General features: G+C 66.0%; 7 protein-coding genes across 11 annotated transcripts; 3 read left to right on the top strand and 4 right to left on the bottom strand.

Moving 5' to 3' along the window:
• The first annotated feature begins 5979 nt into the window (after positions 1 to 5979).
• Positions 5980 to 7557, top strand: ANKRD34C (ankyrin repeat domain 34C). Its single transcript, XM_074156423.1, has one exon. The coding sequence runs from the start codon at positions 5980 to 5982 to the stop codon at positions 7555 to 7557; it is 1578 nt and encodes a 525-aa protein (XP_074012524.1).
• Positions 7558 to 9529: 1972 nt separating this feature from the next.
• On the top strand, positions 9530 to 12631 carry TMED3 (transmembrane p24 trafficking protein 3). The gene is made up of 3 exons (XM_074156204.1): positions 9530 to 9709; positions 10613 to 10861; positions 11407 to 12631. The coding sequence occupies exons 1-3, from the start codon at positions 9530 to 9532 to the stop codon at positions 11641 to 11643; spliced, it is 666 nt and encodes a 221-aa protein (XP_074012305.1). The 3' UTR covers positions 11644 to 12631.
• Positions 12632 to 14010: 1379 nt separating this feature from the next.
• Positions 14011 to 17441, bottom strand: LOC141470054 (gonadotropin-releasing hormone II receptor-like). The gene is made up of 5 exons (XM_074155974.1): positions 17411 to 17441; positions 16229 to 16423; positions 15250 to 15815; positions 14632 to 14836; positions 14011 to 14438 (listed from the first exon to the last, which is right to left on the bottom strand). The coding sequence occupies exons 1-5, from the start codon at positions 17439 to 17441 to the stop codon at positions 14011 to 14013; spliced, it is 1425 nt and encodes a 474-aa protein (XP_074012075.1).
• A 681-nt stretch (positions 17442 to 18122) lies between these two features.
• On the bottom strand, positions 18123 to 19438 carry LOC141470480 (uncharacterized). Its single transcript, XM_074156525.1, has 2 exons — positions 18545 to 19438; positions 18123 to 18185 (listed from the first exon to the last, which is right to left on the bottom strand). Exons 1-2 carry the CDS (start codon positions 19436 to 19438, stop codon positions 18123 to 18125), a joined length of 957 nt encoding a protein of 318 aa, XP_074012626.1.
• Positions 19439 to 22714: 3276 nt separating this feature from the next.
• LOC141470052 (uncharacterized) lies at positions 22715 to 24816 on the top strand. Its single transcript, XM_074155973.1, has 2 exons — positions 22715 to 23674; positions 24748 to 24816. The coding sequence occupies exons 1-2, from the start codon at positions 22715 to 22717 to the stop codon at positions 24814 to 24816; spliced, it is 1029 nt and encodes a 342-aa protein (XP_074012074.1).
• Positions 24815 to 30517, bottom strand: ANPEP (alanyl aminopeptidase, membrane). The gene is given in 20 exon segments (XM_074155806.1): positions 24815 to 25388; positions 25612 to 25693; positions 25835 to 25975; positions 26066 to 26233; positions 26320 to 26430; positions 26568 to 26659; positions 26785 to 26932; positions 27019 to 27074; positions 27198 to 27331; positions 27482 to 27567; positions 27658 to 27830; positions 27977 to 28042; positions 28171 to 28236; positions 28323 to 28466; positions 28592 to 28705; positions 28788 to 28942; positions 29047 to 29173; positions 29259 to 29395; positions 29481 to 29626; positions 29847 to 30517. Coding segments are annotated over 20 exon segments (3048 nt in total). The 3' UTR covers positions 24815 to 25157.
• Positions 30518 to 35459: 4942 nt separating this feature from the next.
• Positions 35460 to 42503, bottom strand: AP3S2 (adaptor related protein complex 3 subunit sigma 2). 5 transcript variants are annotated; one of them, XM_074155852.1, is made up of 7 exons: positions 42346 to 42503; positions 41852 to 41943; positions 41605 to 41716; positions 40322 to 40393; positions 36848 to 36937; positions 36193 to 36317; positions 35460 to 35870 (listed from the first exon to the last, which is right to left on the bottom strand). In XM_074155852.1, the coding sequence occupies exons 1-7, from the start codon at positions 42412 to 42414 to the stop codon at positions 35816 to 35818; spliced, it is 615 nt and encodes a 204-aa protein (XP_074011953.1). In that variant the 5' UTR covers positions 42415 to 42503; the 3' UTR covers positions 35460 to 35815. The 5 variants fall into 5 exon arrangements, with proteins under 5 accessions (XP_074011953.1, XP_074011952.1, XP_074011954.1 ...); XM_074155851.1 differs by having other exon boundaries at positions 35466 to 35870; positions 36848 to 36955; positions 42346 to 42414; XM_074155853.1 differs by lacking the exon at positions 35460 to 35870 and having other exon boundaries at positions 36189 to 36317; positions 36833 to 36955; positions 42346 to 42414.
• Between the last annotated feature and the right edge of the window lie 18445 nt (positions 42504 to 60948).

The raw sequence follows: 60948 nt of genomic DNA, 5'->3' as shown, positions 1-60948 counted from the left end.
GAGCTGCAGCTTCTCCTCCTGCAGCCATCCCTGCCAGCCCTGTTGCCATGGCATCCTCAGGGATGGCACGGATCCCAATGAGGAAGATGAGGGAGGACGAAGGTGTAGGTGGACACGTTGGCTCTGCATAGCCAGGATGGGGCAGATCCAGAGGCCTTCCTGCAGCAGGCAGGGGCTGCTCCTGGTCCTGTTCCCTCCCTGGAGGTCCCAGCTCTCCAGGATAACTGGCAGCAGCGGTTCCTGGAGAGCCCTTTGCTCTCCAGCCTCACCAGTAGCCACAGGAGGTGCTGGGCTGGTCTCGGCAGCTTCTCCTTTCCCTGCGGATTGACAGGGACCTGGGAAGGAATCGGCACCTGCAGACATCCTGCATCAGGTTATAAACACCAAGTGAGGAGAGGGCTGCTGCCCCCAGGCCCACCCCAGCTTTTGGAGATCAGAGATCCACACCTGGGCTAGCAGAGACCGGAGAGGGAGCCACACTGACACTGGTCCCACAGCAGAGGTGAGACCACAGGGTTAAAGCTGAGATGACACAGATGACACTTTCCAGGTGTCTCTACACCTCCCTGGGCTCAGCCAAGCCCCCTTCGTGTCCACTACCCCAGTAATCCTGCCAGGGAGCAGCCATATTTAGCCCAGATCTCCTATTTAGCCCATCACCCATTTAACCAAAGCCTCCCGTTTTAGGCACACCCCTTCTCATTTTCACAGCCACTGAACTTCATACCGGGAGCCTGGCGAGCTGGCACCGGGCCCGCAGCGCCCCGAGCCCTGGTACCCAGGGCAGGGAGCAGGGACGGTCCCCCCCAGATCCCTCCGTGAATCACCAGGGGTTAAAGCGCAGCCCGAGGAGCAGCGCAGACATTACTCAGCAAATCATTATGAATAACTAATAGCTCTGGAAAAAAATGCAACTGTGATCATGTGCGAATAGGAAGGGGGGGGGGAAGGGCATCTCCCTTAATCACTCATTATGAATTATTCAGCAAAAGAGGAAGCAGAAGGCAAACACAGCAGCGATTTATGTAGAAAGTGGGGGGCAGGGGGGTATCACCAGCTCTCAGCCCCTTACACAGCCCCCCCACCCCCAAGCCCTGGTCCCAGCAGCCCAGCGCTGGCAGGGCTCTCCCCAGCCAGCACACGGTGGCCCGTGTCCAGCTCTGCCCCGGGAGCCAAGCGCAGGTAGCCTGGCTACCACAGCCCCTCTCTGGACGCGCAGCAATGGGGAGCTGGAGCCACCGAGCTGGTCCACCCCTTGCTGGGAGCAAAGCTGGGGCATCTCCCACCCCACCAACACGTGGAACCCTTCAGTTCAGGCTGGCAGAGCAGGAAAACAAGCTCCTGGGTCCGAATATCTCCAAGGGAAGGTCATTCCTGCCTTCTCAGCCAGTACCAGCCCCAGCAGCACCACAGCCACCAGGGCAGGGGGCGGGAGAGCCCCCCACTGCCACCAGGGCTCCGACAGAGGGACCAAACTAACGGGAGCAGCAACGTACACAAATGAGGAAGGGCTGCTTGCAGGTGGGGAGAGGGACATCGGCCCCCCTTCACTTGTTGGACACTCTCCTAATTGAGAGGAGAGCCACCGGGAGGGGTAATTGGGGCCTGGAGAAGGTTGTGTGTGACTCATGGCATCCCCGCAGCCCCCTGCTTCCAGCCTCGGCCACCTCTCCCTGCAGCAGCTCCTGCTGCACCCTAGGAACAAGCCACCCCCCCAGTTTTGAAACATCCCCACCAAGTCTTTCCATGAAGCTGGTGGCAGATCTCCTGCCCTCCAGGACATGGTGCTGCAGGGAGAACCCACGGGTGGGAGATGGGGACCCTCAGCACGCAACCAAGGGGCTGGTTTCCACCTACCTGGGGTCATTCCTGTCACCTCAGCCCGTAGCGGGGCTGCAGCTTCTGTTCCTGATGACCCACCTGCCAGTCCCAGGACAAAGGCAGGGCAGAGCAGACAGAATTAATTTATGAAATACCAAAAAGCAGTCTAAGTTGCCAAGCATTTATATAATCCCACATTACAGAAGCGTGTTTGGGGAGAAGCCACGAGTAGTGCCATGGGGCAGGAGCACCAGCTCCACCCCAGCAGTAGCCCCGGGCATGGCACGAGTGGCCCTGCACGCAGGGCTGCCCAGTCCTGGCACCCAACTCCTGACATCTCTGATGCCCCAGGACCCCCCACTGCTCCCTCCCACGCTGTGGCTGTGTTTCACCCGTCCCTCGGCTCCCCAGACCCCAGGGACCCCCCCCCCCTCGACTGGGCACAAGCACACCCGCTCCCCACGGGGGGTGCTGTGGCCGGAGAGCAAGCCCCCGCTCCCGGGCAGAGCCTGCGCTCGTCCCACCGAGGCACCTTCTCTGGTTCTAAATCTGGCTATTCTTTAAGTACAGCTTTTCTACAACTAATCTGGTGTGGGTGCATCCGTCTGAAATTGGCCGGAGAAGCCTTGAAAATGTCTGTGTTTGTCCAATTTCATGAGGTGCTGAGAAGTCTCTGCGTTACTGGGGGTAAAGAAGCTGCCGTAAGGCGTTATTAAATGTTTGCTAATGTAATAAAACCTACTTCATTTCTCTGCTAGCTCTGATTATTATTGTTATCATCTTTTACCAAAGAAGGTCGCAATTTTAGATTATATTTCAGTAATCACAAGAGAAATTTCCCCTAATGTTAACCTAATCTAAGAGAGTGCTATGATAAATACCAGCACAGCAGCAGGTCGGTGAATTACAGACCCGCGTGTAACTCTGTGTTTATCGTGCATTTATGACCATTTCCCCACTTTCCACCCCATTACCTGTTTCTGCTGGGACTGGTCCTAAAGAGCCAATCTTCTCAGCGGCCACGGCGTAAAATGGGCTGGAGGCTGCAGAAAAGCATTTTTCCGCCTGGATTCGGGGGCCGGAGAGCTCTGCGCAGGGCCAGCGGCAGAGCGGTGGTCCCGGTAACTTCCCACCGCCGTTGAGGAGAGCTTTGTGCCCCGGAGAGCAGCACGGGGGGGGGCGGCTTCCCCCCGCACAGCACCGAGCACTCGGGTACCCCCAGAGGCAGACTCAGACCACAGGGACACTGACTTTGGGGGCACCTCAGGGGGTCTCCAAGCAGGGGCAGCCGTGGACTCCGGACGTGGGCACATGTGCAAATACACACGTGCAAGGACATACGGACCCGGGGACACACACACCCCCAAGGATGCCACCCACAGAGGGACACACCCCCACAGCCCACTCCCGCAGGCAGGCGCCCCGCACACCCCCACGCGTACACACGGAGGCACACGCACGGCTCTGTGCCTGTCACACACACCCACGGAGATAAACACACACGCACACCCCCGCACACCGGCATGGACACAGACACCTCCGACGTGCGCACACATCCCCCCCGCACACACACCCGCACCCCCACGAACACACAACCCTGCACACGGGTGGGCACGGACACCCCCGCACCTCTCACTCCCGCACACACACACCCCGCTCGCTGCCCGGCACACGGACACGCACCCCCGCATCCCCCCCCGCCGGCGGGCAGGGACACAGACCCCCGCCTCCCCCGCACACAGACACCCCCGCCCCGCCGCTCCCCGCACCCGCCCGGGGGCGGACGCGCCGCCCCCCCCCACCTCCCCGCGCCCTCCTCCCCGCGCAGCCCCGGTGCGGGCCGGGCAGCGGGTGACGCAGCCGCCCGGAGCGCACATAAGGGACGATGCGGGAGGGGGCACCGGGGAGGCCGCAGGGGTAGCCCGGTACCGCCACCGGGCACCAGCACCGGGAGCCGGGCACGGGGGCGGTGGGCGACGCTCCCCCCGCCATTAGCACCGCAGACAGCGGGAGCGGGACGGCCCCGGCCGGGGGTGGCACCTGCCCCGGGGGTCCCCATTCTCCCCCCGGTGTCTCCGCAGCCCCGCGGACCCCCGGCGGGAAGGGACGAGGCTGCGGCGGGTCTGGGACCCTCCGGCGGCACCGCGGAGAGGGGGACGCGCCCGGCGAGGAGACGGAGGTGAGAGCCGTCCGGGGGGCGACTAACACGAGCCCGCGGCCCCCCGAGGGGCAGGGGCCGGGGCAGCTCACGGCGAGGGCTCCGGAAAGGGGGCTGCCACCGCTTGCGCCTTTGAGGGGGGCTGGGGAGGCGACGCCCCCGGTGCGAGCACTTACAGCCGGTCGCGGAGCCGCAGGATCCCCGTCCGCTGGGGCACGAAGGGCAGGAGCTGGCCGGGACGGGCAGACCCGGGGGGCGACTGCCGGGGGGACCCGACGAGCGCAGGCTGCCCAGGGCTCCGGGGGGACCCGGGTGGGCTCAACCGAGCCCCTCGCAGGCGGGGACGCTCCGGGGAAGGGCTGGGCACGGCCCCGGGAGCGGGGACTGCAGCTCGCAGCTGGACGGGCAGCGAAGGGCAAGGAGAGCGTGGGGCAATCAGGCGGCAGGGCCACTGGACACGCCAGCTGAGGGGCTGTGTCCGTGCCTCTGAGATGTTTCCATGGCGCTGGGCATCTGCTGGTGCCTCCAGCACAGCCCTGAGCTCCTACCCCTGCCTCGCACACAGAGCCCACCGGGTCTGCGAGCTGCAGGGGACGGGTGGTGTCCCTCGGGGACACAAAGCACTTGGGGCACGTAGGGCAGCCGTGGAGCGATGCATGGGAGCCTTACCTGGCTAAATTCCCCGTGGCCAGCCCGTGCCACGGAAACACTCGCCAGCAGAGACGCTGCCTGTTGATTCTCCCCAGCAGGTCCTGCTGCAGAGGCTGCTGTGACCACCCTCTCCCACCTGAGCGGCTCACGCCACCACAGAGCAGCAGGGGGTCACAGCCAGCGTGACCGCAGCCGCTCCGCATTTCCTTCAGCAGTGAGGAGGCAAAGCCCACGGTTCTAGACAAGAAGCCCCGGGAGATGCTCACGCCGTCTCCAGTGGGCTCTGCCTCACAGCCCGGGAGAGCTAGACGACGGGGTGGGAACCATCTCAGCAGCAGGACCGGTCTGGTTTCTCTGGCACTCGCGGGGATCGGCTGCATCCAGGCAAATGCCAGCGTGGCTACCGGGGAAGCAGAGCTGCAAAAGAGCAAGGCAAGATGAACCATGACATGTGGCCAGGGCTGCTCAGCAAGGGGAGATGAGCCCTGAGCAGGGGGTGACCAGGCTGGGGGTGAGACCTCACCAGCAGGACAGGGACAAGTCAGCGATGGGTCCCATCAACAGCCATTATCAGGCCAAGGCAAGGTGGCACGCCAGGTCCCAGGCCAAGGGGGAAAGTCCAACAAACAAGTCTGGCCCAAGAGGGGTGGATGGAGCCTCAGGCACCTCCATAGCTCAAACCAGCACTGAGGGGCTGGGCCAGCATTTACATAGAGCCCCCAGCCCAGTGGCAGAGGGCGGGCGGGTGAGGGGGTCTCAGCTGAGGCTGCTCAGGGTAATTAAGGGCAATTGGTGTTCTCGGGGCCCTGCCAGCCACGTCTTCTGGAATGTCTGGAACAGAGGGGGGCCAGAGGCTCCACAGCTGGGCGAGAAAGACACAGTCCATGCTAAAGATGAGATTATTGGGGGGGGGGGCAATGTCATAGAACAGTGGTGAGGCGGCAGGGCTGAGGCACCTCCCAGCTGGCAGAGATCAGCCCCTTCTCCCCGGGGCACCCCCGAGGAGACCAGGCCTTTGCTCCGGCTGCTGCTCCCCTGCCTTGCACCCCAGGCACCCCCCGGGCACCCCCCGGGGCAGCAGGGGACCCTGTGTGCAGGGGGCTGTGGTGCTGCCCATGGGCAGAGGGGGTGATTTGGGGGAGCTCCTAGTGCCACAAGGTGGGGTGGATGGGGTCAGAGGGGTGATGGGATGCAGAGTGGTGCCACGAGCGTAACACCCCCCCCCCAGGAAGGCAGGAAAAGGTGGGAGCCGGGGCTGAGGAGCGACCCTCACCTCTCCTTCACGGTTCCTCCCACAGCTGCCGGCCCACCCAGTCCTTGCCCCCCACCAGTGAGCAGCGGCCGGTGCCATGGATGAGGTGACGGAGCTGGAGGTGGGGGGGAACTCCCTCCTGAAGGCAGTGTGGCTCGGCAGGCTCCGGCTGACCCGGCTGCTGCTGGAGGGGGGGGCTTACATCAACGAGAGCAACGAGAAAGGGGAGACGGCCCTGATGGTGGCCTGCATCACCAAGCACGTCGACCAGCAGAGCATTAACAAGGCCAAGATGGTGAAGTACCTGCTGGACAACAGAGCCGACCCCAACATCCAGGACAAGTCTGGGAAAACGGCCCTCATGCACGCCTGCATCCGCGGCGCCGGGGGGGAGGTGGTGTCCCTGCTGCTGGAGAACGGGGCAGACCCCAGCCTGGAGGACCACTCGGGAGCATCCGCCCTGGTCCACGCCATCAACGCTGACGACAAGGACGTGCTGCAGCACCTCCTGAACGCCTGCAGGGCCAAAGGGAAGGAGGTGATCATCATCACCATGGACAAATCGGCCTCTGGCACCAAGACGGCCAAGCAGTACCTGAACGTCGCCCCCTCGCTGGAGTTCAAGGAGAGGGCCCTCCCCGAGGGGTGCACAGCACCCTCCAGTGCCCACCTGAAAACTCCTGTGCCGGCACCTTCCCCCATGGAGAAGGACAGCAGCGTTTCCGTCCCGCACCCGTCGCACCCCGGGGACACCCCCTCTGCCAGGGCTGCCGATGAGCCCCCCGGCACAGCCCGGAGAGCCCGCCTGCCCCAGCTGAAGCGGCTGCGGTCAGAGCCCTGGGGGCTAGTGGCCCCCTCGGTGCTGGCCGCCTCCACACACCGCGACGATACGTGGGTCTGCGCCGACGATGAGGTGATCATGGGCATCGGCGACCTCTCGCTCTCCAAAAAGGCTCCCCTGGCCCGCAGCGGCAGCAGCAAGAGCAAGGACCCCTCTCTCTTCCCCCCCGTAGACGAGCAGGCTCTGAGGACGCCACCAGCCCCTGGGCCACTGGCCAGGAAAGCAGCCTACGAGAAGAGCCAGGCCACCCACCAGCGCCTGCCCCGACGGAGCACGGTCCCCGAGGAGCTGGAGAGCATCTGCTCCGCTGCCGCCAGCCCAGCCACAGCCATGGACACGCTGCACCGGTGGAGGCTGGGAGCCGAGCACTACGAGGGTGACCCCCAGCCCCCCGGTGTCCCCGGCCCGGCCGAGGTGGGGAAGGTGCCGTTGGAGCGGAGGAAGCTCAGCGGGTCCCACCTGGCCTTGCTGGATGGCTCCCGGGAGTCCCTGGACGGCATCGCCGGCACGTCCCCCGCCACTGGCCGGCGCCGGCCCCCCGGCTTGCTGGAGAGGCGAGGGTCCGGGACCCTGCTGCTGGACCACATCTCCCACACCAGGCCAGGATACCTACCCCCCCTGAACATCAACCCCAACCCCCCGATCCCCGATATCGGCTCCAACGGCAAAGCCTCCTCTCCGCTTGCCGCTGGCCTCAAGTCCCTGGTACCCGTGGCTCCCAGCTCACCCAGGCGGGGTGACTTGAGAGCCAAGAGGAAGCTTCTCCGGAGACACTCCATGCAAGCGGAGCAGATGCGGCAGCTCTCCGACTTCGAGGAGGTAGTGGCCCAGTAGCCATGTCACCGTTTGCTTCCCAGGAGGGTCACCAAACCCGCGCTGTCCCTGCAGAAACGTGATGGTTCCCACGCAGAGCGGTGGCTCAGCCCCGGGGAAGCACTGGCGGCCGCGAGGGTCAGACCTGTGCCCAGGGGGTGAATCGGGGGGGTTCCTGCTCCCACTTGCCAGAGCCGTAGGGAGAGCCCAGGCATCCAGCCCAAACAGTCGGAGTCTCTCGAATTCTTCATTCGTTTCTGGACCTTTCCCCAGGAGCAACTCCCTGAGAGATCAATCCCAGACCGCGGGAGATCATCACGCCTCGCACTAGGGCTCCTGCCCGCAGGTCACTAATTCCTCACTATTCACAATCCGCTTTTCTTCCCCCCCCGCTGGTCCTGACACAGAAACCTGCGCGGAGCCCCAGGCCAGGGAGCCGTGGGACTGATGTGCTTGTGAAGTGCCTACCAGGAAGGAAAGGAGCTTAATGCTGCAGGGGGTTGGAAGAGCAGAAACACACCCCACCACCACCCCCACTAACAACTGAATGTGTGGGTACCCTCGCCCTGCTGTGGAGGGAGACAATTCTCCACCTCAGAGATTCCCAAGCACCTTGAAACTCCAGAGGCTGAGACAAACCCGTTACTGCTGCCACCGGCTGCCTTCAGTGGGTCGGGAAAGGGGTTTCTCTCTGTCTCTGCATTTCCCACCCCACTGAGCAACTCCGAGCACCAAATTCCTGTCCGCAATTCCTGTCTGTGTGGGAAGTTCTGCCAGGGATGGGGGAGTAAGGATGCCTAGGTGCCAGGGGTAGGGGAGCAAGGATGTCAGGTTGCCAAGGATGGCACATGGTGAGCGTCGGGGGCTGGTCCCAGCGGAGGAGAGCCACAGGGGCAGCACCGCAGCCAGGACACCCCTCTCCTGCTGACCCCGCTGCGGCGACCATCCTTTGGGGCCGAAGCGGAGCTGAGCGGGGCCGGTGGCTGCAGGCAGGATGAGGGGGCAGCCACAGGTCCACCCCCATGGCCCCAGCCCCAGCCGGGCACCGGCTGCCGGTGGGGAGCACTCCTCACCCCACGGTTGGGACCGGGGGCTGGATGCGCCCCGAGCTGCCATCCATCTCGGCCAACCCCACCGCACGGAGCCGGCAGCAGCGTCCCCCCGCTGTCGGGGTCTGCCCTCGCCTCCGTCAGCCCCACACACGCTTCCGTCCATCCCCCCGGAGCTGCTGGCGACCCCCCGGCTCCTTGCCCAGGGCATTCGCCCTCTTTCTCCGGGCTGTGGCAGAGTTTCGCACGGTTCCCGCACAAAGCGGCATCGCTGTTCGGTGGCAACTGCCCAGGAATGTTCTCTGAAAGTGCATTTTAGATTCAAATACACTATTTAGAGTAAAGGTGGGTTTATATTTTTACAGCCTTAAAGTTTATACTTTCTGTAGGTAAATTGTCTTATAGATTGAATTTCAGGCATATTTTCCCTATAACAGTGACGTTTGTCTTATATTTTGGAGCGTGGAATTTTAAATCCTGTAGTTCACCTTTTCCATTCACTTCTAAACATCCCGATATTCTGCGTGTGTTTTTCAAGCCGCGTTTGAGGCCTTTATCCCGCCGCGGGAGAGGGGAGAGGGGGTGCCCGCCGGACGCGGGTCACCTCTCGGGGGCTCGCCGCGTCCCGCACGTCAGGGCGGGGAAGGGGCTTCTCCGCGGGGCTCTTTCAGCCCGTTCCTCGCCCCCGAGCGCGTGCGGGTGATGATGTCACGGAACGGCGCAGAGATTTTAGATCACGGCGGCGTTAATGAAGGGCTCGGCGTGGGACTGAGCCCCGCAGTGCGGGGTCCCGGCCGCGCTCGGCTCCCGCTGCCGGGGGGGTGCCCGGTGCCGGGGGCGGGAGGAGGTGCCGCCCCCGGGGCCTCCCCCAGCGGAAGCGCCGCCGGTGCCGGTGCCGGGCGGGCGCCACGTCAGGCGGGGCGGGGCGGGGCGGGAGCGGCGGGATGCGGGGGGGGATGCGGGCCGGGAGCGGCGGGATGCGGGCCGGGATGCGGGCGGTGGTGCTGGCCCTGCTGCTGTGCGGGGCCGGTGGCACCGAGCTGACCTTCGAGCTGCCCGACAGCGACCGGCAGTGCTTCCACCAGGAGCTGGAGCGCGGCACCAAGTTCACGCTGGACTACCAGGTACTGCCCTGCCCGCACCCCGGGCCCTGCTTGTGCCCATCGCCCTCTGCCCGTGCCCCGGGCCCCTGCCCGTGTTCCCCCCCGCTGTGCCCCCAACCCCTGCCCATGCCCATGTTCCCCGACCTGTTCCCCCGCCCATGTTCCCCCAACCATGTTCCCCCACCTGTACCCCCAGCCCCACATCCCTACCCATGTTGCCAGACCTGTGCCCCCAGTCCCACGCCCCTGTCCATGTTCCTACACTGGGACTCCCAGCCCCCTACCCCTGCCCATGTTCCCCCACCTGTACCCCCTGCCCATGTTCCCCCATGTGTACCCCCAGCCCTCTATCCCTGCCTGTGTTCCCCCACATGTTCCCCCACCTCTACCCCCTGCCCATGTTCCCCCATCTGTACCCCCAGCCCCCTGCCCCTGCCCATGTTTCCCCCAACCCCGTACCCCTACCTGTGTTCCCCCAGCAGTGCCCCTGCCCGTGTTCCCCCACCCATACCCCCTGCCTGTGCCCCTGCCGTGCCCCACAGCGCCCCAGGCAAGGCTGCAGCTGCACCTCTCCCCTGCACCCCCCAGTTCCCCCCATGCTGCACCGGGAGACATTCCCAGCCCTAGCCCCCCGCCCGCCTCAGAGCCAGTACTGGGATGTGGCCACGGGAGCCCCTGATCCAACCATCAGGGCTGTCCCCCTGTCCACGCACCCCACCTGAGCTGCAGGTACCATGGGGCACAGCTTCCCCTGGGCCGCCCAGCTGGGGCCCCCATCCCGTGGCGGGCAGCCATGGGCACGGTGCCCGCTCGCTGTGGGCACGGCTGAGCACACAGGCATGGGGCCGGGCAGAGCTGCTCCCCGCGGGGCAGGAGGCTCTTGCCACGTAGTTCAGCAGGTGCCACCTGCGTCTCCTCGCGCAGGTGATCACGGGGGGACACTATGACGTGGACTGCTTCGTGGAGGACCCCAATGGCAGGACGATCTACAAGGAGACCAAGAAGCAGTACGACAGCTTCCCGCACCGCACCGAGCTCCAGGGCGTCTACACCTTCTGCTTCAGCAATGAATTCTCCACCTTCTCCCACAAAACCGTCTACTTTGACTTCCAGGTGGGCGACGAGCCGCCCATCCTGCCCGACATGAGCAACCGCGTCACTGCCCTCACGCAGGTGGGTCCCCGCACGCTGCCAGGGGGGGACGGTGCTGCTGCAGCCCCAGCTTGTGGCCAAACGGCCCCACAGGATGGCGGTTGGGGGCTCCTCCGCCAAATGCAGAAGTGCCAACCGCCAGCCAACCCCCCCGCCGTGGGCAGCCACGTCCTGCTCCCAACGGCGCAGGCAGAGAGGGACGGGGGGGGCGCTGCTCTGGGTCTGAACCTCCCCCAGCCTGAGCACCCCGCTTCCATCCCGCACAAGGGAAGAGCAGCAGAGCTTTTCCATCCCTTGGTGTGAGCCCTGGGCTGGGACCCAGACCCTGCCCTTGGCCCCCAGCCCCTCAGCTGGGCTCCCAGGGGCTCCCCGCAGGCTCCCTCCACCCGCCAGCATTGCCCCCTTGAGCAGAACCGCTCTGGGGTGGGGGCTGGCAGAGACCCCCAGCACAGAGCACTGCTGCCCTGCCCTCGGGTGCCCCAGCACAGTCCCCAGCTTCCTTGGCCACTGCCACCGGGCCCGAGCTGTGCCGCATCAGGAGTGACGGAGCACGCTTGTCCCCCCAGATGGAGTCCGCCTGCGTCACCATCCACGAGGCCCTGAACACGGTGATCGACTCCCAGACTCACTACCGCCTGCGGGAAGCGCAGGACCGGAGCAGAGCCGAGGACCTCAACGGCCGGGTCTCGTACTGGTCGGTCGGGGAAACCCTCATCCTCTTTGTGGTCAGTGTGGGGCAAGTGATGCTGCTCAAAAGCTTCTTCACCGAGAAGAGACCCGGCAGTGGCGGGGCCAGCACCTAGAGCCGCAGCCCTTGGGTGCCCGGACGGCGGGGGGGAGGCGGGTGTGCAGCGTCCACCTGGGTCACGCTCGCCCTCTGTTTTTCACAAGGTGCTGCCGCGGGGAGGCGGCCGGAGGGGAGCAGGGGATGATGTGACGCTGCTGAGCCCGGTGGAAAATGGTCACCCAAGCACGGGCATCCCCCAGCCAATACCCCCAGTGTCACCTCCTTCACCTTTGGCTGCCTTGTGGCCCTGTCCCCTCTCCTGGCCACTCTGTCCCCACTTGCCATCTCCACCTGGGCCCTTGTCCGACGGCTGGGGCACCTTGCGAGCCCGATGTGACTGCGAGGTACCACCGGGCATCCAGCAAGGCCACGTGCTGCCCGCTCTCACCCAGGAGCTCTGCCCGGGCCAGCAAGTGGATGGGGCAATGCTGTCCCCCCCGGCGGCCACCTCCCGAGCACTCCTGCACCCAGCCAAGTGCCCAGATTTAGTTGCCAGCTCTGTGCCCGCGGGCAGAGGGGGGGTGAGCACAGCTCCTCTTTTCTCCCCGGGGTGGGCAGGGCAGGGGACAAAGCCAGCAGCGGCATCCCGGGAGCCGTTGGCTCAAATACGGAGGCGAGGCTTCAGCGGGAGCTTTTTGCTGGGTGATTTCCTTTGCTTTGCCAGCCCCCAGCCCCCCGGCGAAGCGTTTCCCAGGCCCCGGGGAGCTGGCATCATGCCCTGTACAAGGTGGCAGTTTCATCCTACCTGCTGGGGAGTCCCATCCCCAGTGTGTCCCCCTGTGCCCAGCAGACTCATCCCATGCTGAGGAAGCCCCATCCCCGCCCCAGCAGCAAGCAAGGACCCCCCGTGCCCCTGGGACTGCAGCCTGGAGCCCCCCAAAACAAGAGACCCCCCCTGTGTGAGAGCCCTGGGGAGAGCAGAGCACTGGCCGCCCCCCTCTGGAGCCGGAACAGCTCCGCTGCCATTTGACTTTGCCACTGCGTAATAAACCCCTGCGACTGTGGCTTGCGCTGCCGTTATTGGGCACCACTCCAGGGGTGGCCTGGGGACACCTGGGGACACCCAGATGTGGCCACGGCCGCTGCCGAGCTGGCTGTCCCTGCCTGCAACAGGCCCTGCCTGTTCCTGCCTGATCAGGCACTGGACCCCCCCAGCACTCTGCCAACAGGCTCGGCACCCACCGGGGTGATGTCCATCTCCCCCCCCACCACCCCTTGGCAGACCCCTGTCAGGAGGAGATGTGGTACAGGCAGCTGCCACTGCCCTCCACCCACACCCCCCCGCCCGCAGCCCTGCCAGGCACTGGCAGAGCGTGATCCGGCACCGGAGCAAATGCCAGAGCCAGGGAGAGCCCGGTGGCAGGAGCAGCTCTCCCGGTCCCCCCAGGACACAGCCAGCTCGAGCACGAGGCCACACTGTGGGGCTACGGGCAACCCCCCAGGTCCTAGCTGGCCGCAGGGGCTGAGGGGGGTGATGGAGCCCAGCGATCCACGGCAGCAAAGTGGGGAGCACCGGGCAGATGCCTCTTGGCTCAGTCCTGGCTCCATCACACCCCAGCTCTGCCCATAACCCCCTCCTGGGGGACAGGGGGGCGCCAGGGCGATTTCCCCCGGTGCCACGGGGAGGGCTCAGACCGGCTGCTCCGAGGAGCAGGGGGAGACCGAGGGGCCCAGGCACTGCTGCAGCCCCCTCCCCATCTCTCCCGCTCCCAGGGGCCGTGCCAGCTCCGGTGGCAGTGCTGGCCTTGGGGCAGTTTCCATGCAGCCGGGAGCAGCCGTGCCCCGGTGCCTCGCAACGACCTTCATCGGGAGCCAAGAGCTCCCGTTTGGCGCAGAGCCCTGGGGCCACTGCCAGCGGGGACCAGCCCCACGCCCCGCCAGGGCCAGGAGCCCCACGGGGGCAACCAGCCCCAGCAGCCACCCAGCCCTGGCCGATGTGTGGGATGCCTTCAGAATTACCCCCCTCCCTGGGGGCCCTGGGACACCCCCCCATGGCAGAGATGGGAGTAGCCAGGACCAGCTTGGAACCAGCCACCCCTGAGGCCAGCAGGTTGGGGCTCCCACCCAGCCTGTCCCCAGCAGCGCTGGCCCTGGGGACCCCCACCCAGCTCACGGCTGGGGACACAGGCAGGACAGGAGGGGGCTGCGGGACAGTTTATTGCTGTGCCAGGCTCTGCCCCAGCCTCAGGGCAGGCACAGAGAGGGGAGAGGGGACTGGGGGAGGGGGGCCGCACCAGCCCCACAGCCCACAGAGGCATTTTGGGGTGTGGGAAAAGAGCAGCAGTGACCCTGTCCCCCCTCCAAGCCCATCCTGCCCTCGCTGTCCTGCCACCGGTCCCCTCCCGCCCGCAGCCCCGGTGCCTGCCGAACACCCCGGGGGTGCTCACAGGGAGCTGCTCTGGCAGGAAGCGGCCCCAGCAGGACCCCGCACCCCCGGGACCCCCTGCTTGGGCGGCAGGGAGGAGGCCGAGCAGCGGAAGGAGCCAGTGGCCGGGGAGGGCGGCTGTGGCTCATGGCCGTGCCCGCAGGGGCAGCCCCAGCCCCTCCGGAAGGGGATGGTGAAGAGCCCGTAGGTGATGGGGTCCAGGCAGGCATTGAAGAGGCCGAAGATGAAGAGGATGTGGGCGAGGGCTGGTGAGACCCTCTTCTCCACAGCCCGCGGGCAGAACCAGTGCCAGAGCCCCAGCAGGTAGTAGGGGGTCCAGCAGAGGATGAAGGAGGAGACGATGACCAGGCTCATCTTCAGCATGCGCAGCCGTGCCCGCGGGATGTTGTTCCTGGAGCACCGCAGCGACGCGTCCCGGGAGGAGACTTGCGGGGGGACAACAGCCCGTGAGTGGGGGACACTTAGCAGCCTGGCTGGGACAGTGGGACAGGGACCCCATGCCCTGAGGGAGGGCTAGGGGGGTCCCCGCACAGCCTCAGCCGGGGCTCCCCTCAGCTCCCTCCATCCCCAAAGCCCCCAGGGTGGGGGGACATGGCAGCGGGGTGGCCGGGCACTCACAGAGGCTGGAGCCCATGCGCCGGGAGATCTCCAGGAGGATGCGTGTGTAGCAGCAGACCATGATGAGCAGCGGCAGGAGGAAGAGGCAGGCGAAGCCCACCATGTTGTAGAAGGTCTCGTGCCAGGGCTGGGGGAAGCTGCCGCGCGTGGTGCACTGGGTGAAGTTGTGCGGGGGCCGGAGGGTGACCGTGTGGAAGAGGAAGAGCTGGGGGCAGAGCAGAGGTGGGACAGCAGCCCCCTCCCCAGGGGCACCCTGTGCCTCCCCAAGGCAGGGCACTGGGGTCTGGAGCCAGGGACCACTGGAGCCACAGGGCAGACCCTGCCCGCGGGAGGGGGACCCGCAGTCACCCCTGCGCTGGCTCCGCTCCCCACTCCTGTGGGGCCGGGGCACGCAGCGGGGAGGGGCCTGAGCTGGGTGGAGGGGGCACGATGCCACAGCCCCTCTTTTGCTGCCTGGCTCGGCTGCCTCCCTCCAAGCCTTCTCCATCCCCATCCCACAGGGCTTGTGGCAGCACTAGTCCTGGGGGCAACCTGGGGGGCAAACTAGGAGCTGGCACACAGGCCGGGCAAGCATCAGCCGTGGGTCACGGGGCTGGAGGGGAGCCCCAGGGATGGTACCTGTGGCACTGAGAGCCCAGCGCTGAGGAGCCAGGCAATGTAGAGCATGATGCGGTTCCTCCTGCGGGCACGGGCGATGGCCAGCGGGCGCAGGATGGCTGCTTGCCGGTCCAGGCTGATGACGACGGTGACGAAGGCGGAGGCGTACATGGCCAGCAGCCGCAGGTACATGAGGAGGCGGCAGGCCAGGTCGCCCCCCCGCCACTGCAGCGTGATGTTCCAGATGGCATCCAGTGGCATCACGGCCACCGTCACCAGCAGGTCGGCGGCCGCCAGGTGCAGCAGCAGCAGGCGGATGTGGGAGCGCCGGCCCCCCCGCTGGCCCCCCCGCCGGCCCCCCGCCGCCCACAGCACTGCCAGGTTGCCGCCGGCCGAGAGGGCGAAGAGGAGGAAGGTGATGGCCACGCGGGCCTGGGCGGCGGGGGAGAAGGTGGGCAGCTGCAGGGGCTCCTCACCCCCCTCGGCCTGGGGGGTCCAGGCACAGCCCCGCTCGGGGGAGGACAGGCTGCTGGGGGAGTCTGTGCTGGCGTTCCCCACTGCAGGGTCTGGGTCCAGACGGCCCCTTCCTGCCGCAACAGGCAGATGGGCAGCGGCAGCGTGACCCGGGGGCTCTGGGGGGGCGGTGCTCAGGGGGACAGGTCACCCTCAGTGTAGAGGGTCCTGTTCCCTGGAGCCCTCCACCACAACCCCCACCCCATCCCACTGTGTTCCCACCTTCAGCTGCTCCCTGCATCCGCACTGCTCCTCCGGAGCCCCCAGAGCCCCCCCACGCCCCATAGAGCTATGGGGGTCCTTGGCACCAAGCAGGAGACAGTCTCAGCTGACCCCAACCCGCCGCCTCCCCCAGGCCACCCCTGCCACCCATCCATCTTCCACCCCGGGGCATCCCTCCTGGTCCTGCACGGGGCCGGAGACCCTCCCAGCCCAATGCCGGACGCCCCTCCAGGGATCAGGCACCCCGTTCCCCCTCCCACCTCACCTCCAGCCATGGTGTCCTGCCCAGGGCCACCCACCTGGGCCACGTCGGGGCCACTGCTCACACGCTGCTGGCTCTCTGTGCCAAGGGCTCCCGCACCCACGCTGTGCCCGGCGGCCACGAGCCAGCGGGGGCCGTGGGAAGCGGGGGGCGCAGGGCAGGTACTGCTGTCGCCGGCGGCCCCCTCCGCTCCTGCTGCTGGGCCACACGCAGATGGTGGCCCCTGGGATGCCCTTGGTGGCTCGGGTTGGTCCTTGACGTAGCCAGCCCGCTGGGAACGGCTCGGTCCTTCACCCCACACCACCCCCCCACCCACAAACACGTGAGTGTGCACAGACACACGGGCACGCCAGTGCACGCTCCTGTCAATGCACACATGGCTCTGCCCCGAGGGATGAGCCCCTCTGCGACCCCACCCCCCCAGGCAGCTCCATGCCCCCCCTGCCCGCATCCCAAATCCCATCCCGGTGGCATGGGGCTGGCATGGGCCCTGCTCGGCACCTTGTGGGGGGCTGCCTGCCCCAGGAAACCCACCTGGATGAGCCCCCAGCCCGGGCAGGGTGGTAAGTGCCCACGGCAGCGGGGCCAAGGGAGTGGGCAGAGGGAGATGCCCAGCAGCCATGGGAGGGACCCCCCAGCCCGGGTGGGTGCCCCTGCCCTCCCTAGAGCCAGGGATCGGGGTGCACAAGGCTCCTCGCTTTGGGGTGCCTCATTTGGGGGGGCCCAGAGACCCACAGGTCCCTTCTCCCAGCTGCTCCCCCAGGCGGTGGCTGTCCCCACAGCTGCAGCACGTCCCCACGGCCACGGTGTGTCCCCGAGTCCCTTGAGCCCTGGCTGGAAGGTTGGAGGAGGGGATCTGCAGCCCAGGGGTGGGCAGGAGACCTATTTTGCATCTCAAAGCTTGCCCCCCCACCCCCCCCCTCCCCGGCAAAGGGAATTAACATTATTAGCAAGCCATTTCACAGATAAGTGGGGCTCATTAGCCCTGCAGACCCCCTGCCCCAGGGCCCCCGGGGTGGGTGGAGAAGGGCCCCCCCCCCAGCGCATTCGCACCCGGCCGTCAGGCCCCACCACGGCCCCTCTAATGGACTCCCCAGACCCCGGCCAGCCACAGCCCCCGTGCCCCACAGGGAGCCGCCGAGGGGGCTGGGGGGCAGAGGGGCCTGTCTACAGCACCCCCCGCACTCCCCTCCTCCTGCGGGGTCTCCAGCCCCATGGGGTCACCCCAGCCCCACACTTCTCCCTACTGCTGGACCCCAAATACCCACATTTACCCCTGCGCTGTGGGGCAGCGGCACGGGGGGGGCAGTGATGCTCAGCTCACACCGAGCCCCAGGGCCGGATCCGGAGGGTGCGGGTGACCCCCCCCTGGCCAGGGGACAGGCCCCGGGGCAGGGGGTGTCTCTCCCAGCGCCTCCCTGCAATTACTCTCCCAGAGGCCCAGACCCCCGGGACCCAGCTGTGTGTCAGGGTCCCCAGCGCCTCCAGCCCAGCACAGGGGCACCAGACCCATGCCAGACCCCCTGCCCACACCTGGGGGGGTGCCCATGGCCTCCCCGGCTGCAGAGCGGGCCTTTCACCAGCTCAGCCACCCTCTCCCACCCCCAGACCCACTCCCAGAGCTGACAGGGGGGTCCCGGGCACACTGCCCCCCATCCCATGCCCAGCTCCTGCCGCGGGAACCCCACTTGGTGACACACGGAGGGGCACAAGGGTTTATTTATGTACAGCGGCGGCCACCCCGGCGCGTCCAGCAGAGCTGCGGGCTCACACGAGGGGCAAGACAGCTCATCCCCCCCACCTCCCAGCTGTCCCGGGGGACACACACGTGTCCCCCGAGCTGCAGGCATCCGGACGGCACGTGGTGGGGCCATGGGGAGCCGGGGGCTCGTCCGGGTCAGTCCTGGGGCTGCGGCGGGAGAAGAGCCTCCAGGAGAGAGAGCAGGTCCGTGGAGAGGTCCTGGGGGGAGCAGAGGGTGGGTGAGAGGGTGATCGGCCAGGGCAGGGGTCCAGGGCAGGGCTGGAGTGTCGGGGGGGGGGGGGGCGGGAACAGGGGCTGGCAGAGCCCACCCACCAGGAGAGATCCCGTCACGGATGAGCAGGACCGAGGCCCAGCTGATGGGATCCCAACACACACGAGGCAGGGTGGCACCAGGGAGGCTGAGGGACCCACTCGCACCCACTGCAGGGAGGAGGGGAGACACCTCCCCATTCCCTCCCCCAGACAAGGCTGTTCTTACCCCAAAACCAGTGCCCCCACTGCCCCATGCCCACCCCATGCTGGGGACCACCGGGGCTCACCCCACTCCCTACACGTACCTGCGTGACTGTCCCTGCGTCCATGAACTCCGGCAGCATCATCCCCGCATCCAGGAGGGGGTCACCGGGGAGGTCTGGGGGGGCCCCTGCCCCTGCGCAGCGAGGAGGGGGCAGCCAGGAAGACGCGTTGGAGGCAACAGCCCCATGCAGCTCCGGGGGGGTCCCCCCCACAGGGATGTAGGGGGGAGACCCCCAGGCCTCCATGCCCATTTCCGGAACCCCAAGCATCTCTGGGGGGGTCCCCGCAGCAGAGCCACAGGGCGGTGACCCCCAGGCCCCCCTCCCCATACCGGGAGCCCCGTGAAGCTCCGGGGGGGTCCCCACCATGGGAGGGGACCCCCAGCCCACAGTGCCGGCAGGTGAAGCATCGGCTGGTGGATGCAGGCGGGGGTCGGGGGTCTGGCAGCACCCCAGTCCCTGGGGGCAGAGGGGGCAGTGGTGGGGGGCCGCCCCCCGCCGCCGGGCCAGCGCCTCCTGGCTGAGCCCCAGCAGGGCCGAGAGGTGGGCGATGTAGCGGATGGCGAGGCGCAGGGTCTCGATCTTGGTCAGGCTCTGCCCGGCGGGCACCAGGGCGGGCGGCAGGTAGTGCCGCAGCCGCCGCAGCGCCTGCGCCAGCCGCCGCATCCGCAGCTTCTCCCGCTCGCTGGCGCTCTGACGCGGGCCCCCCGTGCCCCGCACCCCCTTCCTGCCCCCGGGGCCGCCCCGCAGGCGAGGGGTGGGGGGGCCGCGGCAGGGTCCCCGGGCGGCGGCGGGGGACGAGAGGCCACAGGAGTCGGGCGAGGGTGCGGGCGAGCTGCTGCTGTAGCCCTCGGGGTCCGGGGGTCTGTGGCAGCCCCAGTCCTGCAGCAGGGCCGTGGTGGGGAGCGGGAGGCCGGGGGCTGCCGAGTGGGCCATGGCTGTGGGGCCGAGTGCCGGTGTCCCCCGGCCGCCCTGGCTTTATGCGGGGCCGGAGGTGTGAAGTGGCACCTTCGTGGCCGGCACCAGCAGCACTTCAAAGGCCGGGGGGGCCCAGGGCAGCCGGCTTTGAACACGCGGGTGACGAATTTTACCCCGGCGGTGTGAGGCTGCTCTGTGCTGCCCACCCCCCAAATCCCCCAGCAGCCCTTGCCCCCAGCACTGCCCTCAGGATGGGGCTTGGGCCCTGCGCGGGGGCTGCAATGGGGTTGCAGTGGAGGTCTGCCATGGGGTCTGCAGTGGGGTCTGAAGTGGGGTCTGCGTAGGAGTCTGCAGTGGGGTCTGCAGTGGGGTCTGCATAGGGATCTGCAGTGGGGTCTGCATACGGGGGTCTGCAGTGGGGTCTGCATAGGGATCTGCAGTGGGGTCTGCAGTGGGGTCTGCATATGGGGGTCTGCATATGGGGGTCTGCAGTGGGCTGTGAGCTGCAGCAGTGCCAGGTCTGGGTCTCCACGTCCCCCACCACGCAGCGTGGCCCCAGCTGGGCAGCCCCGGTGCCCAGCGTGGCTCTGTGGGGCACCGACCCCCTGGCCCGGTGCCGGGGGGGCACACACGGCCCGCCCTCCGGGGGCAGGTCCCCCGCAGCCCCCGCTAATGGCGTTTCACACGCTGTCCCTAATGAGCCCGGCCGCCCGCGGTGCCCGGCGCGGAGCCGCGGCCGCTGCCCGCTGCCGTCGGGTGCCGCCGAGGGGCGGCCCGGGCGCGGGGACCCCCACGGGGGGGCCGGGTCGGGCGGGGCGGGGCTGGGAGGGGCCCCCCCGCCGCGTTCCCAGGCCCCACAGGTGTCGGTGCCGGCGGGTGCGAAGGTTTCCAGGGAAACCCGGCCCCGCCGCGGGAAGGAAAATCCATCAGGGAGCGGGCGGGGGGGCCGCAGCAACACCCCCGGCCCCGGCACGGCCCCCCCGGCAGCGCGGCCCCGCGGTGCCTTGGGGTACGTGACAGCCCCGGGGGTACGGCGGGGGGCATGGGACCCCCCCCATACTGTGTGGGCACAGGCTTCCCCAAAATCAGGTATCAGTCACAGAGCTGGGTATGGGACACAGAGCTGGGCAAAGGGCCAGAAGGGGGGCACAGAGCTTGCTGTGGGGCACAGATCTGGGCATAGGGCCAGCAGTGGGGTGCAGAGTTGGTCACAGGGCCAGCTGTGGGGCACAGAGCTTGCTGTGGGGCACAGGGCCAGCAGTCGGGCGCAGGGCCAGCCCTTCCCTGAGGAAGTGCAGGCGACGGGGTGGGTGAGCAGGCGCCCCACTGCTCGCCAGCCCCATTACTCACCGGTCCCATTGCTCACCAGCGCGTGTGTCGGGGTGGTCACACGCAGCTGGTTCAGTTTTCCTGGGTGATGCCGTGATGGGGAGGAGGTGAGATAAACCCTGCGTATCGCCCACCGCCGGCCCAGCGCCCCGGCCGTCCCCCCGCCACGCTGCCGGAGCTGGGCACAGCGCTCAGCCCCGGGGCAGCCCCTGGTGCCCCGGCCTCGCAGGGAGGGGGATCTCCAGTGTTTCCGACCCGCGTTGAGGGGTGTCGCAGGGGCTCTGGGGACCTGGTCCTTGCCACAGTCCCGTCCTGCCATCGTGCACGCCATGGCACCCAGCCCTGGTGCTGCCCAGAGCCCCCTGCACCCCAAGCCATCGCCCCTGGCCAAGCCCCGCTCCAGTCATGCACCCCATTAGGTACCGGCATCTGACCCGGCCATCGTCTCCCCCCGATGTTGCAGACATGGCACCAAAGTGCTGGAGTTAATTGCTGTTAATCCCTGCTCGCTGGAGGAAGTGGGGTGCCGCTGCCCCGACCAAGGTCTGGGGGCGCCGGTGCCCACCCGCACCCGCAGCACCAACGTCTCAAACAAAATCTCTGGGTGCACAAACATCCGACGCCGGCCCAGAGCCCATCTCCGGGGCTGGGGGCTGCAGTGGGGGTCCCGCCTGGCCCCGGGAGCGTGGTGGGGTGCTCAGTGGGGTGTCCTGCACCCAACAGCACAGCCTGGGGCACAGCCCCATCCCTGCACGCCCCCCAGCCCCACTCCCCCCATTCCCAGACCCCCTCCTGGGTCTCATTAGCTGATGAGCTCCCGGGTAATGAGTTCTGCGGCCCCGCTGGGCGGCCGCTTCCCACCTCCCTCTGTGTTTAGACAAGTGCTGGAGCGCGGCTGGGCTGTGACAGCACTGGCCCTGGGGTCAAAGCCCCCCCAGGGCAGAGCCCACAGCCCTCCACTCCTCGGGGGAGATGGGGTCACCCCACATCCCTCCAGCCCCATTGATGGAGTGTGGGCATGGGGCCATGGGGGGGGTGTGTGTGGAGAGGGCACAGGGATGGGGCTTGGCTGCAGGGCTTCCTGTTGGTGCTGCTGGCCACAGCTGGCCACAGCTGGCCACAGCCCTCCTCAGGCAGTCGGTAGTGGCAGGTCCTGGCAGGGTCCCCCGCTCTGGAGCATCCTACTGGGCTCAGCACCCCAGCACGGTGCTGCCCCTGCCTCAGGGACCCTGACACGGGTCTGCAATTTGCATGGGGACCCTCAGTTCCATGCGGGGTGGGGGTGGTGAGGGGTACAACCCACTGGGTCCCCACAAATGCTCAGGCTGTGCCCCCAGCTTCTCCAGGGCACACCAGGAGCTCGGAGAGCCGGGGCTGCATCCCACAGGGTCAGGAAGACCAAGGCAGCAGGGCCAGGTGAGGGGACATCACCTGGGAAGGGATGACATGGTGCCACCACCAGCGCCCCAGCCTGGCTGGCCCCCGAGGTGGGTACTTGGAGCTGGGGGCACCCCCGGAACCCCTGTCCCCGGGGCTGGGGGCTGTGTGGAGGGTGGGGGAGGTGGGGAGACACCGCTGGGTGTCAGGGCTGGAGGCTCAGGGTCCCGGCGCTGGAAGGTCAAGTCCCCGCTGTCCCCAGCAGCGCAGCCCAGCCCGGCAGAGCGGCGGTGCCGGCCGGTGCGCCCCGGCAGGGCTGGAGAAGGCGTTAGCATCTCTCACAGCCGTGTGAATTGGTCCCTGCACACTTCCCAGCGCCGGGCAGCGCCAATTAAGGGCCGGAGGAGTCAGAACCGACACCTCTGCAAATGGGGCCGGCATTCCCAGGCTCCCGGCCGGCCCCAGCCAGGCTCTGTAGGTTTTGACACCTCCAGGTGGTCATGAAGGTGTCACCTCGCACCCCAGCTCCGCATAAAGCCGGGGCTGCCCCAGCACCCCAGAGAAGGGGCGGCAGAGCAGACCCCAGCCATGGCCGGACCCCCAGCCCCGCTCCTGCTCCGAAGTCTCCAGCCTCCGGCAGGCCATGCCCTGCTCCGGGACCGGGCTGGGGGCCTCGTTGATGCCACCTCCCCAACCCCTTCCGCAGAGCCCCCCGGTGCGTCCCCGTGTCCCCCGCGGGGCCGGCGGGTGGGATGCAGGGGGCAGCAGGGCGTTGGGGACGATGGAGGGGGTCGTGGGGTCGCGGGGGGCCCGCGTCAGAGCGCCAGCGAGCGGGAGAAGCTGCGGATGCGGCGGCTGGCGCAGGCGCTGCGGCGGCTGCGGCACTACCTGCCGCCCGCCCTGGTGCCCGCCGGGCAGAGCCTGACCAAGATCGAGACCCTGCGCCTCGCCATCCGCTACATCGCCCACCTCTCGGCCCTGCTGGGGCTCAGCCAGGAGGCGCTGGCCCGGCGGCGGGGGGCGGCCCCCCGCCACTGCCCCCTCTGCCCCCAGGGACTGGGGTGCTGCCAGACCCCCGACCCCCGCCTGCACCCACCGGCCGATGCTTCGCCCGCCGGCACTGTGGGCTGGGGGTCCCCTCCCATGGTGGGGACCCCCCCGGAGCTTCACGGGGCTCCCGGTATGGGGAGGGGGGCCTGGGGGTCACCGCCCTGTGGCTCTGCTGCGGGGACCCCCCCAGAGATGCTTGGGGTTCCGGAAATGGGCATGGAGGCCTGGGGGTCTCCCCCCTACATCCCTGTGGGGGGGACCCCCCTGGAGCTGCACAGGACCCCTGGCTCCATCTTGGGGTCCTGGTCATCACCGCCGTGCAGCCTCGGAGCAGTGACCCCGCTGGAGCCCCCCCAGAGATGCACCACAGGTACCAGGACGGCTTCCTCCTGCTGCTTGGAGCCTGCAGCCCCCCTGCAGACCCCTGGGGCAGGACTGAGGGATACAGGGTCCCCCGAGACCCCCACGTGTGGCTCCCAGCTGCCTGCGCACCACCAGGTACCCACAGCCCCCTCCCCAGCCCAGTCCCCTGCTCCTGCACCCACCACCCTGGGGGGCAGCGGGGCCAGGGGAGAGCGGGGCTGCGGGGGGGGGGGTGTGTGTCTTGCAGGGTGTGGGGCAGGGGCTGCATCAGCAAATCCTCCTGTATGCCATGGTCGGGGGGGTCTGCCAGGGCTGGGGGGCACAGCGTAGTGCGTGCTGAGTTGGGGAGCCATCCCAGGGTGGGGTGGGGGACACAAGGTGCGGGGTGGGGGGGCATGGTACTGCTCCACAGCCACTCACCTGGCACATCTCTCTCTGCACAGCTCATCAGCCCCCCAACCCTGGACAGGCTTGTCTCCCCAGCCCCCCGCGCAGCCCCCATCCTGCCCGGCTGCACCTCAGGATGGCACTGGGGGGGCTGGAGCTGATCCTGCACCTCCAGCCACGGAGGACACACGGGGGACGGTGGCGTGGCCATCCCACAGAGCCGTGACAGACGGATGCTATGGAAGGGCTCCTCATTAAAGCTGCTGCACCCCAACTCCCCGACTCCTCAGTGCGGGACCCCACTTGCTGCCCCACGGGCACCCACACACAGCGCCACGGGCACCCGCCCGCACAGCCACCCACTGCCTCCGGGCCAGGGGCTCGGTGTCCCCTCCCAGCCCAACCCACAGCTCGGGGATGTCCCCAGAGCTGGGGTGATGGAGGGGACCCCCATCTGGGGGGCTTCCTCAGCCCCACCAACTGATGGAAGGGCAGCTCCCACCCTGTGCCCAAACTAGTCCCTGAGGGGACCTGGGTAGTCCACGGGGGACACTCCCGGGGGGGAGGGCAGCTGCTGGCACCCCATCTTGCCCCAATCCCACAGTGCCCACGCCGAAGGGGAACACGGGGAGGCCCCCCAGACCCAAGGGGACTGGGCACAGAGCGGGGGGATGGGTCCCAGCAGGAGAGCTCGCACCCACCCGTCAGACGGAGGGGCCGGGGCAGGGGCTGGCGTCGGCAAAGCCCCCAGAGCCACTTAGCACCAGGCTCCTAATAGCCCAGGGGGGCTCTGCGTCCCCGTGCCCACCGCGGGGTCCCAGGCGCTTCCTGCCTCGGCCCAGGCCGGCATGTGCCCCCTGCGCCCCCCCAGCACCCCAGGCCACCGGTGAGAGCTGCCGTGCAAGCCTTTATTATTTACACCACCACCCCCCCCCCCGCCTTGCACGAGCCTGCGGAGCCCGGCGCCGCTCCGGGCAGCCAAGGGCAGCGGGACCCCCCCAACAGCCCCAAGCCCCCCATCCCTGCCCCATTGCCCATCATACAGGCGCCAGGCCCTGCCCACAGGCATCAGCCCCTGCCCCTCATGGGCACCAAAGGACCTGGCCAGGGCTGGCCCGGGGGGCCACCAGGAGGGAGTGTGTGGGGCTGGGGGCTGGAGAGCATGGAGTGGGTGGAGCTGGGGAGGGGGTGAAGGTCCAGTCTCGTGGCTGTGGGGTCTGTGAGCTCCCGTTCAGCCCCTGTCAGCCTGTCCCGTGCCAGCTGACGCCATGGCTGTGTCGGGAGCGTGGGTGGTGGCCAGGGTGGTGGGGTCCATGGTCTGCTCCTGGAACCAGGCCAGCACCGTCCCCTGGTTCTCCTTCACCCAGTTGATGTTGGCACGGGTCCTCTCCAGCGCCTGCTCCAGCGCCCGCGTCCCCGACCCGAACCCCACGTCCTGGTTGTCCGCCTTGAACTGCTCCAGCTGCCGGGGAGGAGAGGGGCTCTGGTGGGTGTGGGGCACCCCGGCAGCCCCCCGGCATCCCCCCACCAACACCACCCCAGCAGCCCCCAGCAGCACCATGGCTGCCCGGACCCCTGGGCAGGAGCTGCTGGCAAAGGGCAAGGCACCGGCAGCCCAGAGCCGTGTCCCCCGACTCCTGCCGGGGCTGGGGGTCCCTGGTGCCCGGTTGGGGGTCCAGCCTCACCTGCTGCAGCTCAAACTCGGTGGAAAACCTCTGGGTCACCGCTAAAATCAGCCGGGAGAAGGAGAAGGAGCCACCCCCGTATCTGGGAGAGCAGAGGGACGGCTGAGCCAGGGGGCACGGGTAAAACAGCATCCCCCCAAAGGGGGCACAGGCAGATGGGGGATGCTGCCCACCTCAGCCAGCCCCCCACAGGCCCCCCGAACCTCCCCCCCAGGGTACTCACTGGCCGAAGAGCGTCTTCCAGTTGCCGCGGATGAAGTCCCAGGCCAAGGGCTGCCCCACCACGTTGCTGGCGATGCTATTGATGGTGGCGGTGGCATCCTGCTTGCGGATCTTCTTGGGGTCGAGGGTGTACTGCAGGTACCTGGAGGGGGGGGTACACACCGCCGGGTGAGGGGCCGGCAGGGGCACAGCCACAGTGCCCCCCCCCCCCCCCCCGGGACTCTCCACCCACCGGTTGAGGATCCAGGGGTGGGGGCTGCAGGAGAGGGCGGTGCGGAGCTTGTCAGCCTCGGACACGACAGTGGCCTCTTGGAACCTGTCCCAGATGAAGTCCCAGGCCTCCTCCCCACCCGTGGCCACGATGCTGCAGTAGATGGCGGAGCGCAGGTTTGGGGGGATCCTGCAGGAGAGAAGAGCCATCTCATTGGGAGTCCCTGGTGGGGTGGTCGCCCACCGTGGTGGCAGCAGGACACCCTGGGGACTCACCTGTTATTGCTGATGTTTTGCTTCCAGTCTTGGAAGTAATCAGTGGACAGGTTCTGGCACTCGGTGATGCCGTAGGAGCAGGCCGTGCTGATGGCGTTGATCTCATTGTACCTGGGGAGAGAGGGGCCGTGTGGGGCTGGGGACCAGCCAGGCACCCACTGGCCGCTGCCCCCCAGCACACGCCGGGGTGACCGTCCCGCTGCGGCCGGGGAGAGCCTGGGGGTCCAGCCCAGGGCTGTGGCACTCACTGGTCCATCAGGCCCTCGGGGATGTTGACCCAGCCGTTGGTGATGTTCTTGTAGTAGTTGAAGAGGGGGGTCACCTGCTGCTTTATGTATTTCTGGGGGGCAGGAGGACAGTCAGTGCACCAGCAGCAGCCTCCCCCCCCCCCGCCAGCTCTGGGGGCAGACCCAGCCCCTCGCCCCCATACCCCACTGTGGGGCTGGGGGGGGTGGTACCACTCACCGTCATCACCCCGAAGACCTCGCTGCGGTCGAACATCAGCTGGAAGTACTGGAGGTTGTTGAGCGCCGCCTCCCAGGGCATATACTCTGTCTCCTGGCTCAGGTACCGCGTGGTGGCCAAGGCCAAGGTCACGTTGACATACTTGGCCCTGCAAGGGGTGAGGGCAGTGTCAGCTCCCAGGACACCCACCCCGCCGGCCCCCCTGGCCCCCAGCAGGTACCTGGCACAGCTCACCTGGCCAGGTTGAAGGCATCATCGATGATCTGGGCACGGTTGATCACGGGGATGCTCTGAGAGAGGACAGAATTGACGTCTCAGGGCAGCCCCGCGTCGGGTGCGTGGGGTGTGTGGGGTGTGGGCTCACCTCCAGGCCACCCCCAGGCCACCCCCCAGCTCTGGCTGGCCCCACTTACCTGGTGGTTGCTGGAGAGCTGGGCGAGGAGCTGGTCCCAGTTCTCCTGGTTGTAGTTGACACGGAAATACCCACTGACGTTCAGGTTCAGCAGGAGCCAGTTGTTGCTGCCCACCTTGAAGGTATCGTTGGTATCTGGGAGGGGGAGAGGAGAGTCTGACAGAGCCACCCCCCACCCACGAAGGAGGCCAGGCTCAGGCCCCCCATCGGTGTCCCCAGCCTCCACTGGGGCAGGGGAGGTGGTAGCAAGACCCCAGCTCCCAGCCCGGGCAGGACACACCATACCTGATTCTTTGGTCAGCCAGTACCTGTCCCCAGAGGCCGCATTCATCATATTCGTCATCCAGGTGATGGGGACAATCCAGGTGTAGCTGTGCCGGGGGGACAGGCAGGTGGTGGGACCAGCCCTGGCCCCCTGGCCCCCCCAGTCCCTCACCCCCGACATCCCCCATCCCACTCACTTGAAGGTGGAGGGTCTGTCCACCACGGAGTTGGGGTCCACCAGGAAGTGTTTCTGGGTGATGGCCCCGGTGATGGTGTTGACGGTCACCACAGGGAAGCCCATCTGCAGCGTCCAGGTGTCCATGATGTCACTGATGGATTTGGGCAGCAAGACGTTGTTCTTGGTGACGGCCTGCGGGGAGGGCAGTGCCACGGGTCACTGGGGCCGTGGGGCGCGGGGCCGTGAGGGGCTGGGACCCCGTCCCACCGGCAGCCCCCCAAAGCTGGGGAAGGGGCTGGGTTGGGGGGAGCAGCCGGGAGCAGCCGCCCCCCTCCTACCTCTTGCAAATGATCCCAAAGGTCCCTGTAGACGGTGTTTCCGTAGGAAAAGGTGTGGAGGTAGGACTGTGGGAGAGCACCAGGAGAGAGGGGTGGGCAGGGGCAGGTCCAGGGGGCAGGACACCCCCAGAGCACCCAGGGATGGCCCTGCCATCGGCTGCCCACCCCGCACTGGGGCTCGGTGTCCCCCTCACCTGCAGCCCCTCCTTGAAGATGTCCTCGGTGAGGAAGTCGGAGAGCATCCGCAGCACCGACGCTCCCTGCAGAGATGGCGGGTGAGAGACCCCCAGGTGCACGGGGCACCCCCCAGCCCATCCCACCGCCCCAGGACCCCCCATGCACCCACCTTGCTGTAGGCGATGCTGTCGAAGACCTCGCTGATCTGGGCCGGGGTGTTGATCTCCTCCTCGCGGAAGGAAAGGGGGTGGGAGGAGGCCAGGGCATCCGTGGCCATCACTGTGTACACCTCATTGAGCACCATCAGGTCTTTCTGCGGGGGCGGAGGGGGTTCCAGCACCTGCTTCAGCCCTGCCAGCACCCTCCAGGCAGTGGGAGAAGCCCCCGGCGGGGCAGAGGGGGCACCTGCACCCCTTGCCCGCTGGCCCCAGCACTCACGATGTTCCAGGAGGGCTCAGCCGAGTCGGCGCCCAGGTATTCCACATAGGAGGCAAAGCCCTCGTTCAGCCACAGGTCGTTCCACCACTTCAGCGTCACCAGGTTCCCGAACCACTGCCAGGGGAGCATGGCACCCTGTCAGCCCGGCTACACCAGCCGGCAGGGCAGGCGGGGCGAGGGGGGGGCCGGTGGCTACCTGGTGGGCCAGCTCGTGGGCGATGACGGTGACCACCCGCTCCTTGTTGCCAATGGAGGAGAAGGCGTTGTCGAAGAGCAGGGAGTTCTCCCGGTAGGTCACCAGCCCCCAGTTCTCCATCGCCCCCGCGTTGAAGTCGGGGAGGCCGACCTGGTCTGGGGGACGGAGGGGTCCCGTTGGCACGATGCTGCCAGAGTGCCCGCCCCCCCGCCATGGCAGGCAGCTCCCCCCAGAGACCTGGCCACCCCACGGCACCCACCGGACTTGGGCAGCGGGTACGGCGTGCTGTAGTGCCTCTCGAAGAACTTGAGGATGGGGCCAGTCACCTGGAGGGCATAGTCGCCCTGGTTCTCGGCGATGGCCTCGGGCCGGCCCCAGATGCGGATCTGGAGGGGAGAGACGTGGGGCTCAGCTGCTGCCCGGGCTCAGACACCCCCGGGCAGGAGGGGGTACCCCCCACCCCCAGCCTACCAGCACGTTCTCTGACATGTTCTGCTTGTAGTCGAACTGGCTGACGATGAAGGCCAGCAGGTAGGTGGACATTTTGGGGGTGGTCTCGAACTCAGTGATGTTCCAGTTTGCACCATCTATCACCACCTCCCGGGTGCCTGCGGGGAGCGGGGGGTAGGGGGTCACCGCGCAGCCCTGCCAGGCCCCTGGGCCCCCCCGCCGGGGCTCCCCCGCCCCACTCACTCTTGGCAGGCATGTTGGAAATGGCTTTATGGTCGGAGGGGTGGATCAGCGTCACCGAGAAGTTGGCTTTCATGGCTGGCTCGTCGAAGCAGGGGAAGGCTTTCCGCGCGTCAGCCGGCTGCATCTGCGTGGTGGCCACCACCTTCCTGCAAGCAAACCCCGTCAGTGCCGGGGGGCCCCTGCGGGGCTGGCACCCCCCGGGTCCTCCCACCCTGTCCGCTCCCCCATCCCCTCCTCGCTGGGGTGACCTGGGGACACAGCAGGGCACAGAGACTTCCCCACACCCACCCCAGTGGGAGAGAAGCCCCAAACCCGCCCCATGTCCCCCACCATCCCCAGCCCAGCTCCTCACCACCCCCCCCCCACCTTGTCCCCCTGCCCTCCACCTACGTCTCGCCCGACCCATCCACGTATTCACTGCGGTAGAAGCCGGCCAGGTCGTCAGCCAGTTCCCCGGTGAAGCTGCTGGAGAGCCGGTAGCGCTGGTTCTTCTGCAGCTGGCCATCCAGCTGCACCACCAGGTACTGGGTGAGGGGCACCAGCCAGGTCTCGGTGATGCGAGGGGCGCTGGAGCCGTCCACCGCCTCCAGCAAGGCCATGGTGGACCCTGGTGTGGTGTAGTTGAGCTTGTTGCTGTGGATAAGGATGAGGTTGGTGGGTTCGTTGCAGACGAAGACCACGCTGCTGTTGCCCTCGAAGATGTACATGTTGTTGGCGTTGGGCTTCAGGAAGGGCTTCAGGGTCACCTCGTAGAGCTCTGGCATCAGCGTTGTTGGCAGCCTCCACCGGTTCCAGGGTAGGCTGGGGTCAGCCGTGGTGGTGGTGACGGCCGTGGTGGTGTTGCCGGTGACGGCCGTGGTGGTGACGGCCGTGGTGGTGGTGGCCGTGGTGGTGGTCTCGGTGTTGCCAGTGTCCGTCACCTTGTTCTTCTCCTGGGCATACACCACCGAGAGTGCAATGATGGTGGCCACGGCCCCCACGCCCAGCACGATGGCCACGATGCCCACGCTCTTGCTGATGAAGAAGCCGGCCGCCATGGCGGTGCCGTGGGAGCGGTGCTCACGCAGGAGGGGCTGCCCACCTGGCACTGCTTTTAGCCTCTCGCTCCCACGAGATTTATTAGTCCGAGTTAATGGGTGAAGTATTAAACAACCATGAGGCTCGGGGGGGCGGCGGCCCCCGGGATGAGCTTTCTGCCCGCCCTCCTCCCGGCCCTGCCGAGCACTAACGCCCCGTGCCACTATGGCGGGAGGCAGCTGGGGATTGCACCATCAGGGATGGGCCGCGGGAGTGGGCACGGGCCGTGGGCCAGGACTCCCGGGGTCCCTCTCAAGCGCTGGGCCCTGCAAATGGAGGGACAGAGCGGGTGGTCACCGCCGGCGGCCACGTCCCCACCTCGCCGTGGGGCCCGGCACCCAAGCCCAGCCTCTGGCTCAGCGTCGCCATGTTTGCCCTCCACGGGGTCTGCGCCGCTGCCAGGGGGTCCCGGCTGCTCCTCCGCCTGCGAGGGACCTGCTGCTGCCGGGGCTGGGGACAGGGCGGGTGGGCACGCTGGCAGGGCTGCCCCCGAAGCAGGGGGGCAGAGCGGGAGGGCGCCGGGGGCAGCCCCGGGGGGTCCGGGCGGCGCGGGTGGAGCCTGCCCTGCCCGCAGCCCTCTCAAAGTCCAGGGTCGCGTCGCCGGGCTCACGCACGGAGGTCAAACTCCAGACCCCGCGAGCCCAGCCCCAGCAGGCACGTGCCTGTGGCCCATGGCACCCAGCAGCCTGCACATGCCGTGGGGCCACACTCGGTCCTCCCACCAGCCACGGCCCGGGCCAGCTGGGGGTTCCCGACCGGCACAGCACGGGGCGAGGGGACGGAGGGTCCCACAGGCACAGCCTTGCCTGCACCCCACGGCGCAGACCCCCCCGGCCGTGGGGGGAGCCGTGCATACCCTCCGGGGCTCGGGGCAGTGTTGCGCGGGGTGGGGGCACACGCTTCCCCCGAGAGCTCTGCCCTGGCAGGGAGAGCAGCCCGAGCCCCCCCAGACCCTGCGGGTCACCCCCGGGAGCTCTGCTGGGGGTCCCCCGGGCTGGGGTGTCAGCGGGGGCACAGCAGAAACCGAGGAGCAAAGTCCCCGCGAGGGGCAGGGTGGGGACGGGGAGGTGCCGGGTCTCGCGCTGGGAACAGAAACTCCTCTTCCCAGGAGCCGGTCTCTCCCGCGGGGTGACACGGGCACGTCCTGCTGGCGGAGGCACTGCTGGGACAAGGCCAAGCCGTGTCCTCAGGGAACCGCGCCTCATCCTCAACAGCACCCAGCGGCACCCGCTGGCATCACTGCTCCTGGCACAACGGCCCCGGGATGCTGCGGCATTCCTGGGACACCCCCGCCCTGCAGAGCCCGGCTGTCACCCCCCCTGCCCTGCTCCCTGCCCTCCCTTCAGCCAAAGGCATGGGGTTTGGGGACCAGCGTACGTCCATCGCTGGGCCATGACCAAACCCCCCCAGGGCTGGGGGCCACAGCCAGCCAGGAGGGTGCTGGCCACCCTGCCCGCCCTCCGTCCTGCTCCGACAGGCACGCTGTGCCCCCACCTGGTGCTGCCCCCCCCCGCCCCCCGACCCCCTCGGCCATGGTGGACAGGCACCCACCCCAGCTCGCCCCAGCACTGACCCCCTCACACACTTCTCCCCCCTTCACACCAGCGGCCCCCGAGCCCCCTCCCCGGGCTGCCTGCACCACCCCACACCCCCCCATCTCCCCCAGCCCCAATGCACACAGGTCCCCTCCTCCGTGGAGCCCTGGCAGGCGGCACACACGTGTGTCCCATGCACACAGGGCACGCATGTTGGGCGTGGGACACAGCTTCCTGGAGGCTCTGGCCCCACGCGCCCCATAACCTCACATGCACACACATCCCACAGCCCCATAACCTCTGCACCCCATGGACCGACCCCCCCAAGAACCTCCCCAACATGTATGTTCTCTATAACCCCCCCTGCACACGAACATCACGGCTCCGTGCCGGCCCCTTCGTGCACGCACACGGCCCCTTCCCCCACTTGGCCCAAGCTCCCAGGGTGGGGACCCCCGGTTAGGGGTCTGTCCCCCCCCACACCCCTCCGGCCAGCGGCATTGCCCCCAACTCACCTTCCCGCGCTCAGCCGCGGGGAGCGAGGGGCCACGGGGGGGGGGGGGGGTCCCGAGGGGGGTCCCGCCCGCCCCGTCCCATCGAGGCACCCAGGACTGCGCCCTCCCTGCGCGCTCCCTGCGCCCGGTGCGGGGCTCTCCGCTCCGCCAGCTCAGCGCCGGCGGGAGGGAACTTTCCTCCTAAAGCTCCGAGGGAAGTAACCCGAACCTCCTCGCCCCCTTAACTCCTGGGCTGCTGGCCGGGCCGGGGGGCACGGCCCGGGCCGGGGGGGGGGGGGGAGCCGGAGCAACGGAGGGGGCAGAGCCCAGCCCGGGCTCCCGCGCACCCGGCACAGGAGCAGGGCGAGGAGTCCCTGCTGGGAGAAGGCACCTCCAGCCCTGGGCAGAGCAGGACCCCCCTGGAGCTGTGGGACCCCCCCGGGGCTGTGGGACACACCCCCCCCCGAGGCTGTGGGACCCCCTACTGCCCCGGCTGGGAGGCGTTGGTCGGGGATGTGCGCTGGAGGCTGCCTGCACCCCGCACACAGCCTGGGGACCGCAGTGCCCCGCTGCTGAGGACAAACCGCCCCCCCGCCCCCCCCCCCCGCTCGGCCCCTACACCCCAGAGCCCTCCCCGGGGTCCTGCTGGGGGTCCTCTCCCTCACACCAGCCTCGGCCAGCATGCTCAGCCTGGGGGGTGGCAGGAGAGGGGACAAACCATCGCCCAGCAGCATCCAAGCCAGGCTGTGCCACCTCCCACAGCACCCAGAAATGCTGGGAATAGTGTCCCTGCTCAGGGGGTGCCCCTCGCCCAGCCCCTCCGGCCCAGCCCCCTGTGCCCCAGCCCCACCTGGCACCCCCTGCCCGGGCAGCAGCGGGTTTGGAGATATCCTGGTCCTTGTCACAACCTGCGGGGCCGTGGCCGGAGCACAGACGGGTTTTGGGGTGCAGCACCTTGAGACGGCCGGGCTCCAGGGTCCCCCCTGCTCAGGGAGTGACCCAGCAGGGTCTGGGCGCGGGGCCAGGACCGGGCTCACCCAGAGCTTGGCAGGGCGAGGGTAAACATTTGTCTATGGTACCGCAGGTACCTGGAGGGGCTGGGGCCATGCCAGGCTCCATCGCCTGCTCCCCCCCGTCCGGCTGCCGGGGAGGGGGGCCTGGAGCCGGGGGACACGCTCCGGCAAGCACCCCTGGCTGACCTCAGCACAGTCCAGCACCCCTCAGTGCCACAGCAGAGCCTGGCCAGGGATGGGAGCTGGTAGCCAGGAATCAGGAGCTGGGAGCCAGCCCCAAGCCCCAGCCACATCTTCCACCTCCAGACCATGCCAGCAGCTCGAACATGAGAGCACTGAGCCCCCCCGTTCCTGCACATCCTGCACCCCCGCAGCTCACCTCAGGGTGCAGGAGGGGTCTGATGGCCTGGCCACTGCCCCTTGGGGCGCACAGGGTCATTGCCAGTGCGGGGTGGCTCATAGCCCTGCCCTGGGCAGGAATGCGCTGCCCAGCAGCAGCCAGGGCTCACCTTCCTCCCTCCTCCCCACTTGGGGCTCCCGTCCCTGGGCAGGACCCCGGGGTCACCGGGCAGCCGAGGAGGCAGGGCTTGCAGGGCCACCACTGCCCAGGCCAGCGTGGGGCTGCTCCCCATGGCCACAGGGGTGAGGGCTGCAGCCCCCCTGGGTGGGGAAATGGGGGTCCAGGGTTGAACCACCCCATGGCCTCTGCCCTGGGCTGCGGGGAAGCGAGGGGCTGGGAGCAGCGGGACTCACCCTGCCCCAGCCTGGTCCTGGGTCCTCGGCTCTGGGGGGACGCAGGAAGGGGAAAGCGAGGCCAGAGCCGTTACCGGTGGCGGCCGAGCACAAACATCTTCTCTCCGCAGAGGAAGCACGTGTGGCCGGGCACATCCCGCACCGGAGACCCCCGTGCCACAGGGCTGGGCACGGGCACGGGCACGGCCTGTCACAGCCAGGGCCACCTGCCCCAGCCCGACGCCTCCAGCACCCCTGCAGCGGGACGAGGGCTCTGTGCCCCAGGGTTTTCCCTCCGACTGCCCCCGTGCCTGTCGGACCCCATGTGCCAGCCCCGGGACACAGCACCGCTCACCTGGTCCCTCCACCACGCTGCTCCGGCAGCTGACAGCAGGAGGAGGAGGAGGAGGAGAGGAGGGGGGCTGGCGGAGAAGAGGAAGAAGGAGGTTGCCCAGCTCCTTGACCTCCACGGCCGTTGGTGGTGGCTCATGGCCAGCTGGGGAAGGGTTAAGCCACAGGGAGGGGAGACGGCAGGAAAATTCCTTCCAGGCAGAGTCACGGTTCCCCTGCCAGGGGAAGTGGAGGCAGAGCCCGCGGGAGCACAGCTGGACCGGCCTCCGGAGGGGAAGCAGAGGAAGGGGCCCCCGAGCCAGCCCCCCGGCTGGTGGCCAGATGGAGCCCTGAGGAGCCCCCTCTGCTCAGGGACCCCCCTGTGTGGCCTGTCCCCTGCAGCCACACTCAGTCCATGGACCCCCAGGACCAGCCCCACTCCCCCATGCCTCAGGGGGGGGACACTAGCCCCAGCCCCACAGCCCCCACATGTCCCACTGAGCCCTACGGGGCTCATAGTTGCCCCAAGAGTGGACCAGGGATGGTCTACCCCAGGATGCCTCCCAGGGCACAGCCAGGGACCCTGCCCCACAGCCCACCCTGCAGCAACCCCAGCCCTCCCCCAGGGGTGTCCAGGGCACCATCTTTCCCCCTGAGCACCTGCCTGCCCAACAGTCGAGAGCCCCCCAGGGCTGCAGCCGCCCCACAGGTGCTGCATAGAGGTCCCTGGCCCCCACAGCCCCCTCCCGGAGCACCCCCGGGGCCGGGCCAGCAGCCCCCACGGCAGACACAGACACGGCAGGTTCACAGGGTGGTTTATTGGGACACAGGGACATGCTCCAGGAGGTCCCAGCCCTGCTGCTCCCCTGCCCCACAGCCCAGGCAGGGCAGGAGGTGGCCCCCCCCTCACCACCGGCACCCCCCGGCCCAGCAGGTTGCCCCCACGCCAGCCCCAGCTCCAGACCTGGCAGACCCTCCTACGCTCAACCCCGACCAGGCTGGTCCCAGGCCCATCCCAGGGGGCCAGACCCAGCGATGGGGAGCAGGGCGGGCACAGGGATGCGGGGCAGGGGACAGTCCATCCTGGGGAGGAGGTGACAACCTGTGGCTCCTGCGCGAGCCATCAGCTACAAGTGCGTTTTTACAACGGGGAATCACGAGAAGCTCTGGGAGAGGCAGGAACTGGCTCTTCCCCAGCCAGGAGAGAGGCTGCGCGTCCACGGGGAGGGAGGAGGGAGGGGAAAAAAGGCCACCCGTGTTGTTGGAAGCCCAGAGAGCAGAGCCGAGCCCAGGTCCAAGGTGACAAACAGACGGGGGGCACCCCATCAGCTCCCACTGAGCCCCTCACTGCTCCCCAGCCTCTGCCAGCCCTGAACCCTGGCACCGCACCGAGCACTCCGGGTGCCACAGGGGCAGAGACCCCCAAGGGGCAGAGCCCCAGGAGGGACAGGGGGAGCCCAGCTCTGCTCCCCATCCAGCCCAGGCCCCAGCCCGCACCCCCGGGCAGCCCCCCCAGCCACGGGACGCTCACATGAACTGCGAGAGGTTGGGCACTTTGATGTTGATGTCTCCGATGTTGATGTTGCGAGGGATCTCCGGCAGGTTGATGTTCTTCACGGCCGAGACGGCGCGGGAAGGAGCGGCCGAAAGGCCTCCCTGTCGACGGGAGGGACCAGTGACCACCAGCCCCTGGCCCCTGTAGCCCCCCTGCGAGGGGGTCCGGGCTGTTTCCGGCTCAGCCCTGCGCTTTGCAGCAGGAACATCCCCGAACTGAGCCCTGCTCTGTGCCGCCCTGCCTCCCCCGAGCCCCTGGGCCTGGCCATGTCCACCCCCAAGGCAAGAGCAGCCCCCCACAACCACCCCCTTCCCTGCCACGGCCCCAGCCCTGTGAGCAGCGTGGGATGGGGAGCGGCAGCACGGTGCTTCCCTGCAACCGGAACAACGCTGCGGCTTCACAGCGACGGGGAAAACAGGGGCAATAAACTTTTCACTGCCTCGGAGCATTAACCTGGACAGGCACAGCTGTTCCCACGCTCGGGCTGCTCCCCGCGCTCCCAAAGAGGGGGAAGCAGCGCTGGGGAGGGACACCCCCAGCCCTCTCCCCCAGGACACTGGGGATGCTGGGGACAACCCACACGCGGCAGCTCCAGACCCCCATGGGGCAGAGCCGCGGTGTCACCACCCACCTCTGCCTTCTCCAGCTTGCTCTGGGCCTCCACCTGTGCCACGATCTCGTTCATGTTGGTCTCCAGCACCATGCCGCCGATCACCACCTCCTGCAAGATGTGGTGGACCTGCCAGGGAAGGGAGGGAAGGCTCTGAACCCAGCACAGGGACCGGCAGCGGCCACAGTGCCTGCAGGCTGGTGTGGAAGCCCCCTGGGGGCTGGCATTTCCACCCAGAGATGCAAATCCAGCCCCAAATCCAGTCCCACGACCCCGGCAGCCGGGCATGGTCCTCGGCACAGAGCAGTTGGGAAGCCCCATGCACTGTGGTGCCTCTGCTCTGGAGGACACCTACCATGGGGGCCGGAGCAAACGTCACCCACGGGGCCACCAGGCACAGGGCAGCCCCCAGCCAGGCCAGGTCCTGCTGGCACACCCTGCCTACCCCATCTCCAACACCTCCACTGAGGTTTGACCACCCTGGGCCGGGGACAGGCAGGAACCCTGCCTAGAAAGCTGCTGTCCTTCAAGGGCAGCAGGGACACCAGGGCCTCCCGCAGCCACCGGGCAGGACTTCTTCCCAAAACCACTTTCTTCCACCCAGGAATCCAGGCCAGAGCCCAGGTTCTTTGCTATCCCTTAGGAAAAGTGGGGACTGTGACACAGAAGAAGCACAAAACCGCTGGGAGAGTCTGTTCCCCTGCCCGGGGTCCGCCCGGGATGAAGCGGAGCGGCCTCAAGGAGCTGCTGCTCCTGCCAGGGCCGGGCAGGACCGGCTCTTCCCCGCAGCCACCGCAGGGGACAGGGCCAGCGGGGTCACTGCCACCCACCTTGGGCTCCTCGCCCCGCGCGCCCTGCTGAGCCAGCACCTCCTCGGCACAGATAATGAATTTATGGGTCCCTGGTTACTTCCGCGAAAAGGGCTATTACTGGAAGTTGGTGAAGGGATTATCTCGGTTTATGGTTTCAGGAGGGCAGGTTGCCCCGTGTGGCAAGTAGGGCCGGGGCGACGCATGTCAGAGAAGCTGCTGGAAGGTGGAAACTCAGCTCAGCCCAAAGGTGCCAGAGTGATGCCCTGCGGGGCCCGTCCTGCTCCCACAGCACCGGGAGCTGCACGGTGTGGGGGGACCAGCAGCGCACGGGGGGAGCCACGGGTGACACAGCACCCCCCCTGGACGCACAGCAAGCCCCCAGAATCCCCCCAGTTCAGCCCAGGGTCCCCCCAGCTAAGCCCAGCCCTGGCAAACCCCACGCCGGGGGGTGCTACAGCCCCCCACAACCCCAGAGCATCTCGGGCTGCAGGAAACGCTGCTCCTTCCAGACCTGGCCTCGGCCCAAGCTGGACGGAACCCAACAGGGCAGAAATCCCAGGCTTTTGTTTTCCAGCCCGAAACACAGCACTTCCCGAACAAAAGCCTGTCCTCTGCAGGACCTCGCAGCTGCGGGGCCAAAATCACGTTCTCCTCCAAGGTACGAGGCAGAAGCAGGGGCTGGGCCTGCTCCGAGCCCCCCCATGGCGCCGCGGCTGCAGCCTCCCCTCGGGAAAGAGGGGTCCCTGCAGCTCCGAGGCTGCTGCTTCCAAAGCGACAGCCGGAAAGCACTGGTGCCCGAGAACCAGCGACCCAACCGCCCCCTCCAGCCGCCAGAGCAGGGACCCGGAACCCCCAGCAGCTCTGGTTTTGGGGACCCCGTGCCGCAGAGAGGGGTGTAAGGGTGACCTCAAAGCAACAACAGCAAACCACAGGACGCAGACCAGGCTGTGCCAGATCCCAGCCAGACCCCGCGGGGTGGGGGGATGTTCCCAGCCAATGTCTCTGCTGCACAAATCGGCGCTTCCCCACCGACACCAGCCTCATTTCTCCTGCTCCCGGGGGGGATTTGGGAGCTCTGCGATCCACCTGCAAGTGGGGAAAGCACCGAGCCCCGTGCCACTTGTGACAAACCGATGTCCCCGAAGCAGGGTGGGCTCTGTGGGAGCATTGCAGCTGCAGAAGCCCCTGCCTGGGGGCTGGCAGGACACTCCTGCGTGCTCCCAGCACCCCTTACACCTCCCAGCTGTCACCAAGCTCCTGGAAGCACCAACACGTGCCAGAAATAAATAAATGCCAAATATAGAAAGAGAGATAAGAGGAGAAAATAATAGTGGCCAAGGACTGAAGTCACAGCTGGGAAGCAGCGGGAGCAGAGGATGGGAAGTAAACAAGCCCTGGGGTGACCGAGCCTGGCCCCCCCCCAATCAGGAACCCTCCCATCTCCTTCCAACCCCCTGCTTAGCAGGAGAGATGGGAGGAAGGGAAATCCGTGCTGCTGCTGGCAAAACAGGCATCAGCGGGGTAATCTCTCCTGCCCGAGTCATGGTGACTCCAGGAGATCAGTAACCGAGAGCGCATCCTCCGCCAGATGTGGCCAGAGGTGAGCTGGGCGGCTGCCAGCCGCAGGTACGCTCCCCCCGCACGCTTCCTCCTTCCTCCCCTTGTGCTGCTTCGATAAGAAGGCTTTTGCTGACAGGATAATCAACCCCGTAACATTTCCAAAAGTTTACATTCGGGCAAGTTATGAAATGCAAGCTGCCAGCACGCTCAGCTGATCCCCATCGCCTTCTGAGATGTCCTCCCCACCTTCCCCTGCCAGAGGTCAGGAGCTGGAATCGCCAACAGAAAGGGAACGTTTTACAGCCCTGTTCATTTCCCCCCCCCTTGCCCCCCTTCTCATTTTGTTGGCATGTTTTGTCTTCAACAAAGCAAGTAAACCCTTATCAACAGCAACACAAGTCCAGCACACGTCAGCGAAGTCTCTCTCCCTATCTCCAGCCCCATCTCTGAGATGATCAAAGGGGACAGGTTTCCGCCCAGAAACTCTCTCCAGCTAGGGAGGAAGCATTAAAGGCTCTGCCTCAAACAAAAGTTTACCAAACACTTTGTATTCCCAACACTCCCATTCTTCCTTCCCTTTGTTTTTTTGTTTCTTTTTTTCCCCTCTGCAGCTCCAGAAAAATGTTAATGGGGGTCCCTGGGTCCCACGGCACAAGGGGGAAGAGGCGAAACGCCCCCGCACGGGGCCAGACCCTGCCCGGCTCCACCAGACGACCAAGAGCAGAGCCGGCACAGATCCTTGTCACCAGAGCCCATGGGTACCTGGCGTCGGTGACAGTCACCAGGACAGCCCCCCCAGGGTGAGCAGAGACAGCAGCCCCCCAGCGATGCAACGGGGCGAGCGCTGGGAGCTGAGAGCCAGCGCAGCCGAGGGCTCAGGAATAGCCCAGCGACTTGGATCTCTTGGGAGGACACAACGTGAGAGGCTCAAGAAGCCCCCACACTGAGGACTCCCCCAGCCAGGATTCCAATCTCTCCCCAAAAAGTGACCCCTTAGGCACCACCGGCCTCTCCTGGAAAGCTCCAGAGCTCGAGGCCAGGCGGCTCCTGTCCCCAAGGAGAGCAGGGCTCCGGGAGGAAGGACAGCGGTGGCCCACGGGAGCACACAGAGCCTACAACCCACCTTGTCCATGTGGAAGATGAGGTCCAGCTCACAGACATTCTCAAAGCACTTGTCCAGCGTCTCCACGAACACCTGGGGAGGCAGGAAGGGCAGGTCAGCACAGAGGGGGCAGCAGGATGCTACCCACGGGCAGCCCCACAGCCCCGGCCACAAACCCCGAGAGCCGCCGCTGCGTCCCAGGCTGGCACCGGCGTGGGGACAGACCCCTCTGAACAGCCCCGTCTCCCCTCCATGGCAGGAGAGAGCCCGTTCCCAGCCCAGCAAAGCTCAAGGGACTCGGCACAGGGTCAAGGTCACTGAAATGGGGGACTCGGCCGTTCTGGGGTGAATCCCAGGTGTCGATGCCCTGGTCCACCACACTGCTGGCTGTCACCGTGTCTGGGCAGGGCTGGAGCCCCCCAACAGCCTGAGAGGGCGCAAGTGATGAAGGTGGGTGACCTGAGGAGGAGGGGTGGCCCCTGTGCCGACACTCCTGGCTGCCGTGAGCCACAGCTGGCAAAGGTCCCTTGGCAAGTCCACGGCCTTTGAACAGCAGTTTTAAAAATGCACTTGTAGTTTTGGGCCCCTCACGACAGGAAAGACCTTGAGGGGCTGGAGCGGGTCCAGAGAAGGGCAACGGAGCTGGTGAGGGGTCTGGAGCACAAGTCTTGTGAGGAGCGGCTGAGGGAGCTGGGGGTGTTCAGCCTGGAGAAAAGGAGGCTGAGGGGAGACCTTCTCGCTCTCTCCAACTCCCTGAAAGGAGGGGGTAGCCAGGGGGGATCGGTCTCTTCTCCCAAGGAACAGGCCTTGGGACAAGAGGAAATGGCCTCAAGTTGCACCAGGGGAGGTTTAGGATGGAGATTGGGAAAAATTCCTACACCAATAGGGTTGTGAAGCCTTGGCAGAGGCTGCCCAGGGCAGTGGTGGAGTCACCATCCCTGGAGGGGTTTAAAAGCCGGGCAGACGTGGTGCTGAGGGACACGGGTCAGTGGTGGGTTTGGCAGTGGTGGGTTGATGGTTGGACTCCATGATCTTAAAGGTCTGTTCCAGCCTAAACAATTCTGTGTTTCTATTTCTTTTAAAGAAATTCATTCAGATTGACCTCCCCCGGCACTCCCCGGAGGAGGAGCCCTGTATGCCTGATGCCACGGCAGCCCCCCAGCAGCTCCCACCACCCCCAGAAGGGTGGGCACAGTGGGTGCCACACACGCGAAGGGCACCGGGATGGCGTGGGGAGTGTGTCTCGGGGGGAGGCACCCGCCGGCCACCCCTGGGCCAGCGATCCTGGCCACAGAGAGACCGACCTGGATGAGGTCCAGGATGCCCAGCTCGCTCTCCGAGGAGTCCACGCAGAAGACGAAGTACAGCGTGGCGTAGTGCCGGTAGATCAGCTTGTAGTCTGAGCCGCCGAACAGGCTGCAGAGACACGGGGAGGCGGTGAAGGGCTTGTGGGGACACACACACACACACCCCACAGGCTGCCCCGGGGGTGCCCTGGCTGCAGGGGACACCCCGCATGGCCCCCCGGTCTCCGGAGGGGCAGCGGGTTACCTGCCGCACTCCAGGAAATTGCAGATGTGGTCGTCCCGCTTCAGCACCAGGTGGAAGGTCTCCCGGATGATCTGCTGCTGGACCTCCTCTGCCTGCGGGGGGGGCGGGGCCAGCACCCATGGGTGCCAGGCCAGCAGGACCCGTGGCCCCCGCTACCCCCAGGATGCCGTGAACCGGCAGCTCCGGGTGACGGCAGCTCCCAGCTCCTCGCCGGCCCTGGCACCGCGGACACAGCCATGGGGGCATCCCGAGGGACCGACACCCCCTGAACACAGGGACCCCCGACACCCCTGACCCCACACCATGCTCAGGGACCCGCTGCCACCGGCCCCACTGGCAGCTTGGTCCCTGTTCTCGTCCCCATCCCGGTCCCTGTCCTCACCCCCATCCCCACCCCGGTCCCGGTTCCCATCCCTGTCCCCACCCCGGTCCCGGTTCCCATCCCCATCCCTGTCCCCGTCCCCATCCCGGTCCCGGTCCCCCCGTCCCCGCACCAGGTGCTGGTAGAAGCGGACGAGCCGCGGCTTCCCGTGGTTGTTGAACACCAAGATGGCGTTGATCATCCCGGCGGCTGGAGGGGCCGGGCCGGGCCGGACCGGGAGCAGCACCGGGGCCGCCGCGGCCGTAGCCTCCCCGCAGGAAACCCCTCGCCCGCCCCGGAAGCGGCAGCGGCGGCAGCGGGGGGGCGGCGCTCCGGCCCGGGCCCCGGTGGGCTGAGCCCGGGCGGCCCCGCGGGGACCCTGCGCCCCCGGAGCGGCCGGTGACCGGCCTTAGCGACCGGCCCGGGGCTCGGGGACCGGGCTTAGGGGGGGCGCTCAGAGCCCCCTCTCCGGCGGGAACCAGGCGGGGGCGCAGCCGCTCTTCCGCTGCCAAGGCCGGGGGCTCACCGGGACCGGGCTACTGGGGGGCTGCTCCGGCCCCCGCTCCGGGACAGCGGCAGCCACCGGGAGCGGGGGAGGGGGGGGCAGCCGTTCCTCGCGGGCTGCGAAGGGGCAGGGCACGGGCGGGTCTGGAGCCGGGCTGACCCCGACCCGGACCCTGCCGCTGCCCCGGGAAGGCGCTGCCGGGGCCCGCTCCGGTACCGGTACCGCCACCGGCCCCGCCGCCCGCGCCGCCAGGGGGCGCACCAGCCCCGGAGCGACGGCGGCCGCGCGCTGCTAGGCCGCGGCGGCAGACCACGCCCTCTCTTAAAGGGCCAGCGTCCCGGCCTGCGCGGGGAGGTTCGTGGGCGGGGTCAGAGGGCAGCGGGGGGGTCAGAGGTTACCGGCGGGGTCAGAGGTCAGCGGCGGGACCGGCCCGCGGGTTCTACCGGCCTCTGCCAGCGGCACTGCCCCACTGCCGCCACACTGCCTCTGCCCCACTGCCTCCTGCCCCACTGCCTCTGCCCCACTGCCTCCTGCCCCACTGCCCCTCTGCCTGCTCCCTGCTGCCTCCTGCCCCACTGCCTCTGCCCCACTGCCCCTCTGCCTGCTCCCTGCTGCCTCCTGCCCCACTGCCCCCCTGCCTGCTCCCTGCTGCCTCCTGCCCCACTGCCCTCCTGCCTGCTCCCTGCTGCCTCCTGCCCCACTGCCTCTGCCCCACTGCCCTCCTGCCTGCTCCCTGCTGCCCTGCTGCCTCCTGCCCCCCTTCCCCGCTGCCTCTGCCCCCCTGCCCCACTGCCTGCAGTAGGAGCGCAGGGCGCCTGGTCCCAGGTCCCTGTAAAGGAGCGGCACAAGCAGGTGGGGAAGGACCCAAAGCCCGCGGGGTGAGTGAGCCGGGAGACGGGAAGGGTTCCGTGAGCTGTGCGGGAGCAGGGGAAGGAAGGGGGAGAGAGGGGAAAATAAAGATCCATGACTTGATGGGGAAAGGGAGTCAAATAATCCAGGACGCAGAGACACCCCCTTTGCTCCATCCCTCACAGAAAGGGTTGTTTGGGAGCAGGGATGAACCGGCAGGAACAGCGGGAGGAGGAGAGCCGGGGGAAGGACACCGGGGGGCAGCGGGGCTGGGGAAGGGGGACCCTCAGCAGCCGTTCTTAGCAGATGGAGGGGGATCCCCCCCCAGGTGAGGACCTCATCAGCAGACTAACGAACCTGCCCCACACGGGAACACGGGTGGGGGCTCAGCGGCACCCCAGAGGCGGTGGGTGACAGGACATGCCAACGGGCTCCACCGGGGCTGGAGAATGTGCCAACGGGCCACTGGTGTCTCCCCGAGAACCTGGAGCAGAGCGTGGGGTCACCAACACGGTGGGTGACATGGAGCCGGGAGGGGCCTGAGGTGTGGGGCAGGACGAGCCCCGGGCTCTAGCCCATGCTGACAGGTTAAAGACATTGTCCAAAGCTGCTGAGATTCCATAGAGACGTGCGGGAGCGGCTCCACGGGAGGACGCGGGGGTGCGAAGGGCAGGTCTCCACCAAGCGTGGCTGTCCCTGGTCTGCTGAGTGTTGGGGGGACCCGCCGGTGCCCAGGGTGGGACCCTGCGCGTCATCGGGGACGGGGGCAATTAGGGGGCATCCAGGAGGGAGCGAGAAGAATGATAAGACGCCCAAGAAGTTGTCCCGTACGGAAAGGAGAGAGGGGAAGGACTTCAGGTGTCCACAAGAGGTGGCCGCGCTCTGCTGCTGTGTGTGGGTGTTACGGGCCGAGAAATCACGGAATCGGCTTCGGTGGCAGCATGGAAATCTCGTGTTTTCAGCTGTTCTGGCCACCGATCCCACCTCCTGGTGGCAGAGCCCCTCTGGCTGGAGGCTGGAGGCTGCAGGAGGTCAAGGGGAGCACGGGTGTCCCCCGCCCCAGGGCTGGCTCCAGCGGTGTCACCAGACCTGGTGGCCACGGGGCTGGAGGTGCCTGCAGGGATGGACACCCCACCCCGTCCTGGACAGGTCTCTGGGTGGCACCGTCCCCGAGTGGGGTCCAGCACCCCATGGGGACCTCCCACCACCATGGCCTCCGGGACACAGGAGGCACCGGCCTCTGCTGAGGGACAGCGATTGGCTGCGCCTCCACACGGGGACTCTGATTGGCTGGGCTTCACCTCCTCCACCTCTGATTGGCCGAGGCCTCTGCAGGCACCAGGTGTTCCTCTGCTGCAAGAGGCTGTGGGTGCTCCTGGCCCGGCGTGCTGATTGGCTGAGCCTGCTGCAGCCCCGTGTCTCCACATCCTGATTGGCCGAGGCAGCAGCAGCCTCATCTCTCCCCATCCCGATTGGCTGAGCCTGCTGCAGCCTCATGTCTCCTCATCCCGATTGGCTGCTGCTGCTGCAGCCGCGTGTCCCCGGGTCCTGGTTGGCTGCGGTGGCTGCTCCCCGGCAGGTGGGGGCCGGGGGCCGCTCCCCACTCTGCCACCCCCGTGGTGGCCACGGCACCCACTGACCCCGGTCCCACCGTGGGTGCTGGGGCCGCCCCACGCCCTGGTGACACCGGGTGCTCACCATGCGCCTGCCCCATGTCCCATTCCATGTCCCGCTCCACATCCTGCTCCGTGTCCTGCTCCGTGTCCCTCTCCATGTCCCGCTCCGTGTCCCACTCCGTGTCCCGCTCCGTGCCCTGCTCCATGTCCCGCTCCGTGTCCCACAACGGCCGCAGCGTCCTTGGGAATTCGAGGGAGGGAATCTCCTTCGGCCGCATTTCTGAGCCGTTACTATTTTCAGAGACCGGCGGGGACGAACCCGTCCTCAGCGCAGTCCCCGGGGCGAGGCGGGATCACAGACACGGGGAGGGAGGAACGGGGGGTCCGGGGGGTGTCCCCAGCACCGGGGCCGGTCTCTAGGAGCGCTCCCGCCTGGGCCGGCCCGACAGCAGCCACGCCGTGACAGCGTGGCCACCTCTCCCACGCGCAGACACTGGCAGTAAGCGCAGACGCTGGCAGCTTGAAGGGGCCGGCGAGGTCAATTTTCAGCCAAGAACACCAAAAAAAAAAAAAATACCCAACCCAGAAATCAGAAGTGTGCCTGCCAGACAAAGGGCTGCGTTTTTAGACAAACTCTTTGCTGCCATCAGTCCGGCCGGCTCCACCTGCTTCCATGGAGATGCGAATCTCCGTCTCCCGAGGCACCAGCCGCATCCCGGCCGCCTTCGCACGCACCTTCTCCCCTGAGGAGGAGAACCTCATCCTCCTCGCCGTGGGGGCAAGCGCTCCTGCCCCCTGTCCGCAGCCGTGAGACACTTGGCCCTTGCCCCCCCTGCTCCGTCTCACGGCCCCCCACTTTGGGAGGGGCCACCTCCTGCCACCATAGCCCCATCCTGCCTCCCCACCATGGTGGACCTTGGCCTCTCCCTCCACCACTGCCTGTGACCTCCTAGGGGGGGGGGGTACAGAGCATCCCCCCCCTACCACAAGACCCTCAGATTTCTGGAACATCCCAAATTCTGCTCATCTCTTTCTTTTTTTTTGGGGGGGAGGAGGGCTCACCACCAGCTGCTATGATAGAACCCCCACAGATGACCTTTCCCGTCCACCATCACCACAGAGGAGAGCGATGCCCACCGAGAAATTGGGGTCCCACCACCCATCCCGATGGCCACGGCTCCTCCGGGCAGCGCGTAACACCCCCCGCCCCCCCTCCCCCGAGCATCCTTCTATGGGGCGATAGCCCCCCCCAAAACCCAAGGGGATGCTCATCCCCCTGGGGTTGGGGGTCCTGGGCGGCCACCATGGAGATGCCGTGCGGGGCCGGTGCGGGCGCGGGGTCGGGCTGGCCAGCCCGACCCCGCGCCCGCACCGACCCCGCACGGCCTGAGGGGGGTGGGGGGGTGTCCCCCCCCATCCCCATCAGAGGAGCCGCGCCCCGCAGCTTTGTTCCCCGCAAACCCGGTACCGAGGGCGGACCCGTCTGCGGGGAAAGGACGGGAAGCGGGATGTCGGGGGGGGGGGGGGGGGCGATGTAGGGGATGTCGGGGGGGAGGGGGGGGGAAAGGCGGGGGGCCACGGTGTGTGTGTGTGTAGGGGGGGGAGATAAAGGGCGGCCGCCGGCGGCCGAGTTAGGAGGAGCTGTTTTGCATCCCTTCACGTCAGCCCTGCCTCATTCCCTCCTTCTTCCTTCCTGCGCACCCAGCGCCGGGCCCGCAGCCGCCGCCGCCCCGCACCCCGCGGAGCCGCCGCGGGAGCGCACGGTGAGTCTGTGTCCCGTGTGTGTGTGTGTGTGTCCCACACACACACCCCCCCCACCACCTTTTTCCCCGCCGTCCGTCCCCCCCGCTCCATCCCATCCCATCCCCTCCCTCCATCCGAGTCGCCGCCGCCGCCGCCTTCTCCTTCGCTTCCCCCCGCGACGGGGACGGGAGCGATGGCGGCGGGAGGGACCGGAGGGGGGGGGGCCGGGACACACACATATACACACATACCGGCTCCGCACGTGGGTCCGCCGCCCCCCCTCACCCCCCCCCCCCCCCCTTGCTCCCCGCCGACAAGTTTTTCCCCGTCGCCGCTCGCAAACTTTCCCGGCGGTGGCGGGGCCGGTGAAGTTCCGGGGAGGGCGGCCCGGCCCGGCCGCGGGGCCGGTACCTGTTGAGGGAGGGGAGGGGAGGGGGCGCGGCGGCACCGGGCTCCGCGGCACCGAGAGCGGCTGGGGAGGGGGCTGCGGTGGGGGGGCGGGGGGGGAAACGGGACACCCCGCGTGTGGGTGGGGGTGCCCGCAGGGGGAGAGGGCGGGTGGGTGTCGGGACGGTGGCCCAGCAGCACCCCGGGGTGCCACGACCCGGGGGGGGGGGGAGGCGGCCGGACCGGTGGGTTCACCAGGGCGGCGACCGGGGTGAGGCTTGGGAAGGGGGCAAAAGCCGTGGGGTCCCCAGGAGGGGCCGCGGCCGAAGTTTGGGGACAGTTTGGTGGGGACCGTCCCGGGGGTGGCTGTTCCCGGCGTGCTCCCCCGTATCGACAGCAACGGAGGGGAAGTGCCACGGGGGGGGTGGGTGTGGAATGAAATGGGTGGGTGATGCCGGGGGGGCCCACGCTGCCCCGTCCCATGCCGGGCACGGAGGTGCCCCGAGGCTCCCCGCTGTCGGGACCCCCCGATGGCCCCACAGGAGGGTCCCGGGGTGGGGGGCACCGCTGCTGCCGGGCCGGGGGCTGCTTTGTCTCCTGCTGCCCTGCCAGGGCCGGCGGCTCGTCCCGGGCTCCCTGTTTGTACAGCCCTTCGGTAGCTCCCTGTTAATCAACAGGATGCGGTGGTTAAATTAGTTATAATTAATTAATTAGTCAATCATTAGTAGTTTCTTTGTAAGCAGCCTGTGTGGGCAGAGGAGAGGGAGTGATGGGAGTGGAAGGCGGCATCCCGGACCCCAGCCTCCCACTGGGTCCGGACCCGGCAGCGCCACGGGCTGCACCGGGCTGTGCCGGGGGGTTCCCGGTACACGCCGCACTCCCGGCCCCGGCTCGGTGGCCCTGCTGGCCCACACCAGCCTCCTGACGCCGTGTATCCCACCGTCCGGCCAACACAGCTCAGCTGGGTTTGTGCAGGTGGCCTGGGCCAGCATCGGCCTTTGTACGAGCGTGTCCTCGGCTGGAGGGAGCCCCCCGACCCACGGCTTTCCCAGGGAGACCCCTGAGAGGTCGCAACAGAGGCTCTTGTCTCAGCATCCCGTTGGAGCCCCTGGGGGTCACCGGCTCCTGACGGGCGGTTGGGGGGCAGCAGCTTTGGCAGCAAACACGGTTTCGGTGGCAGGATGTGGGCCTGTGACCGGTCACCCCGGCGTGACCGCATCCCCCCAGGGGAGCCTGGCACATCCTCGGGCACAGCCACCACCGGGCCACCAGCCGGCTGGGCCGGGCTCCTCTCTGCCCGTAGCCTTCCATTAAATTGAACAGCGATGACGTTAAATCCCGCTAAAATGGTAAATTAGATCACAACAACTCGAGCTCTGCTACCACGGAGAAACCTTCCCAACCTTCCCTAAACCTGGGGGGGACGGGGAGGGTCAGACGGGGGTACCTGCGGCGGGGGGAGCGGGAGCATCTCCTGCGGTGCCCAAGCGGCGCGTCTCCGCCTGTTCCTTTCGAGGCTGCCGGGGTTTGGTTTAACCTCCGGGAAAGTGTTTTTAGTCGGTTTTGTGGCACCACAATGCAAAGGAGGTTTTTCATTTATAAACTAGTTGGGGAGATGCAGCGTGGGGAGGGAGGAGCGCAACCGTCCTCCTGCTCCGCTCTACGGCTGGGAGGGAACGGGCAGAACGGTGGGTCTGTGCCGCAAAGAACCTGCCGGCAGAAAGTCCTGTGGGCGAGAGCGTCGCCTACGCTCCTTACCTCTATTTCACCTTTATTCTTTGTGGAGAATTAGGCTCCGATTCGGCATCTGCTCGAGCTCAGTCACCTTCGCGTCAGCCGAGTGGGTCATGTCCTCGGTGTCCTGCCAGACCCGAGGCGAGGGGACAGCCGAGTGCTGTCCCCAGCGGGGCGGGAGCAGGGGGGTCCTGCCCGTTTTGTTGCCGTTGCTCCCCGCCGGTCGCTGCCCACCGCGGGTCTGTGCTCCCCTCGACCCGGGACATCTCCTCCCACGGACGGGCGAGCGCTGGCCGGCGGGGACACAGCTCCCGTCCTCGGCACGTGAGGTGCCCCGGTGCCTGCCGGGGCCGTGCTGGCCGTGGAGAGGGCAAGGGTTCGGTGGCAGAATGTCGCTGGGTGGCCGAGACGTGCCGGGAGCACCGCGACCCCGTCCTTTGTGCCGGGCAGGGAGCCCTCGGGATGAGTCACGGTCCCCGCTGAGGTCCCCGAGCCTTCCCGCAGGGCTTGACCTTGGGGACAGAGGACTGAGATCCCATGACGAGTGTTTTCCCTTTGTCCCGCTGTCCCACATTTTCCTCCTCCAGCCCCAGCACAGCTCTGCTCCTCCCGTGGTCCTTCTCGCAGACAGCAGCACCTCGTGGTGACATTCGTGCTGGGAGGGGGACCCGGCTCAGCCCACCTGCGTCCAGGTGCGGCATTCCCTAAAAAACTATTTCTGTCAAAAAAAGCACGGTGCGTTGGGCTGGAATGCGTGAAGTCTGCCAGGAACGGTGCCTTGCTGGAGTGGGCTGGGGGGGGGCAGTCTGTGTTGGAAACCCCTTGGAGGCCACCGCTGTCCCCTGCCCAGTTTGGGTGGAGGAGGGGGCTCTCTCCCACTGGGAGAACCAGCACCTGACGCAGTTCCTTTCCCAAACTTTAAATTGAGGGGCAGGGGGAACATGACTTTAAGTTTTCCTGGTGGTGGTCTTTGCTCCCCACCGTCTGAAAACAAATAGAACCAACACGTAAGCCCCCTGCGTGAACATCTCTTCACAAGAGCACGCAGCTTCCCCGACGCCTTTGTGCCGTCGCCGTCCTCCCCTTCCTCCGAGCGTTTCTGCAACGTTCCCCACAACATAGCGCAGGTTTTTCAGCAAAGGAGAAGTGACTCGGGGCGGGGGGGAAGGGGGAAGGCTTCTTGTTTTTCAGATGGGGGAGGGCTTCTTGTTTTTCAGACGCCAGGTCTCTTGGGTCGCTGTGAACATTCTCAAGTGGGAAGAAAAGCCTCATCTCCCACCCTTCCTTCCTCCCTCCCTTCCTTCCTTCCCTTCTTCCCTCCCTCCTTCCCAGGCCAGGGCTGGTTTCAGAGCAGAGGAGCGGGGGGAGACGCGCCGTGTCCGGGCTGCCCTTTTGTGCAGGGCAAGGAAAAACCTGTAGAAAGTTCCTGTGAAACTGGGCAGGACGTTCCTGGGGCAAAACAGAGAGAATCGGGCGATGGGGAGCACCAGAGGGTGAATTAGACCGCGGTCCATCCCTGGGGCCTGGGGTCTGTCCAGGAGTCTCGGGGGGCACCAAAGTTGTACAAAGGGGTTTAAAAAAAACCCAAGGCACATTATTTTTCATTTGAAAGGGACAATGTCCTGCTCAAGGCTGGGGGGGGTGTAGCGAACAAGTTACGCTGGGTTTGTGCAAGTCTGTGGGAGTGAGATGGGGGGTCGGGAGCTGGGGGGTCTCGGGGTGGGGGGTTGGAGGGACCGGGGTACGTCCGGACCCGGCTGCTGGCGTGGTGAGGGGCAGAAGCGCCGGGGTTTTGCCCCAGACCTTGCGCAGCTCCGCAATACACAGCTCGCACGGGAAATGGGTGAAATTCTGTTTTTCCCCCAAAAGTGATACTTGCTCTCCAGGAGCGGCTCGGAGGAGGGAGAGGGCAGCGCGGTGACGGTGACATTTCCTGTGGGCAGCTGAGTAGTAGCCTACAAAGGAGGGAAATTTATAATTGTTCTTCACCTTAGAAGGTTAAAAATTAACTGAATCCACCAAGAATGGGACCCTGCCGGCGGAGAGCTTTGGGATGCAGCTCCGCCTGGAAGCGCTGATGGAGGGGATGCTGCTCCCTGGGTGAAGCAGGAGGGATGATGCCACTGGAAATGCCAGGGGGTTCTCAGGCAGGGGGTGGCACTGAGGCGGTGACAGCCCGAGCGGTGGGGAGGGGTCTGGCAGACCCTCCCGGGGGTGGTGGCTGGTGGGGGCCACGGGAATGAAAATCCACCTGGGGGTGTAACATGTGGAAAACACTGGTGAGGACGGACACGAAGCAGGGAGATTTTGGTGGAGAACATTGAATAACGGGGATCCTTACGGGTGCTGGGGGGGCAGCAGTGGCAGGAGGTGGAGCGGGAGCCATGGCTGGGGGGGGACAGGAGCCTTGCCTGAGGCTGGTGGGCTGGGGACCCCCAGCCAAGGCTGGAGGGGGCAGCGGAGGGGTGGGGAGGCCTGGGGGGAGGTGGGGGCAGCACCCAAACCCACCCTCAGAGCAGGGGGCTGGAAAGGGCTGGGAAAGGGTTATTGATGCCGAACACGCAGCACAGCTCTGGCCTGAAAATGGCCTAAAAATGGCACTGCTCGACAGTTCCCGCTGCTGCCCGTGCGTGTGTGTGTGCACACGTGTGCACGTGTTTGCACCTCGGAGCGCAGGTCTGAAAATGGCCTGAAATGGCCTAAAATTGGCCTGAAAATGGCCTAAAAATGGCTGTGCTCAATAGTTCCCGCTGCTGCCCGTGCATGCCCATGTGTGTACGTGTGTGCACACGTGTGCACGTGTGTTTGCACCTCGACAGTGCCCACGGTGCCTGGTATATCAGCATCCGGCCGGGCACTGGGCTCGGAGACTTGGGTACCACAGCGGGAAAAGCAGCTCCCAGCGCCAGTGGGTTTTACGTGGATGCTGTGACGCAGAGCGATGGAAATGAGTGAATTTGGTTAAAATCTGCACTCTGTTCTGCGGGCCCCTGTGCCCGGAGAAACACCTCGCTTCCCTCCTGCATCCGAAACCCTGGGCATCCCCAGCGCAGGCAGGGAAGGGCAGACACGGGGAGGTTTTGAGGAAGAAGGAAATATCAGTCAGTCCTTTAAAGGCTCTATCTCAGCGCGTCGGTTTGGGGAAGAATGTGTTTTAACCGGGAAGCAGCACGTGGGACGCGTTCGTTGTTTCTGCTTCCACGTCTGGTGGATGTGAAACCCTGTTTCTGCATTTCGGCGCTGGGTGCCCAGCAGTGGGGGGGCTGCTGTGGCCGAAAAGGGGAATTTCGTAGGGGATTGCAGGCTGAGGCCGCAAACAGTCGGTGCAGAAATGAAATCTCAAGGGCTTGCTGCTCCTGCCCACCTGAAGCCTTTGACATCCTCCCATGGGAGCCACGGTGGCCAGGCTGGGCTCATCCCTGGGTTGCTGGGCTGGGGGGAGCGGGGCTTTGCCCCCTGGTCATGAGCCCCCTGGGGAGGGAGAGGAGGGGGAGGAAGGACGGGCAGAGCTGCCGGAGGAAGGGCGCTCGCTGGCTGCCTCTAAATTTATCTTTCCTGTTTCTCGGCAGCAGCCTTGTCTCGTGTCCGTGCTCCGTGGTGCCGGGTCACTTCTCCCCTCTCCGCCTCTTCTCCTGACATCGCTCCTCCGTGTTACCCAGCTCCTGACGAGATCTCTCTTCTTCCCCTGCTTTTTCTTTCAGATTTTTAATTCTTTAAGTCCTCCCTGGTTGGTTTTCCCTTCCTTCACCCCCAGTCTGTTCCCGTACCCTCCAACCTGCCACCCCTTCGGCACTTTCTCTCTCCCCTCGCTGAGGTCCTCTCTCCCACCACCCCCCCTCAGCATCGCACCCCCTCCCCAGCTCTCCCGCTGCCCCCCCCCAACACCGACACAGCTCCGGTTTTAGTGCTGGGGACTCTCCGAGCGGAGGTTTTGGCCGTAACGTGCCCAGCGGCGCGGAGCCAGCAGAGACGGGGGGTGCTGGCCCTCGGGCAGCTCAGCCTGGACCTGGCTGGGGAGATGCTGAGCCGGGCTGGTCAGGGGGAGATGTCCATGACTGCCCCCCTGGCCAGTGGCTGCTCTTGGGAAGCATTAGCTGGTGTTGTAAGGATGGATATTCCGGGGAGCTGGATCCCGTTCCCAGCCAGGACATGCATCCACGGGGATTGTGGGACCCGCTCTCCTTAGAATCATAGAATCATGGAATGGTTTGAGTTGGAAAGGACCTTAAAGACCATCCAGTTCCAAACCTCCCACCAGACCAGGTTGCTCCAAGCCCTGTCCAACCCGGCCTTGAACCCCTCCAGGGATGGGGCAGCCACAGCTTCTCAGGGCAACCTGGGCCAGGCTCTCACCACCCTCACAGCAGAGAATTTCTCCCTGAGATCGCACCTGAATCTCCCCTCTTTCAGCGTGAAGCCATCACCCCTCGTCCCATCACTACGTGCCCTTGTAAAGAGCGGGCATGCCCTTCCTCACAGAGGACTTTCCGCTCTCGAGCGCTCACCCCTCAGCCCTCTGAGATGGGGCACCATAAAACCTGAACTTCAATCTCTCCTGAGATTTTTGGGCATGCATCGAGGTGCCCTCCTGGGTTTTCCCCTTGGTGGGCATATGCGGGTATATATTCTCAGTGGCTTTTCCACGCTCCCCTTGTGGGGGGTTCACCCTTGAGCCCCCGCTCGTGAGACCCCAGGGCTGCCCTGGGCAGAGCAGTGTCTGGCCACACACCTGGGTTCGTGGCCACACACCTGGGTTCGTAGCCACGGGTGCCCCCCAGAGAAAGAGGCGACTTTCGGGAAGACAGAACTGCGGGCAGAACCGAAAGAGCCTTTTCCGCCGGCGGTGCCGAGCCTCTTCGCAGAATTCCGTCTCGTCCTTCCCCGTTTCTCGCCCCGGCCGTTGAGCCCGTGCGGCCCGTGGGGGTAATTGCAGGACTCGTCTGCAGAGAGCGAGCCTTGATTTATGGGGGCTTGAGTGGTTTGGTTTCGTTTTATGATTATCAACAAGGGACACATATAAGCAAATTATTTCAACAGCTGAATATTCTGTGTATTTATAGGACTTTCTTGCCGTAAGAAGAAAGAGTGCGGAATGCAGCAATTATGCAGATTGTGATGAGAACGGGGGCGGGGGGGGTTCAAGCAGACCCGGGTGGGAGCCGGCCCTTGGTGCCGCCAAAGCCAAAGCAAAACTATCGGCGAAACCAGCCGCGGTGTGAAATATTTATTAAGAGGAGTAAAAAGCACACGCGTCCCCACCCCCTCACTCCCGGCCAGTGTTTGCCCACCGCGGTTTCCATCCCGCTCCACACTAAGCTCTTTCCGAGCCCATCGCGGGTGGGTGTCTCCTTCCCCCCAGTGCCCATGGAGCTCCCACCCACCGTTTGTCCCACACCGGCCCCGGGTTCAGGAGCGAAGCAGCCGCAGGGCACCGCGTGGGGTGAGCTCCTGACAGTGGGACACCCTCCAGAGAGCGGTGTGAAATCTGTCCCTTGAGCTCCACTTGAAAACACATTCCCCTCTTGTGCAAATTTTTTTTAGGAAAAATTTTTACACTGAAAGGGTTATTAAACCTTGGAATGGGCTGCCCAGGGCAGTGGTTGAGCCACCATCCCTGGAGGGATTCAGGAGAGATGTGTCGACATAGTGCTTAGAGACATGGTTTAGTGATGGTTTTATCAGAGTTAGGTTGATGGTTGGAATAGATGATCTTAAAGGTCCCTTCCAACCCAGACAATTCTCCAATTCTGTGAAATTTCAGCCCCCCCCCCGGGAGTTAGGAGTTGCTGGGAGGGCTCTCAGGACGTGAGAACATCCACAAAACAGAAGTGCAATAAGAAGTTTTAGCTTCTTTTTCTCTTGGCCATGTAGACCCGTCAGAATTGTGCCCTTAACGCCGCGTTCCTCCAGCCCGGCCAGAGCCTGAGCCTCCCCCAGCGAGAAGAGCAGCCCTGCTCCTCTCCTGCCATAGTTTTAGCGGAAATCTGCCCTGCGGAAAAAATGCCATTATGGTTTGGGGCAGCCGGTGGCCGCAAATCCCCCCATCCTGGGGGAGAAGGTGCGGAGAACTGCAGCCACCCCCGGGACCCAGCTGCTGGGGCATCTCCTGGGGCTCCGGGAGAGCAGAGACGTCACCGGGGACCCTCTTCCCTCTGCTGCTCCAGTCTGATGCGTTTCAGGACACAGGTTTCAAAATCTCGGTTTCTGCTCCCCTGAAGTCACCGGGAACGTGAGGGAGGGCAGATGCGGGGTCCTTTACGCAGGGACCCCCGATGGGTTCCCACTGATCTGTCTGAAGTGGAATAAAAAGCAGCTCAACTTTAAAAAAAAACTAAAAGAAACCCCAAACGTCACTTTTTTACAGACTCTCAAATAGTCTGAAATTACGTACGCTGCCCTTATTTTCTGGAGCACCCATCCCGTGGCTGCCGTACGCTCGTTATCCTTCTGTACGCTCGTTATCCTTCGTTAGGACAGAGGCGGTGCCTCCTGGCTCGACGAGGCCCTTTCCGTGTCACTCACTGACTTCGCTGCCTGGGGTTTTACCTCTCTCAGCCTTTTTTCCTTTCATGCTAAAGTTTGGTATTTTGGGACAGACCCGGCGTGTTCCCGCGCAGCCGCTGCCCGGGGCTGGGGGGTTCGGGACCCGCCACCATCCCTGGCCCCGTTTGCCAGGACAAGGTTTTGGCTACGGAAGCTCCCCGAGCTGGTGGCCGTGGGGCAGTCACCGTGTGCTCGCTGTCCCCCACGGTGGGGGTTCCTGGCAGTGGGGATGGAGCTGGGCCCCCCGGGGCTGGGGAGGGGTCTCAGCCCACATCCCGGGGCTCCTCTCCCGGCTCCTGCTCTCCCTCTCGCCCTGAGTTTCCAGGTTGGGGTGTCACTGGAGACCCTCTGTCATGAGGGGGCCCGGAGCCATGGCCACCAGGAGGGTCCTGAGGCTGGTGAGACTCGGGGGGGGGGGGCACTCTGGGGGTGCCCCTCATTCCTCTGGCCCCCCCTGGGGTTTGCACCCCACGGCGCGATGCGGAGGAGCTGGGTGGTCCGGAGGGCACTGCGGGGAAGCCCTGGCCATGGGGACCACGGGAGCAGAGCGGACAGGGCTGGATTCGGTTCCTCCCCGAAATCCCGGGGGAGAAAAGGAAAGGGTCTGCTCAGAAAAGGATCTGAAACATTTTTCACCCTGTGGATGTGAAAGCAACGTGGGGTTTGCAGCTGAGCCCTCGGGTTTGCTCCTGAGAGGGTGCGACACGTGCCATAAGGCCGTTATCCGAGAGATGAGAAGTGGGAGGTTCGGGGGGGTCCCAGGTCCCCAGCCCCAGCCCCTGCCCGCTGCGGGAAAGCTCCGTGCTCCCCCCTCCTTTCACCCGTGGCCACAGAAAAGTGCATTCCACGTGTTCCTTATTTAACATTCCTGCCCCCGGGGCTGGGGTCACCCGTGAGTTCTGTGGGGGAGATTCTCGTGTTGGGGGTGATTCCCTGAGACGTGGAGCTGGGGGCTATCGTGACCCCCCCGCTGCTCTGGCCGTGCGTTCCCTCGCAAGTGATTATCGGGATCTTTTCCCTTCACTGAGAGTGAACCGTGGTCGGCATGTGCTCAGGGACCTGCCCACGGGGGACGGTGTGGTTGGTAGCTGTTTTCTCCAAAAAAACACTTTTATTGGAAAAACTGAAGTTCACAGAGGAGACACAGAGTGAAATGTCCCCTCCTCACACCGGCAGCGGGACCCGGCTCCGCTTGCCACCGACAGTGGGCTTCAGGAGGTCCGGCAAGTTCCACATGTGAAAGATTATCCAGTCGAGCATTAATTAACACGCTCAAATTAGAACCCCTTGGCCGCGATTATGGTGTCACCCTGCCCAGCAGAGGTGACAGGGGACACAGTGAGCCCCGGCCCCATCAGCGGAATCACCCGTGATCCGGAGTCTTTGCCTTCCTCCCGGCCTTCAGCGCTCCGCTTGGGAATTTGTGGCTGCCGCGAATGGACTCGGGGAGTCCCGGGGTCCCCGTTTCCCCAGGTGGGACAGGGGTGGCCGAGCCCAGCGGCTGCCACCCTGCACGTGGGCAAGCTCCACACACGGGAAACACAAAAAATAGGTTAAAATTGTCCCTAAGGATAAGGGCAGCAAATGCTCGTGAAAGTGAGACTGTCCTCCCGCTGTGGGGGGGTCTTCCCTGGGTCCCCTCACCCCGAGAGGCGGTTTCACATCCCCTCGGGCGGCTCCGGTTCCCTTGGGGGTGACCCCCACCTCACCGCAATTAGAACATTTAGGTTGTTTTTCCCCTTTTAGGAGCAGGGTTGAACATACAGGGGGGCCTGGGCTCCTGCTCGTGCCTCGGCCCCTCTGGCCTCCAGCCACGTTTATTGCTCTGCTTTGAGGTCCCCGCGGTTTATGATTAACCCCCGCGGCCGCTGCCCCTCGCCCGGGTCCCCTCCGCCGCAGGACACCCCTCTGTCCCCGTGGGCTCCATCTTCAGTATCTTCTCCCGGCGTTCCTGCTCTCCCTTTGTCCCACCTTCCAGTGCCTCCCTCCTCCCGGTGATTTTTGGCCCAGAATCAGGCCCCGGGTTGGTGTCCCTCGCAGCCCATCCATCCCTCCTCTCTCTTTGCGAGGTTTGGGGTTTGACCTAAATCTTGTTTTTTCCAGCCACGCTCGTTCCTGCAGATCTGTTTTTCCGGGAATTTTCTCCATGGTTTCTCCTATGGACGGCACAGTGGCTTTTCATCCAGGGGACCTTCTGCGTGAGGACAGTCCTTCCCAGACCCACTCTGTGCAGAATTCCGTTTACTTTTGGGGTTTTTTTTAACATATCTGCATGTGTGATTACCGGGAGAGGTATTTTTAAAAGTAGCTCGGCGTCTCTTTCAGGGAGTTAGCAAAGAGCAGATTTATTTTCTGCTATGCTGAGAATTAACTCCCCTTTTCTTCCTCTTCCCTCTGCCCCCGCTGGAAAGAGAGAGAATGCAGAAAAGAAGAAAGGATTTACATTGTGGTGGTGATTGGCACAGGCTGTGAATGAGAGGTCATTTCATCTGGCTGTTTCTTTTCAAGCGCTCTTTTTTTCATGCACACTGTATTCAGGCTGGGAGCATTCTTTCTTTTCAAAGCTTCTCTGTCTGTCTCTCTCTTCCCCCTCCTTTATTTTTCATCCCTTTTCTTTACTTTTGCTGTCTTTTCATTCTGTTTTTCTCCACCCCCTTGGGGCTCCATTTTTTCTTTCCCTTTTCCTCTATTCAGTTCCCTTTTTTTTTTTTTTTTCTTCTCGCATCTTTTTTGAATAGCTCTTCTATTTTCGGAGAGGAAAGGGAGTACGTCGGAGAGAAGTCGTTGCAGCAAGGAGGAACTTGAAAGTCTTTCTTTCCCTGTTTATTTCACTTAAAAGCAAAAAAAAAACCACCCTGTTTTCCAAGGGAGAGCGCGGGCTCTGGGGGCAGCCTTTGAAGGGAGCTGGGACGGCAGCGGGGCGGCCCGCGCTGGGATTTCTCCCGGCCACGTCACCCACCCCATCGGTCCCCAACTGCTGACAAACACCCAGAGCCCCATAGAGCATGGGGAGGTCGGCGGATCGGGGCTGTTTCGGCTGTTTTGGGGTCTGGGTGCTCATGCCACAAGACAGGGGGTCCAGGCAGAAGCAGCCCCTCTCCCTCTCCCCTGGACGCTGCTCGCCCCGCACCTCTGGACACCAATTACTCGTAATTAATGGCTGTTTTAGGGCCCCAGTGTGACTCAACGGGAGTGTTTTAAGGCATGACGTGAGAACAAGCTCTGAAAGCAGGATCTCGAGAGCTCTCTGCTGCAGCGCTGGGAGGAGGATGGGGATGGAGGGGCCACCTTTGCCTCATTTTGAACGGGCAACGTTGTCGTCACACAAGTAGCCCAGGGGGAGTGTGGGACATGCTGGAGCGCTGTGCCAGGGAGTGGTGCTGGGGCCCTGGGGCATGGGGTGGCCGTTGGCTACGGAGAGTCACTCAGGTCTGGTGGACACAGGAGGTGGTGGCCGTTGGCCATGGAGAGTCACTCAGGTCTGGTGGGGTTATGGAATGCTGGGGTTCCATGGGTTTGGGCCCTTACATGGTGGAAGAGCAGGAAGAGTCTCATACACGTCCATAGGACCTCACCGATTCCAACCAGACCTAAGGGAGATGTCCTTGCTCAGCAGGATGAGGCTGATCCCTGAGCCCCTGCTCCCCAGACGCAGTTGGTGCCACCACCAGCAGCAGTTTGCTATCAGAGCTCTCCTTCATCTCTGTCCTCTTGCGGTGAGAAGAGCTGCCTGGGTAGAAGGGCTGATAGACCAGGCTTAGACCAGCTCGGTCTCCTGAAGAGAAGGTTGGGTTGTGCTGAGAGGCAGAGAGACAACAGTTCCTGGAGGAAGGGGGCTGTGGGGGGCGAGGAGAACCCCCTCCCCTGGCACTCCCAGCCCAAGCACTGGTCTGGGCATCAGCAGAGGAGTTGGGTGCGGATTTGGCTGCTCGAGGAGGTTTCATGGTCCCTTGGCAGAAGCGTTGGCTTTGGCTGGGTCGGTCTCAGCAGTTTTCTGAGGAGGCTTCCCTGGTGAAAGCACCAGTGGTAACAAGCCTGCTCCCACGGGCTCCCCGCTGTGCTGTGCACCACAACATGGGGGTCCCCTGGAAGTCCCCGGGCTGCCACGTCAGACCTGACCCTCCGCTGCTCCTTCCTGCTGCCCCCAGACCCCAGAGGAGCCTGTTCCCCCCGGGCATCTCTCGTCCTTCCATCACCCCCATGGATGTCCTGTGGTGTGAGAGGAGAGTTCTGCTTCGTTTGAAGGGCTTTGGAGGATGGTCGGTGTCTTCACGGTCCTCTGGCAGAGGGGCACAGGGGGGCTCCGGCGTGGGCAGGGGTCCTGGGCTGCCCGGGTGGGCTGCGGGAGGAGCGGGAGAGGAGCCGGTGCCACGGCGGTTAATGAAGTAGATGATTTTTTTAAAGTGAGATTCAAATAATTGTAACCCCCAAGACAGAGAAGACATTGGAGGAGATGAAAAGGGAGAGAGAAAGAAAGGAAGCAAAGGACAGAGGTTTGGAGTAGAGAGGGAGATTAGGAGATAGATGAAAGAGAAAGGAGAAAGATAAGAGGGAGAGAGGGGACAGATCTCCTGTGCGAGATGGGCGTTGCCAGGGAAACGGGAAGAATGAGGGAGCGAGGGAGGGATGGAGGAGCGGAGGATGCTGGGGGCGGGGAGCGAGGGAGGGAGGGATGGATGGAGGCTCGCTCTGGGTGGAGGAGGAGAGCAGGTTCTCGGCAGGAGCGGGGTGTCCCGGGTGGGCGCGGGTGCTGGGAACCCATGAGAGCGTTGGGGATGGGGGCTCCCTCCCTGGGCGGCCAAGGGCTGCGGCACCCGCTGCTGCTCAGGGGCTGACCCCTCTCGCCCCCGGGTTCCGTCAGCCGGGACATTTCTTGCCCATGTCCCGCAGGGAGGTTTTCCTCAGAAGCCGGGCACCACGGTGCCCCCGAACCTGCTCAGACACGTGGATCTTCTTCTGGAGGGTGGGCAGGAGCGGGCAAGGGTCCCACCGGGAGGGAGAGCCCGTGCCTGGGCTTGGCCCGGCTGTTTCTGTACCGCTCACACGCTGCTGCCTTTCAGGGATAAAAAAGGGTGGTGTGTGGCGGGGAGGCAGGAGAGGACGGGAACTGAGGCACCGGTGCCAGCCTGGCCACCACGTCTGCCTGCACCGGTGCTGGGGGGGGGTGTCCCCCCAGTCCCCCCGGTGGCAGGATGGGGGCTTCCCAGTGCTGCCACCCTCCTCGCAGTGGCCGGTTCCCGTCCGCTGGAGCAAAGGGTCCCCGGCAGAAATCGAGTGCCGGGGTGGGGTAAATCCTGGGGCGATTTACTGCGGTCACCAGCGGCTCCCACAGCTGGAGCAGGGGGGCTGCCGGGGGGGA

This window comes from Numenius arquata, chromosome 11, assembly GCF_964106895.1.
Source record: "Numenius arquata chromosome 11, bNumArq3.hap1.1, whole genome shotgun sequence".
In the NCBI taxonomy this organism is placed as follows: domain Eukaryota; kingdom Metazoa; phylum Chordata; class Aves; order Charadriiformes; family Scolopacidae; genus Numenius; species Numenius arquata.
The sequence above is the reverse complement of the archived record's forward strand: the minus strand, read 5'-3'. Positions and strand labels throughout refer to the sequence as shown.

Bases quoted from the DNA above. Each gene is read 5' to 3' on its own strand.
- LOC141470054 (XM_074155974.1), bottom strand. From the start codon at position 17,441: ATGGGGCTGGAGACCCCGCAGGAGGAGGGGA. The intron at 16,424-17,410 runs GTGCGGGGGGTG...CGTGTGGCCCAG, and splicing joins GACCCCGCAGGAGGAGGGGA to CAGCAGGAGCGGAGGGGGCC. The intron at 14,837-15,249 runs GTACCATCCCTG...CTCTGCCCCCAG, and splicing joins CTGGGCTCTCAGTGCCACAG to CTCTTCCTCTTCCACACGGT.
- LOC141470480 (XM_074156525.1), bottom strand. From the start codon at position 19,438: ATGGCCCACTCGGCAGCCCCCGGCCTCCCGCTCCCCACCACGGCCCTG. The intron at 18,186-18,544 runs GTACGTGTAGGG...TGCTCCCCCCAG, and splicing joins ACGCAGGGACAGTCACGCAG to GACCTCTCCACGGACCTGCT.
- TMED3 (XM_074156204.1), top strand. From the start codon at position 9,530: ATGCGGGGGGGGATGCGGGCCGGGAGCGGCGGGATGCGGGCCGGGATG. The intron at 9,710-10,612 runs GTACTGCCCTGC...CTCCTCGCGCAG, and splicing joins AGTTCACGCTGGACTACCAG to GTGATCACGGGGGGACACTA. The intron at 10,862-11,406 runs GTGGGTCCCCGC...TTGTCCCCCCAG, and splicing joins GCGTCACTGCCCTCACGCAG to ATGGAGTCCGCCTGCGTCAC.
- LOC141470052 (XM_074155973.1), top strand. From the start codon at position 22,715: ATGGCCGGACCCCCAGCCCCGCTCCTGCTCCGAAGTCTCCAGCCTCCG. The intron at 23,675-24,747 runs GTACCCACAGCC...GCGGGGTCCCAG, and splicing joins AGCTGCCTGCGCACCACCAG to GCGCTTCCTGCCTCGGCCCA.
- AP3S2 (XM_074155851.1), bottom strand. From the start codon at position 42,414: ATGATCAACGCCATCTTGGTGTTCAACAACCACGGGAAGCCGCGGCTC. The intron at 36,956-40,321 runs GTGGGTTGTAGG...CTTCCCTGGCAG, and splicing joins TCATCTTCCACATGGACAAG to GTCCACCACATCTTGCAGGA. The intron at 36,318-36,847 runs GTGGGTGGTGAC...TCCCGTCGACAG, and splicing joins GCAAGCTGGAGAAGGCAGAG to GGAGGCCTTTCGGCCGCTCC.
- ANKRD34C (XM_074156423.1), top strand. From the start codon at position 5,980: ATGGATGAGGTGACGGAGCTGGAGGTGGGGGGGAACTCCCTCCTGAAG.